Raw genomic sequence first — 72,089 nt, forward strand, 5'->3', positions numbered from 1 at the left:
ATCCGATACACAGCTGAGAAGATATCATTATTTGAAAAGGAACACCACATTTTTAGGCGAGCAGAAGTATTGGAACAGATAGACTTTAAATAAATTAAAGTGAATAAAACGTAATATTTTGTCGCACATCCTTTGCTTGCAATAACCGCATCAAGCCTGTGACCCATTGACATCACCAAACTTTTGCATTCTTCTTGTGTGATGCTTTTCCAGGCTTTCACCGCAGCCTCATTCAGTTGCTGTTTGTGTTAGGGGGTTACTCTCTTAAAGGTCCCATATTATGCTAAATGCACTTTTTAAATGTGTTCCAACATATCCATGCGTCCACGGTGTGCCTAGAGACTGCCAAAATATCAAAAAAAATAACAATCTCTCCTTTTCTCACTCTCCCCTTTTCTGAAACCCCCACCCCTCCCCCCAAAAACACTCCAGTCAGAATTATCCCCTTTTCTGACCTCACAAACCGTAAAGCCAGAAGCTTCCACTGTGCAGCCCACACCCCTATTTCTTATTGGTCCACGGCCCTGACAGACAGAGGGCGAGGCGTATCTGGCTTCGCTTCCGGACAGGGGGCGGGGGGAGCTCAAAGATTGTATATTTACGAGGGGACCTGCAACTCTTTTTTAAAAAATAGGCCATTGTGAGATTAGCTGAACATCAGCATAGTACAATAAATTATCTGAAAGTTTTTTTCAGCAAACAATTAAAGAAAAACGTATTAGGGACCACTAAGACCATATAATATGGTGTATAATAGAACCGAAAAGTGTATAATATGGGAGCTTTAAGTCTCCTCTTTAGCAGGTAAAATGCATGCTCTATAGCGTTTACGTCCGGAGATTGACTTAGCCAGTCTAAAACCTTCCACTTCTTGCCCCTGATTAACTCCTTTGTTGTGTTTTGGGTCAATATCTTGCTGCATGATGGAGGATCTTCCAATCAGTTTGGTTGCATTTTTCCTTCAATTGTCAGACAAAATGTTTCTGTAAACTTCTGAGTTCATTTTGCTGTTGCCATCATGTGTTACATCATCAATGAAGAATAATGAGCCCATCCCAGAAGAAGCCATGCAAGCCCAAGCCATGACATTGCCTCCACCGTGTCTCACAGATGAGCCTGTATGTTTGGGATCATGAGTAGATCCTTTCTTTCTCCAAACTTTAGCCTTTCCATCACTTTGGTAAAGGTTCATCTTGACAACAACACAGTAACACATGATGGCAACAGCAAAATGAACTTCGAAAGTCTACAGAAACATTCGGTCTGCCAATTTAAAGAAAGATGCAACCAAACTGATTGGAAGATGCTCCATCATGCAGCAAGATAATAATCCAAAAAAAAACTGCAAAAACAACAAAGGAGTTCATCAGGGGCAAGAAATGGAAGGTTTTAGACTGGCCAAGTCAATCTCCAGACTTAAACGCTAGAGCAAGCATTTTACCTGCTAAAGAGGAGACCGAAGGGAGTAACCCCCCAAAACAAACAGCAACTGAATGAGGCTGCGGTGAAAGCCTGGAAAAGCATCACAAAAGAAGAATGCAAACGTTTTGTGATGTCAATGGGTCACAGGCTTGATGCGGTTATTGCAAGCAAAGTATTTGCAACAAAATATTACGGTTTATTCACTTTAATTTATTTAAAGTCTATCTGTTCCAATACTTTTGCTTACCTAAAAATGTGGTGTTCCTTTTCAAATAATGATATCTTCTCAGCTGTGTATCAGATCCAGATGTGAATACCTGGAAATTAAAGCTGAAATGTTGATCTATTGTCTCATATTAATCTTTTGGTGTCAAACCCAAATGTTTCCAGTCTACAGCAAAAATAAAGGAATTGGCCTCACTGTTCCGATATGGAGGGGACTGTATCCTTCTATTGTTGTGGAGCAAGAATCTCTATAGTGGATTGTCACAGCAACAGGAAGCTGATCATGCATTATACCATGCAGGTGTGTCGGTCCTGGGGACGGCATCGTGGAGTGGACAGGCCTTCACTGGAAGGAGAAGCAGCTGTGTTTTGTGGAGCCTGAGCTGCATGTGGTGTGCGCACTGACACTGGCCCTATGTTCCAAAATTCACACTCTTTCTTTTTTCTATTCTACCTATTACATGTGACCATGAAAATATTCTAGTAAGCATGCAGTAGGCACATTTTTTTTATTTCATCATAATAACATTGCGCCTTGATCTTGCCTCTTGCTTTTATATCTGTCGCATCCCCGGTTGTTTTTATACAGAGGGCGCCGTTTATGTGATGTAACTTCCTGTGCACACTGGATTGTGGGTCAGAATCATCCAAATAGAATAGCTAATAGCTAATTTCAACACCAAGATCTCAGCCGAATGTAGTGGACATATAGGTAGCCTAGTTTTAAGCATACTAAATCTGACAACAAGAATTGGGATATCCTAATCTTTTTTCTACTATACTAAATTGCAGAAAGTATGTGGATTGGAACTCAGCCTACGATTCAGAGCATGGCAGCCTCATGACATAAAGTCCCTCAAATATCACACATGACAAGGCCACGCAGACAGCAGACCAGCACTGTCATGTGTGTGTATCCATGTTCTAAGTGTGGAAAGCACCTCAGTAAATGCTTCTCTTTATAACAGGGAAAGACGTAGCAAAAGGGACTGTATGAGCCACCATTGTTCCCTAATGATCAGACAGACACACACACACACACACACACACACACACACACACACACACACACACACACACACACACACACACACACACACACACACACACACACACACACACACACACAGATCAAAGATGTGTTTCTCTGATGAAGTCAGCCACTGTGTGCATGAAGTCACTGTGCTCTCAGGCGCCACACTCCTCGTGTTAGTCAATGGGTAACTTATAGCTACCTCGATGGCTAACTAATAGCTAGCGCAGGGTAGATTGTTGTCTACCATCCCTAGTTGTCTGCGTGTGTACTGGCTCAAGCCTCCTTGTTAGCACTGCTGTCTGTGGAGTAAGTGGATAGTTCAGCATGTCTCATTTTAAGTGCATGTTATAACTTTCTGAAACAGGCACAAGCATCCCCACTTCATATAACGTTTGTTTCTCTTATGTCGAAGAAGCCTTTTCATTTTTTATTTGCAACATTGTGTCTAGATTAGAAATAATAGAACTGCTCCAACCACTGATCAAAGAAATGTCCAAAAGGTATTTGCTGTGTGATAAAACAGTAAGAACGGTCCAGATGTAGATACAATGGATAACATTGTTAGATAAGACAGCATGGAACAGCTGGCCCTCTGGGTCGATCACCAGAGCAACTAGTGAGCTAAACATTCTTTTGAGATGGCAGTGGACTTCAGGTGACGTCCACTAACATTTCCCTTAAACACCATACACAACAGGACTGTGCAATTGGGTTTAAGTTGTATACATGTTAATGTTACTGTCGTGGGGAAGTGTTATCATGCAGTGTGTGAAAATATATAAATAATATATAATACAGTTTTTGCCGATTGCTAAAGCACAGTTGGCACAACTGAAACCACATGTGCAAAACTCTTAACACAGTGTTCATCACTAAAACCCATCTGTGCAATTCAGTTAATTTCGCCTCCAAAAGTCACTCACAGCAACAAAACTCTTCATACATGTCTCAAAACAAGCTCACTGGTGCAAACACTGGCAACATGTTACAATGAAAAACACACATTGACACACACAACACACAGACCTAAAAAACACTAACAACAAGCAGCAAAATATAAAAGATGAACTTTTGATATTTAAAGTCAAATCTTTGAAGTTTAAATGATCCGAGTGATTTCACATACACATGTAAAACAATATTTCATGAGAAAACAAGATGAAATTTGATGACTGTAGTGTACCATATGACAAGAATGAATGACAAACACAGCAATTTGGTGCTATACAGTATCTTTTATTTTTTACTAAAAAAAAATAAAAGATACTGTATGCAACAAAAACTCCTGAATTGATATCTACAAAGATCTCATCGTCTGCCAGCACTCTCTCTTTAATTTCCCGCAGTTTTATAGCATTGTTGGCAACAACCATGTCGACAATTGCTATTTCCTGCGCATCAGTAAATATTCTGCCTCTTCCTCCAGTGGGAGGCAATCTTTGGATCCTATTGTATATACAGTAATAGAAAAATATCAATATTATAAAACACATTTAGAAAGAACAACTAAAAATGACTCTTTACATAGGCCTAGGCCTAGTTACAGGAATTCAGTTCATCATTTACTGTACTATAGGAATGCAGATCTTACCTGTTGGTTTCCCGGAAAATTCGAACAATTGATGCCACTGTTGATCGTATGATATTTGGTTGGACCCGTAAACCTGCCTCAGTCATTGAGAGACCATGGTGATAATGGTGGCCCTGATCTCATCAGAGACAGCAGCTCTTGCTCTTCCTTGTCCTCTTCCTCTACCTCTCCCTCTTCCTCTACCTCTCCCTCTTCCTCTACCTCTTCCTCTTCCTGGTCCTCCTCGCATCATGACTCTCCCGGGCACCCTTCTCTGAACACCGACCTGTCTTTCTGGATCCATTTTTTCCCAAGAGATCTAAATTGTGAACCTGTCCCTTTTTATAGGTCCAACAGTAACTAGAAATTGTTATCAGCTGTGTATTTTATTTTATATATTGGTACTATTCTACTAAGATTTGCAATACATTTCAATATGGCTAATGCCAGAAGCCATCACTCTGTTTTGAATGTGCTCCTATGAGTTTTGAATACAGTGAGACAAATTCTGCAACATGTGTGTAAGCATTTGGCAAAAACTGTAAAAAAAAAGAATTGTAATAGGCCTACTTTATTTTCAAGTTTTGTGCTTTTAGCTGAAATTCAATAAGCTTTTTTATTTTACATATCGGTAATATTCTTGGTAATATTCTCCTACGATTTCAACACATTTCGATAAGGTAAATGCATAATCCCATATTTTGTTTTGTATGAGTTCCTAAGAGTTTTGAGCACAGTGTCTTAGCAATTGAACATTTTGCCAGAAATACACAGTGTTTTGCAGGTTGTTGTTTATGAATGGGAGAAGAGTTCTTGAGTTTTGGTAAATGTGGTTTCTGAATGCATTTTGCGTGAAATTAATGAAAAATGAAACACAGTTTGGAACCCATGGACTTCTGTAGTGCACACTGTGTTAAGTGTTTTGCACATGAGGTTTTAGTTGTGCCCACTGTGCTTTAGCAATCGGCAAAAACTGTAAGAAGGTATGTGAAAATAGTGAAGCCGTCACAAGATAAGCTGTGTTTTGTCCTATATTTAACGGCCATTTGATCAAAGACTTAAATCGATTAACATTTTAGTGTGTCTTCTGTGTATTACACATGTATCTCAGAAACAAAGGTGGAAGTAGAATGATTGATGGCAACATTTATCCATCCGCTACAGTCTCATTCATTTTTATTCCTCGATTAAACAAGATAACTTGTTGCTCACTTCCTGTCACTCAAAACCCAATCATGTCAAAGCCAATCCAAAGCATGATTGCCAGTACTACTTGAATGAATCTTCAAACTGGGATGAAACTGTGTAAATGTCAATAGCCAATTCTTCTGTAATATAGAAGACTTGGGGAGTTTCGATTAATCAATGAAAAGTCCCCTTTGATTACATTTCTTTAGGCAATCGATGTTAAATGCTTCTAGAGAAAAGGCCTCGTCTATAGAGCTGTAGAGATTTCATGTTAGTAATCATGTTCTTGTGATTCCTACACAGGCCCAGATCAGACTCTACTGCTTCCGTCTGTTTCTGAACCAGATGATGGAGCTCTCGCTGTGTCTGATGCTCCTCTGTTCAATGGCCCTAAAGGAGGCTGTCTGTAAGTTACACACACACACACACACACACACACACACACACACACACACACACACACACACACACACACACACACACACACACACACACACACACACACTCTCACACACACACACTCGCTCTCTGGCTCAAGTAAAGGAGACAGAAACCGTAACTGCATTCTTAATTTAGAAATGGGCAAAGGTGGCTCATCCAGGTTAGTAACACTGGTAGTCATGGGGAGAAGGTCAAAAGATAAACTTTACAACATCACTAAATGCTCCTCTGTGCTTGTTAGGACTTGTTTATTCACCACGTTATGTTGCTCTCTATATTTTTACAATTAATGTCATTTTAGGATCAAATATATACAGGAAGGAAACCAGATCCTGTTAACCATAGTTACAGGAAAGTGGGGTACCCAGGGAGTACTTTTCTATGCTTGGGTATTAGCTTTTCAAAATCAGAAGTCAATGAGTTAAAACAACTGATTGAAATACTGTATGTTTGAAACAAAGAAATAACATGATGGGAAATATTGATGCTGATAGTTCAGATGGATACATGAGTAAGTTTTTTGTATACAATAGAATTCTCAAGTACGCAGTCCTCACAATTCTATGTCCAAGTGATGTTTCTGGTAGAGGGTTTTGTGTTTGATGATCACTGTTGCTTAAATTGTTGTTTCCAGGTGGAGATGTGTGTGTATCGGGCCATGACAGTGGGCCAGTATTTGAAGAACAGCCCAGCTATGTGTTTTACCCAGAGGGACTGACTGAAGGAAAGGTGACCCTCAGCTGTCAGGCCAGAGCCAGCCCGGCTGCTTCTTACAGGTGGGTCACACACGCTACATGACCATTCAATTCATGAAGACCAAAACTAATGTCACAATAGGTAACTCAGGGAAAATGTCCTGACCTACTGACACACAGTGTGTACGTTGGATCACCAAAAACTACGAAATAATGCAAAAATGTTAACTTCACATAAGAGTCCGGTGTTGGACAAATCTTTTCAAAATAGATGAAAAAACAGTGCAGTGCAAATTATGCAGCATAGTTATAAGACTTGGCCGTGCTGTTAGATCACCTTAGAAGCACACAAAGCCTTCGTTGCAGTAAAGCAGCTTTTTACGTGGTGAAACCCTGGGTGAAACGCACCTGTGTTGCTCAAAGGAAAGCACAGTTTGCATTTTTCTTTTCAGCAACACAGCTGTCGCAGCTGCAAAAAAGCAAAGAACGTTTTGTTAATTCTAGTTCTATTTATGCCTCTGACACGTTGACACACAGAATAATGAGTTGTTTACATCCCTAGTGCATATCAGTATTTTTCTGAATTGAGTGTTTATATCACATAGGACACACTAGTAATAGGAATGTCCACAACTATAAATGAGTACTTATGAAGTCATATATGTGAATAATATTTTTTGGGTGACTTTCTGGAGTTTAGAGACATATTAAAGGTGCATTTTTGAAGTACCTTTGGTTTTCAGGCTAGTTTAGTGTAGCCTTTGATCTCTCTTCATTTTTGAGCGATGAGAATGCTTTCCAACATTATTTCTTTAAGTTTGACCATCTCCTCTCTGCTTTGTTGTCATAGCTATGCCCCGCTCTTTGTCTTACAGGTGGCTGGTGAACGGCACAGATGTCCCGCTGGGTCTGGACTTGCGCTACACTCTTGTGGCTGGCAACCTGGTGATCAGCAGCCCTGAGCCCACCCGAGACACAGGCTCCTACCAGTGTTTGGCAGTCAACCGCTGTGGCACCATCATCAGCAGAGCAGCTAACCTCAAGTTTGGCTGTGAGTGAGAATAGGCCTCTCTCTCCACCTTTCCCCCCTGTTTAAGCTGACCTGAGTGGGTCTTAGTGGTGGAATATAGAAGACATTATATGACCAAAAATAACCATTCAGATGATTTACCTCAAAAACTAACTCGCCACAATTGTACATTGTTACTATCAGCTATATATAATTGCTGCTGCTTCTTTATATGACATCAAGCTTTATTCTGTTCCTTTCTCTTTTTCTACTTTCCACCTTCAGACCTCCATGACTTCCCTCCAGACAGCAGGAGTCCTCAGACTGCGTATGAAGGTGTAGGGGCTTTCCTGGCCTGCCAGCCCCCTCCACATTATCCAGGTAATATTCCACACCATCTATTAATAATATTTAACAACTCCTTGAAGGTGAGAGAAACTTGTCATAACAATGATGTGCTGTCAGATGGAAATTATTTTCAGTTAAGTCTTTCACTTAAAACTAACTGCAGCAGCCTGCAGCCAAGAGGGCGTGAGTATGTAACAGCATGGAATATTTCAAATGAGAGCAGACATTTATTATAGGAAAAAGTACCTGTCGAAGTATTATGTTAAATTCCCATCTATGTTTAAATGAGTTTTGCTTTTGAGGTCACATAGGCCAAAATGTATTGGTAAAATAGGTGCCTTTTTGAAAAGAAATTCCTTCCACTGTTAAAGAAATATTTTTATTTTTTCCATCCCGTACGGCATTGTATTGTTTTGTTATTATTTGTACGTTTGTGCTCCATACCATGGTATTATGGTCACAAGCCGTAAAATAAATTAAATTAATAAAAATAATTATAAACCTGATTTGGAATAAGTGTGACTGCTGACTGCTTTGTTGATATGTGATCACTGTCAGGATTGTATTAAGCACAACCCAGTAGTGTGTTCCGACTATAATACTGATGCTGGTCATTATTGGCTCCAATCTTGGCTTCTCTGCAGCTCTCTCCTACCGCTGGCTTATCAACGAGTTTCCCAACTTCATCAAGAAGGACAGCAGCCGCTGGTTTGTGTCCCAGGTCACAGGGAACTTGTACGTGGCCAAAGCCGAGGCCAACGACACGGGGAACTACTTCTGCTTCACCACCATCAACCTGGACATCAGCACCAAGAGCACCTTCAGCAAGGCCAACCAGCTCACTGTCATGCCTGATGGTACGAACACAGGACTCTGATGACTGCTTATCAATTAGGCAATTGTGATTAAAAAATATATATATTTAAAAGTATATATTCTAACTTGACACAATTGAGTCATTTACAAAGACTATTGAGGGTTGATACCCAGAGCACTCTAGAGTAATCTCTTAGTCTTCTAGTTAATTTACATCGGCCAGTTTACACACTTGCAATTTCTTCAACACTATAAAGTGATAATAAACAAACCAGATGATGGACAGAGTTTCCATGCTTTACATTGTGATTGTAATTTTTTTAATTTTTACATTTAATTTAATATTTGTACTTATACTTAGCAAGTCAACATTGTGTGAATATGAATACATTGAGTTTTTAGTGTGACTTTTAGTTTTCATAGATATAAAAGCCATTTCGTTAAAAAAAATTGTGTGTCAGAGGAAGGGCCCATGAAATACTAGTTACATGGCTTCTAGTTATCAATACTTTGTTATCATTACTTAGAATATCTGAATAATAACACTTGTATTTTATTTCAGCCAATCCCAAAAAGTCAGCTCCGAACATCAAAGTGCGCTTCCCAGCAGAGACCTATGCCCTAGCAGGACTCACTGCTCAGCTAGAGTGTTTCGCCTATGGAAAGTAAGTCTCCAACTCTGATCATCATTGTATACTTTGTCTGCAAATTATTTTGGGTTGAGAGTTTGGTTTTTATCTTTCTCTCAAATTCTTTTTATTTTATCTCGATTAATTGCAGAATTTCCATAGTTAATTGCAATTAATTTTTTATCCCATGTTTAAAATAAAATGTTGCATTTCACAACAGTTTTGAAGTCCATATTAACAATGTTTAAAGCAATTCTCACCAGCGTATCTTGTTTGGGAATTAAATGAATGCAAAGAAAGTTACTTTTCGATTTATTTCTAATCTAAAGGAGTGCAATGAGCTTGAGCTAAAACAATGTCTAGTTCACAAATATAGCTTGCCTGAAACAGAAAATAAATGCTACAACAACAGTGTGGCCTAGAGGAGAAACTTCAAATGATTATTCTGTGACATGTGTTCTGTCTGTGTGTGTGTGTGTGTGTGTGTGTGTGTGTGTGTGCGCATGTGTGTGTGTGTGTGTGTGTGCGCACTGTGGTCAGTGTGTGTATGTGCGCTGTGGTCTGTGTGTGTGTAAAAAATGCTCTGACCTGTAAAAAGCACCCACTGTGGACACTGAGCCGTTTGGGAGTTTGTTTTAAAAGCAAAACAAGCTGTTCAGAAGTGTATTGTTGTAATTCGTCTCCATGACACCTGGGGTAGGAAGCAGGAAGCTCCTGTTGTGGATTGATTACAAATTAGGGTGGGTCAAAAGGACAGCACGTGATTTAAAGCTCCAACTCTTTAAGAAATCGCGATCTTTACGCGTTGACCCTGACATATTAATTCTACTGTACTTCCACCTGGTCTATGTGCCTTTTTTAAAACTACCACATCCTCTTCCTTCTCTTCTAATCACCCTCTGACTCTTGTCTCTACTTTGTGTCCATCAGTCCAGTCCCAAAGCTGCGCTGGAGGAAGGTGGACGGGTTGATGCCCTCCAAGGCCGGCTCTAGTGCGGAGGGTCCCACCCTCATCCTGCCTGAACTCTCCTTTGATGACGAGGGCCTGTACGAGTGTGAAGCCTACAACTCAGAGGGCAGTGACACATACCAGGGACGCATCAATGTGCAAGGTAAAGAAAACATATTCTGTAAACATCTCTTTTATATTGCAGCAAAGCACATTGTGTGAAGTTAATCATCAGTACTGTTTTTGTAGCCCCTTTCAGACACGTACCCCTTTATGTTATTTAATGGCAATTGAACATGTGTGGGTCTAACATCTGAACAAACATCCTGGTTACTTTAATGTAAAAGTCACCATGGGAATCTACCTAATTACCGTATATCACTATCACTTTTAACAAGTCTGAGTCGAATGCCACCAGACTAACACATCGGCTGGACAGGGTAAAGCATGCAGGGTCATGTGGTGTATCTCTCTTTAAGATCACTGTGATAACTTTAGTTCAACTTGTGAACAAAATCAGTTTAATCTACTTGGTAACTTTGACCCTGTTTCCACCTGGCATTAATATGTGGTTCTGAGGAATCCGATCGTTATATGTAAATGTAATATGCTTGTTCACACCTGGCCTTAACAATGCGTCTTCTATGCGCGTTTGCGATCCGGATTCGAATTCCCCGCGCTGTATGGAAATCAGCTCGTACATCATTTCCGCTTATACACTCCATCTTCAATGTTTTCTGTTTTCTGTTGTCTGTTTACCTGCAACGGTGCGCTTTTATGACGTGAATTGTCGCGTGAATGAGTATGCGTTTCCGCCCAGTCACTCGCCGCAGTTGAGTGGGCGGGGCCTAATGTGTATGAGATGCGCATACGCGTTTCCACTGTTAATGGGTATGTGGATAAGTGGTCTCAAACCACCTCCGAATGTGGATAATTTCAATGCGCATTCAATGCGCATTGAGCGTGTTTCCACCTGTAGTTAGCGCGATCGGATCCTAAAAACCACATATTAATGCCAGGTGGAAACAGGGTCTTTATGAAAGAGTCAGTTTCATGTTTTCGAGTAGATCAATCTTTAAACTATGTTCCCCTTGTGGACTTCACAGTAATATTCTGACCTCTAGTCTCTCCATGTATAATCAACTACCATTCCTGCCAACTGATAACTGAATATCCAGCATAACACTTAAGTTAAGTTAAGAAACTGTATTAGTCAATGGTTACATTGAAATTTGTCTTTCCGCATATCCCCTCTCAAGTTACAACACTTTGGAGGGGGTCAGAGCGCAGTCAGTACAGCGCCCCTGGAGCAGTTTTGGGGATAAGTGTCTTGCTCAAGGACACAATGGTAGAGATGGTGGGCACCGTAGACGTAATACCATGGTGACTGGTCGGCCACTTTTTCTCTAGGCCATCCTACCACTTACAATGCAGCATGTGAGTGAATGGACATGAAAAGAGAGGCAGTGATAATATAATATGAAAAAGGCAGCAGAAATGGCTGTCAAATGGTCTGAATTGATAAAACTGATCTAACAATGTATCAACTACTTCGCTTCGCGGTGGGGACTGTCCCTCACACTCACAGTGGTCATTTAGGCCTAAAATGAGTTGTACTATCCTCCACAGAGGCCCTTACTGCTTTTTCTCTCTCATTTCCTCTTTCTCTAATGCACCAAGGTGTAACCTCTGTTTGAATGTCATAAAGCCATCACTTTAAAAGATAGATTGAGAAAAGAAATGTAACATATTCCTTGTCTGAAACGTGTGTTGCTATATGTGCACCTTTAGTTTGCCATGTTATTCTCCGTTTACCTCATACTCATATCTTTCTTTTTCCAACCGTCAGCTCAGCCAGATTGGCTGCAGGTGATGAGTGACTCTGAGGTGGAGATCAGTTCAGAGCTGCACTGGAGTTGTGTTGCTGCTGGTAAACCCCGACCCTCCATACGCTGGCTACGCAACGGACAGCCACTCAGCACACAGGTAACACAATAATACTGTCTTTACTGCACTGTGTACCTCTACAAACAAAATTATTTTAAAACACTCTTTCTAGCACAGCTTTATTACTTTGGAGGACCAGAATGGTGGGGTTAAGAGACCAGTTTAGATCATCAAAGATGTGGATGCCAAATAACTTGAAGCTATATACACGTCTCCACTACAGCTGCATTGATGGGTAGATTTGGGTGCATGGCTCCTAGCCCGCCTGAAGTCCACCATCATCTCCTTGGTCTTCATGGTGTTAAGGCCCATGTTGTTGTCAGCACACCAAGTGGCAACACATCCGTTTTATGTTCCCTCACCCACTTCCCTTTCTCAACTCTTCCTACATCCGACATGACCTTTCCCAGGACCGGGTGGAGGTGAATGGGGCTCGTCTGAAGATCAGTAACCTGGCCCTGGAAGATTCTGGGATGTACCAGTGTGTGGCTGAGAACAAACATGGCACCATTTACTCCACTGCAGAGCTCAGAGTCCAAGGTAGGAGTCCCAGCCATACAGCCTTTAGTTTCCCTTCTGTCAAATAACATCAGCATCCATGACTATGGTCATACAGAATGTTATATCATAGCATATCACAGAATATATATATTTTTACTGTCCAAAATGTCACTTTACAATGAAAGGATCATATTTGACCTAATATAAACATTTAATATGCAAACATTTATCAGTAAAGAACACAAAGTTTGTTCGAATTTGAAGTGGCAGAGGATGTAATACTGTCACATTCTCTTGCCACCATCTTTTACTATTGCTTCATCTCCCATTATCAATCTTTCTCCATTGGTCTCCTGTGTCTTCCTGTTGTACCTTCAGTCCAGGCTCCAGACTTCCGTCTGAACCCTGTGCGGAGGCTGATGCCTGCAGCCAGAGGAGGCCAGGTCATGATGGAGTGTCGCCCTCGAGCTGCTCCAAAGCCCAGCCTGTTCTGGAGCCGTGGGACAGAGCTGCTCAGCAACAGCAGCAGGTAGGCAGCTCCCACTCAGCTTGATTTTCATACGTAATTCTGAGAATGATTCAGGAATCAGTGATAAGCACAGGCAAACAGGAACATCTATCAACGATCATCAATGACAATGAACAATCACAGAGAATGAAACATGAATGAAAGAATAACATGAATCAGGATGGACGAGCCTAATGCCCGAGAGCCATCACAGAGTGTGGCTGACTAAAGAGCTCTCATCTTCTTCTTCTGTGTCCGATATGGTCATCCGGTCCTGACCTGTCCACCTCTTCACCTGTTCTGTTGAGGCCCACAGCCCAACTCGTCTTGCACCTCTGCTCTCCAAAATATCTTTGTCTCCTTCCATGGACAGGGAACAGTAAACGATATTCTTGGAAAACACTAAGCACATCGAAAAACACATCATTACACCGAGGAACCATTCAAACCGGCTTCCTCTACCGAGTATTCTTCTTCTTGCAGTCACTGTTTTTTTTGCAGGGTGACTTTTTAAAGGAATTGATGTGCACTTTAAAATAAATGATCTTGAATCTTGAACCTCTTCAAGAATTCATAATATAAGAGTTAAAACATTTTAGAGATCGTTCATTCCTTTTTCCACCTTACTTTAATGTTGATATCACTGTGAATTCCTCCTTCTTTACTCAGCACGGCCTCTACTAAATGTCATTTTTTTTGGCGTCTTTTTAAATACGCTCAAAATAGTGTGGATTACATTACTTTATCAACATTCTTTTTAAAACATAAGAGACAATTAATTAGTTAGCAATTTAGTATAATTAATCAGCGTTATTGACAACATTTATTAGAATAGTGCCATGCCATTTTCCTTTAGTCCAATCACATCAGAAACCATTGTGACTGTAACCTTGACCATCTGCATTTGGGTCATGTCAGCCATGCCAGATGAGTCTGTATTCACTTAACTAATGTAAGGGCAGTACAACAAAGGAAACTGTATAAGTGACTCTTGAAGCACATTTACAACAACAATGTCTCTCATCCAATCACATTACTTGGTTGGAACACATTTTCTGTATAATTTCCATTTTACTTGATTATATTTGAAGACATAGTTTATGAATTTGTTTTAGATCGCCTGGGAGTTTGTCCATCATGCACTGTGTTGGTCACAGTACTTGTAGTCATCAAGCTGATTTCTGTATTCTTGTGCTTGGTCAGAGTCACAGTAACTCCAGACGGAATCTTGTGGATCCACAACATCAGCAGGGCAGATGAAGGGAAATACACCTGCTTTGCTGAAAACTACCTGGGCAAAGCAAACAGCACGGGACACCTGTCAGTCAGAGGTACACACACATACACACACATACACACTACAAACACTAAAGCAAATCCATTTACGACAGGAGCCTCTTGATCTAAAAAACTACAACAAAAAACACTAAAGCTTTGAATGTCACAGTCAAAGTTGGATTTTCTGGCTCCAAAATGGAGGCAATTGGAAAACCTAAATCTACTCTTTGAATGTACTTATAGAATTGTAAGAGTGACAACAAAGATGATTTACTTATTTATTATTTATTTTGCAATGTATGGCTTACACCTCATTCTATATTTGATCCTAGATTTGAAGTCATGATGCTAAAAACACCCTGGTAAAATTAACTAAATAAACTATCGGGCAAAGCGGAGCCACGGTATAAAGGTGCTCCCAGGAACTTTCAGTTTGTATTTTTGCACCCCTTTAAGGTGCCAACACACTAGGCATTTTACACGTGTAAGATTTACGTGCGTAACACAGCTAAAATGTTGCTTGATCATTTTGTGTCAAAAATGGTTATACGCGCGTAACGTGCCTAGTCTCCCTCCCGATATTGTATTTCCCTTATCAACCATGGCTGATCAGACCCGACACAACAGCGTGCATGTCCGCACAAAAACAACAACAACACGGCCAACAACTGTGCCAAAAGACAAACTGAACAGCACAAATAGCCTAGCATTAAAACAGCATTGCATATTCACGGCAGCTACATAACAAACACAGTTACAGCAGCATCGGTGCACGGCGGCACAACATAAAGGCAAGTAGCCAAAATTACCCTACCTGGCTGTGACAGGGGACCGTGGCTGGTGTAGATCAACACCGGTGCTTCGCTCTACTTGTCGTGAAAGTCCCGCGGACAGTCGTCATGTTTGGGTTCATAATATGAGGCGCTAGCCGCCCGCACACAACAAGTTAACTAATGCTATACGGCGCTAACTTGTTTTATCGGCTAAAGCACAGCTGCACATAATCACTGAATTAACCAGGAAGTCCATTCTCCTGGTTTACTCTCCCCACGTCTTCTATTCCCGAGCTGCTGTCATACAGCACCGGGCCGCCTGCAATACATTTTCTTCCTCGGTGTCTCTCATCAGCCTCTGTGTACAGTACACTGTTCTCCGACCCTGCCAATGTATGTGACGTCGGGTCAAGCTCAACGCTGATTGGCCAACGCGGCTAATCGTCTCGCGTAGGAGCAACAAAAGTTAAATTTTTTGAACTCCTCGCGTAGCTGCGTAATATATACGCGCGTAATATATACGCGCGTAATATATACGCGCGTAATATATACGCGCGTAAAAATGTTGCTTTAGCGCGAGTGAAAATGTTGCTTTAGCGCGAGTGACGCATTTGCGCGCCATGTACGCGCGTAAACCAATGGTTCCCTATGGAAAAACGGCCGATTTCATACGCGTCTGTACGCGTGTAAAGTGCCTAGTGTGTTCGCACCTTTAGACAAAAGCGGTATTGTTTTTACTATGCCAGCTGTTGTTCCAGGTTGAGCGTACCCATGACAAAGGCATTAGGAATAATTTTGGACACTAATATGTTGTCAAAATGAAATAAAGATTTTAACTCTGGCTCTATCCAACATCTAGATTTTTTGTTTTAAAGAGATGAATAATTGGTCAAATATTGCCAAATTTGTATATTCAAACCGTTCTAAATAAAAGAAACTCAAATAAATATTAATTTAAGTAATCTACTTGCTAAGTTTCATGATGATATTTTTAAGATAAACAAATTAAATGTTACCCTTGCCTTAAACTGTGGCTCCGATTTGAAATTTCCGCCCCCTGTAGCTTTCAAGTAGGTAGTTGACCAGGTTGTCCACCCATGTTGTGATCCTTGAAGTTCCCAGATATCATTTCTGGTGAACAACCTTTTACAACATTCCATGTCTGTTTTTTTTTAAAGGGGGTTTTCCCCTTGTGTACTGATCACATATTACAGGTTTAAGGGAAATTAAATTTTTTACCAATAGCCTCTGAAATGAGTCTGAAAAAACTCAGTACATCAACAAAGTGTATAACAACAAACATACTTAATATATACATCCACATTTGTAGTCTGAAAACTCTGGGTAAACCCATGAACCCTCATGCTGTGCAGCTAAAGCACAACTTGAGTTGGTTGCTATCTATCTATGAGAAAACAAAACAAAGGGTCTTCTTCAATGGATATGATTCTGCTGCTCACTGGTATTACTCAAGGAGGCTTCCTTGATTAGCACTTTCTGCATTTTTTTTTTTACTTATGGTTTACCAAGTGGACTGGAAAAACAGCTGTTATGCAGTTGTTGTGCAGCACAAATTACTGACAATTTGTCCGAACTACTTAAAGGTGCAGTGTGTAATATGACATCATCAAGAAAGTTCTAGAGAGCAACGCTCCCTGGGTAACCCACCACTTTTGAATAATAACAGAAGCTACAGTGACCTTCAAGGACAAGAACAATTCTAAATTATAAACAATGCACCTGATGACATTCCAACTATAACGCTTCCAACATGGCGGCACCAAGGCCTTGGTCCAAGGTATGGAGAAATATAGACATAAATTAAACGCAGCTATTATGCACTAAATTAAACGCACTTTTGGATATTATAATTATTTTCTACAAAGTCTGGTAGGTGTAACGGTTGGGTCTGGAGGACACAGGCGCGGAGACAGTATAAGTAAAAGATGATTTATTTCAAGAGAAACCAGCAGGGTGTTAGGACCATGATCCGGGGAGGGAAACTGGCTGGCATGGGGGTCCAGGGAGAGAGCAACGGGGCAAGTCCAGGGGGCTGAGTGGAAGCAGGCTAGAGCAGGCAGGCAGGAGGGGTCCGAGGAGTAGTGCTGGAGAGCTAGGGCTGGAGCTGGTGGCTGGAGTCAGGCCGGGAGAACTGTGGCAGAGAAACAGGGGTTAACCAGGAAAAAATGCAAAAAGTGGAGCTGTAAACAGGTGAGCAAGAGAGAGCACTGACTGTATGAAAACAGAAGCTACAATCTGGCAGTGTCTGGAAGGTAGGACCGGGTATATGTAGAGCAGTTGATGATGATTGAAGGCAGCTGTGAATGTTGGTAATTGACTCCAGCACACCTGACTCCAACCCTGCAATTAGACCAGCACACAGACAAGGGTGAAAGGGAAAACACACACAAGGCCAAGGGGCCCAAGCGGGATCATGACAGTAGGAAATAAAACCCAACATTCTACACACTGCAGGTTTAAAGATTTGCTAAAATTGTGGAAATGTGGAAAATAAATCAAATTGGTGCTGAATATATCACATCATTTGTGTAACCAAATAGAAACAAAAGAATAGTCCGCTCACATTTATAGTCAAATCAAATCAGTTTTATTTATATAGTCCAATATCACAAATAGCATTTTGCCTCAGTGGGCTTGACAATCAGTACAGCAAGACGACATCCTCTGTCCTTAGACCCACGACTCGGCTGAGGAACAACTCCTGAAAAAAACTTTGACAGGGAAAGAATGGAAGACACCTCAGGGAGAGTGACAGAGGAGGGATCCCTCTCCCAGGACGGACAGACCTGCAATAGATGTCAAGTGTACAGAACAGAGCAACAGAAAAACTACAAACGAACAGATTGCAATGAAATAATTATTCTATGCAGATAATTCTTATAATGTTTTTATTAATAATAAGTTTAGATTTTTAGATTTTCATTATATTTTAGATAATTTTATTGGTATTAATATTATAATTATTTTAATATTATTAAAATTATTATTAAAATTATTTTTTTTATTTTTTTATTGTATTTTTACTTGTTCTCAGTATTGTATTATTTTTTTCTATCTCTTGTTCTTTCTATCTTTTTCTCCTTTCATTATTTGTTATTATTGTATTGAATTGGGGTTTTTCCTTTTATTTTGCTCTTTCTTTTGGTGGTCTTGTATTATAATTAGTGCTAGGACCATCTACAAAAGGCAAGAAGACCGTAGCGAAAAATATTCACTAACTTCCCTCCTATATTGTGCAGCATATGCAATACCTTCACCATTAAACAGTGTATTACCACCAAATCCAGTTCAAACACCAGAGGTCCACTGCTGATTGTACTATATCACTTAGTTTGGAAAACTCACTTGCTTGAATATAATTTTTGGCAATATTAGAAGTTAGTTTTGTGGTAAAAATATTCAATAACTTCACCCTTACACTTTGATCTACCACCAGATTCAGTTTAACCACTAGGGATCCACTGCTGGTGGAACTACACTGTGTAAAGGTGAATACTTGAACATTTTTCACATAAGAATAATAAAAACAATCTCCAGATTTATGTCAAAGCACATTTAGCTAAACAAAGTGTTGTAGGTAACCTAACAGGAGGGTTAGGGTTAGTGATTTTGGGGAAGCTTCACTGGATAAGAGTGAAGGTATTGAATATTTTTCACTTCTGTGTTGCCCTTTGTAGACCATTCCAGGACTCGTCTCACAGCCCGCTGCACATAGAGAGCAATGTTATAGTCGAGCTCAGATTACATCTTGCTTCTGTAGAAATGAGATTGAAGCCCATTGTCTGCCTCACGATAATAGCAAAGATGCATTGTTCGTGATTTGATAACATTTTGCTCGGAAGTTGTTGAATCCGCAATTTTGAATCTGTCAATATTTTTCCAACTTTACTGGAGAAAGGATGGGCTCACTCTCTATTGGCCCAGTTTATCTGTGCTATGGGTAACCGCGATGTCCCCCCCTGCCTGCTTCTCCGTTGGCCAGGCACGATCGATTCTTGCCAATACGCGACACATCTTAATACAGGAGGGTTTTGTTTTCGGAGCGTATTTGTATCTGATTGTTTTTGAATATTTTCATCCGTTCAAATTTGCAACAAACGTCAGACCAACGAGAACCCTTCAGCAAATTTTTTTTTAAATGTCCGTTGTGCGCATGGACATGGACCTATTGGGTCATGGGTAACAGTCTGATATAAATTGACGTCAGGATCGGCATCTATACACATGCTAGTGCCTCCTTATTAGCATATGTTCCGTGCCAAAGCACACCTCTTTCAACCATGCCAGGGTCAAAGAAGTTCACCGTGCTTGAGCGCTAAAAAAATCTTCTTGCCCTTGGGGGGATTTGTTAGCCTGGAAATCCAGCCATGCCGCTGGCAAACAAAATTGCTCAGGCTGGGCGGATGTAACCGGATGACTGCAGTGCTGTGCATGCACCGTTGAAGCCGTGCTAGTATACAAAAAAGATGGATGCGGATACGTAGTTTGAGTTTGAAACAGCTTTGGCCTCAACACTTAAGGATTTGGTAGACGGCACTCAAATCTTCCTTAAGCAAGAAAGAAGAATTTCCTGTTTTGCCGACCGACCACGGCAAAAGTTTAATTTAACAGTTAGCCTGCTGTTCGCTAAATAAGCGTGGCGTAATGTTAATTGCTCTGATTGGTCGTAGTGCTATCCAATTGTGTGCAGTGGTATTTGAAATGCACGTGTAGGTGCCGCCCCTTGAGATGGGAGGTACATTGATCGTGACCAGACCCTATATCGTTTTAGATATGGGTCTGGATTTCCAGGCTAGGGCTCCGTAGTATTGTATTGTAGCCTATTGTATTTTGTCTTTTTTTTCTGGTATGGTCATTTGTAGTCTTTAAGGTATATAAACGTGTTCTTCCTTTCATTTCTCTGTCTTTTATCTTAGTAAAAAACATTTTTTTCTTCTCTTTTTTTTGTTGTATTATACTTTGCAGTCAGTATTGTATTGAATATTTGTTTCTTCCTTTTTTTGTATTATTTGTTGTCTGTAGTTTTTTGTATTTGTAGTTTGTTAAACATCTAATCCTGATTGAAGGCCTAAGCAGTCATTGTTATCCAGAACACGTTTTGTCAAAATCAGCGAATATGTACTCAACATATGCTACCTGTCCGTAGTTTGTGTGCACGCTGAAAAAAGGTCTGGCTATACACAGCCGCGGCTCGTAATGTCTATCCAAACACAGTAGCTCGGAGCCACACAGGCTCACTCCCAGCTTGTCTGGGATCAACCTCGGTCACAGCCCCCCAGTGTCGATCGCCCACGCAGACAGTCAGGAGGCTGAAGCGCTACCTCTGAGTGTAAAATATTGCTGCGGTTAGTTTACATAGAGACAAGTGTTCCCTGGACACTGTATACTCCAACCATTACGTCCAGCTGAAACAGATGAGGTTAAACTAAGCCTGAGGCTTAAAATCATGGACATAATTGTCCTCTCGAAAACAGAAGCAGCACAAAAACTTCCTCTTCAGAGTGGAGAAGAATTTTCTGATTCCTTTCTTCTTTTTCTTCTTCCTCTCATCGTCAACTTCCTCTGCAAATTAAAGGTATAGTCAGTGGTGCAATAATCAATTTTGAGGGAATTAGTGTGAATGAAGAGATATGAAATTCAGTTGAGTTTAATGTCTTACCTTCAGCGTGCAAGGGGTCCTGAGGGTGCAGTACGATGCCCTTGATGTTACCGACCATACCAGACTCTTCTATGTCGCTATCAGATAGCGGCTCCAATACAGCATCACCACAGCCGTGCCTATCCAGATTAGAGGGGAAAAGTGATATATCATTTTGGGGGAGGAGGGTTGTGGGTCTGTTGAACATTTCAAACTAAAAGATGGGCCTCCAGGCAACGTCATCTTGAGTATGAGTACATTTGGAAAGTCTTTCTTACCTCGTATCAACTCTCTGTTTGGTGACTTCTTCACCACGCATGGTCTTGTCAGCTGACTTAACCACAATGTCTCTTGGCCCAGAGTTTACAGCGCATCTACTGGACAGTTCACATGCAAGAGGGTTACATATATATTTGCACTAAACTAATTGTGGGTTTGTTGAATATGTTGAACTCATACACATTTTAAAGCAAATAAATTGGCTTCAAGGCAACGTCATCTTGAGTATGAGTACATTTGGACAGTCTTTCTTACCTCGTATCAACTCTCTGTTTGGTGACTTCTTCACCACGCATGGTCTTGTCAGCTGACTTAACCACGATGACTCTTGGCCCAGAGTTTACAGCGCATCTACTGGACAATTCACATGAAAGAGGGTTACATATATATTTGCACTAAATTAATTGTGGGTTTGTTGAATATATTGAACTCATACACATTTTAAAGCAATAATAAATTGGCTTTAAGGCAACGTCATCTTGAGTATGAGAACATTTGGAAAGTCTTTCTTACCTCGTATCACTTCTGTTTTTGGTGACAGCTGACTTAACCATGATGAGTCTTGGTCCAGAGTTTACAGAGCATCTACTGGACAGTTCACATGTAAGAGGGGTTCCACAGGTTAATTTATTTATCAAATGTTTCATACTGGCAACAGTGATATTATCTTTTTGGGGGGAGGAGGGTTGTGGGTCTGTTGAACATTTCAAACTAATAGATGGGCTTCCAGGCAATATACTACAATACATTTTTGCACTAAACTAATGGTGGACACGGGTTGTGGGTCTTTTGAATATGTTGAATTCATACACATTTTAAAGCAATTATAGATGGGCAACGTCATCTTGAGTATGAGTACATTTGGAAAGTCTTTCTTACCTCGTATCACTTCTGTTTTTGGTGACAGCTGGCTTAACCTTGATGACTCTTGGCCCAGAGTTCATGGTGCATCTAATGGTTCACATATAAGAGGGGTTCCACAGGTTAATATATATATATATGCACTAAAACAAATTGTCAGAAATGTGTTTATTCTAGAGCAAATGTTTCATATTGGCAGTAAAACAACCGTGTCCTTTCTAACACATAATACAACTGAAAAGTGATCACCTACCTGTTATCAGCCTTGGTCTTCACATCGGTTTTGGTGTTGCCGATTTCTTGATCCATGTTTGGTTTAACAGCTGCAGTTTCATTGCTACCAAAGGACACATTTAGACTGTTATGGCCATGTTTAAATACAGTATACATTTATACATTATTTTCACACTACCGGCTAGTAATATAACAAATTAAACACAAACACTTACTAAGTGCTGCGGTAGCTCCTTGTAATAAAGGGGTGGGCCAGGATTTGAATTGGAGTAATCCTGTTTGTGGGATCCAGCTGAAGCATTTCCTTCAACAGGTCAACACAGGCACTCCTTTCAGCAGTCTTTTCGCTGTTTTCTTTGTACGAGTTTCTAAACTAAATTAAAAAATAAATAAAACAATTACATAAAGCAGCCACAATAACATCCTGGCTCATGAATACAGCCTGTTTTGGGTACACCTCTGCATGCATCATCTTCTTGATAACTTACTGTTTTCAGCTCATCCAAAGAGGAAAAATTATATCTCCTGGTGTCCACTAGCTGTATTTGTGTTTCTGTCTGAAACTCCATTGGCGTCTAGAAGAAGACAAAATCTACTTGAAGTATCGGTTCCATCAGTTATCTTTCTTATACTCAACAAATGATCCTGTTTGGCCAGTGTGGTATATACCTTCAATGTCCACTCCATGTAGAATAAGTACTTGCTCTTTCGATTGTAGAACAGGTAGGTTTTTTTCCCACGTTTAACTTGATTCTTATTTAGTGGTCCAAGGAGGTCAGTTATGAAACGCAGCTGAAGACAAAACACATCATAACATCATTATTAACTTCTTTGTATGATTTGAGCTTTGTTAGCAGCATTGCAATATCGGCCAATTTCTCAAGTCCATACATAACTACTTGATGGATTGCTCTGACATTTTGTTTAGACCTCCGGGCATCCCACTTGTTGATCCTGAGTTTAGTGATCCTTTCCTTTAGTGCCACCATGAGGTTGACATGTGTGGCTTCGATTGAAACATCCCACTAACAACTGGTTAGTTTACCATATTAATGTTGCTATCAGGAATTTTTGGGAATCTGAATAGTTTTCATCTAGCCACCACCAGGTAAGACTTGAGACTTAAGATTTAGCCATACGTTGGACTAATTGCTATATAGCATAATGTTAGCATGCTAATATGGTGAAAATGTTAAACATTATGCCTGCTTATCACCAATGTGTTAGCATGGTCATTGCGATCGTGTCGCAGCAGCTCACTGAGCCGCTAGCTGTAGAGTCTGTGTCTGTTAGCACAATGTTTTGTGTGGATACTCTCGGAGTGAGCCGAAGTATTACAAATGCCTTACCTTTCTAAATTAGTACACGTCAAAAAAACATTACATACATTAACAACTATGTCGGAGTGAACCAGCAATAGTACTTACCAGATCATATTCACTTTTAGCTGGGAAAAGTGAAAAGCCCAGGAGCATCTCAGCCATCACTGATCCAAGAGACCAAATGTCAATGGCCTCAGTAAATGGGACGCCCAGAATGACTTCAGGAGACCTGAGTTTGAAAGAAATGATGAACACTGACTGTCATGATACTTGAGTATTCTGCCCATATTCTTAGCTAAAATAATATATATTACTTTGCTTTACACTACAATTTAACCACTTTATCATTTTACCAAAGTATGACAATTTTTTAAACTGGCTCCAGCTTTGAGGTTTTAGGGACGTACCCAACAACTTCTATCAAGTATCAAGTTTCCACTTTTTTAAGACCTGGAAGCAAACACATCCCAGCAGAGTAGTCTTTGTTGAACCACTGTCAGGAAACTTCAACTGAAGCATTCCTGATAAAAAGGTTTAAAGGTCTCACCTATACCAAAAGGGCTGAACATTTAGCCCTGGTTTAGCTTCACATCTCTCAAGAGCTAAGCCAAAGTCAATTAGCTTCACCCTGAATGGATGTCTCTTCTGATCCACCAACATGATGTTGTCCAGTTTTAAATCGGTGTGGATCAGTCCAAGTCCCTTCAGGCCATGAAATGCAATGGCCAGCTGCAATTAAAGTCAATCACAGAATATGAAGGATGTGCCAGAGTGAAAAAAAAATATTGCTTCAAATTCTATGCTATATCAGGTGCTGTGTCCTTACATCTTGGATGATGGTCCTGATGCCATTTAAAGGGATCAGGGCACATTTTTTCTGGCATATATAATCATAGATGCTCATATCCAGAATTTCGAACACCATGAAGGTCCGGTCGAACCTGTTGAAGCATTCGTGGCATCTCACGATGTTGAACATATCAGGGTCCAAACATCTTAGTTTTTCCAGTATGACCACCTGGGGATAAATCACAAGTTTGAAGCAGCTATGTCATCAACAGTTTTTGTTATAGAGCATTTTTAGTATGATTCATGCACTGTCCGTAGTAAATATTGATGTTTGAGTTGTAGGTAGCTCACCTCCCTAATCTTGTCATACTTTTCAGTGTTTCGTATGAGCACCTTTACTGCCACAGTCTCTCTAGTGTCCTTTTTTACACACTGGATCACTTGTCCAAAGCATCCTTGTCCCAGAACTCTCAGTGTCCTATAGTTCTCTGAGATGTGGTGAGTTATGGGTAGATTTGCCATTTCTGCAAAGAGAACTGAAAGCAAAGCATGATCATTTTATTTGCTGTAGCCGGCAGACAATTAAACATTAAAAAAAATTCTTAGTGTATGAGGGCCCTAGTGCAATCATCAACTTCAAACAAAGTGGAACCTTAACAGCAACTTTCTGAATACCCTAACACTCACATGAATTGTAATTTACAACTGCTTTTCCTCCAACCGTTACGTCTAGCTAATTACATACTTCATCTATTAACGTTCAACTAGACACTGATGTTGTATATTGCAGTCAACTTTCTTCTTGTGGTTATAAGTTACAGTCTAGCTCAACCTCAGAAACGTTGCTATCATATCAGAACATTGGATTTACCTGTATCAGTTGAAGAATTTCTGAAGTTGTGTAGTAGTTCTCTTATAGATTATATTGATTTGTTGGGTTCAGAGGTTGTGTTAACAGGTTGTTTCTTGCCCAGCAACTTGGAGTAGAATGGTACCTCACTGTCTGTGATGTATTACTTACTGTAGAACCTCTTTGATGTCATTAGGATCTGTGGTGGAACATTCTGAATTCCGATCAAGAATCTGTCTCACTCTAAAACAATGGATCATTTTAAAAGATGCAATCAACAAAAATCAACATACATTTCTTTTTTAAATGTTATGTTCAGATTTCAGATGTGCTTCAGAATCTCATTAGAGTGAAGCTAATCCATGAATTACTGTAGGTTCCAATACATTACTTGAGTTTGTAGGTTTTATATTGACACTTTGGTCTTTTTCTCCATTGCATTTCAGAAGGCAATTGTATTTTTTTTTAATGTTACACCATAATCACTTTGTTAATCAACATTTAACATACAAAATACATAGAAAAAACATTTAGATCTTTCACATAAATACATTTTGCCATGCCACAATGTAAAGAAAAAAGTCCTGCATTCATAATCACGTAGCCTACTTACACGTAGTAAAATTATTATCAGGAAAAACGTACTATACATTGGAAGAACATATAATAATTAATGAATATATTATGATTTTAGCTACTTTTTACTACTTTGTATTGTAAGGTAGTTTAGTCCAGTGATTCCCAACCTGAGGGCCAGGTGAAAGCGTAACAAGATAAATCTCAGTGGTTGTGAAATGTTTGAAAATAATTCAGTCCTACCCAAATCTTTGTAGAAAGTTTTCTCTAATCTTCACTGTTGGGGAACTATATGAGACATTGTCATTATAAGTTCAGTAATTAAGTATAACCGCTGGAAATAAACCCAAACATTATTGCTAAAATTATCCTTCTTCCCTAATTATTTCCCCTTCCTTATTTTATTCCTTATTTGCATCTTTCTATAATTTATTTCTAATCTTGTCAAATCATGAAAAGCTTAAAAAAAAGGCAACTCCAAGTATGTTTAAACAAGTTTACTCTAAAAGTGACCACGTTCAAATGAAAGACAAATCATTCTGAATAAAAACTGGTTGCAGCAACTTTACACAGATACTCATAATTTATGCTACATGAGGTCAATGCATTAAGGCTGATGTACAACAAAGTGATATAATCCACTGTTCACTCTTATGCTGTTTTGTTTTGTTTAGTACCAATGTTTTACGTTAACTCAATGAAATAGAATAGCTGTTGTTATTTATGCCAGTGACTGCACAGTATATTATTGTGCAGCATAAACAACTGACAATTTATCTGAATTACTAAACAAAGATGTGCTAAAATTGTGTAAATGGGTGAATTAAATCATTTTGGTTAATATGTAATGAAAGTGCAGAATCACCATGCACATTGGTCCCAATACACAATATACTACTTAAAGGAACTTCAGTTTGTGTTAAGTCTTGCACCCCCGTTGGACAAAAGTAGGCAAGGCAAGGCAAGGCAAGGCAAAAGTAGTGTTTTTACTACGCCAGCTGTTCCTGGGTTAGCATACCCATGACAAAGGCATTATGAAAAACTATATAAAAATAGCATTCTTTGCACTAATGGTCTCATTTATACCAAAGTAATTTATGATCATTAGAGGAAAAACTAGACTCTTTCAGAAATATAAAAACAATTCTTGTATAATTTTTTTTAACTTAGATAGCATAATGAAACTTTTCCAGTTGGTATCCTATATTAAAACAATACTTTTATGTATTGAAGTTTTTCCCAAATGTTTTAATATATATACACATTTGGCAATATCTAATTAAGTATGTGTAGATTTGCATAATTAGACAGATATTTAAAAAACTTAAATCTAGTTGATAAAGCCAGAGTTAAAATCTTTATTTCATTTTGACAAAATATTAGTGTCCAAAGTTTTTACTGAACAGATTTTTCATTTTATAAATAAAAAAAGACTATGTACAGGTCTTAAACATCCATTTTCAGCATTTTTTAATAAGAGAATTTCTCATAAATCGACAATGAACAACATATGAACAAATCCTTCCGTAAAAGCTTCCTTGTTAGGATCAAAATATACAATGAGGGGTATTTAGACCTGTGGGGTGTGGCTGTAAGGATAAATAATAGGATACCAGGGCAGGTGAATGAGCTGTTCTCCTTTCAAGCTGTAAACATCCAATCTTGGGCTGGAATCATGTGTGTACTTAGAAGAAGATAAAAAAAAAGATAGAAGATACTTTATTTGTCCCCGTGGGGAAATTTGAGTATCTGCTCACACAAAAATAAAAAAATAAATCCATATATTAAATAAAAAATGCATACACAAGATGCAAATAAAGTTAAAATAGGGATAAAAGCAGCATAACCCAGAATTTCAGTTAGCAGTTAGCCTCACTGTTTTACACTCACCTATCAGAACCATCAGCTTTCTCTTAATTTGGGAGGATTTCCCTTTTTCAGTTGTTTCTCCAAGATATGTCACAGCCATGTCACTAGCTATTGTCTGACGTCACTTTCATGTTGTGTCTGAACCGTGCAGATGCCACTAAGGTGACCCTGGCTCCTTCCAATGCCGACGTCAACCAGGGGGAGAATGTGACGCTGCAATGCCATGCCTCCCACGACCCCACCATGGACCTGACCTTCACCTGGGCTCTCAACGGGGTCCTGCTGGCCCTGGATGACTCTGCTGGGCCCTACCAGCGTGTAGAGGGGGTGAGTCACTATACACAACACATGGACTGTGATGTTGATAAAATTCAACATGTTTGTTCAAATATTGGGTGGGATGATATTCTGTGACACAGTGTAGGTGAAGGAGGGACCCGATTGATTATGGAGGTTTGATGCACTCTTTAATTGCACCCAGGCTTCAAAACATCTACAACAAATAACACCTGCTTGACCATTAGCGGAACCCTTCTCAGCTTTGACATGTTCCCAGTGTCATGCAGAAAGGACTTTATGACATAAAGATGTTGTTACAATGTGGGGTAGTTGTATGGAATCAGACGGGTATCAATATTAATGAATGCACAGAGAAGGGTTCACACTTGTATTTTGTGATTTATATATAAATGACTCTCTTCTCACAAATACATTTCAATGCACACACAAATGGATACCGTCATATATAAATGTAAAATAAATCCATCTATAATAGAAAGTTTCACAAACACATTTCCGATTCACACACAAATGTGTCTTGTTTTAAATAAATGTAATATAAATCCATAAATATATTAATTTAAAAAAGATTTAGAATTTTCATCAAAAATGTGTTTGGATGTTGTTACATTTATATACAAACTGTTACATTTGAATTTACAAAATGCTTTTAATTTGTGAACTTCCTTGCATTCATGTGTGAATTGGTCTGTATTTGTGTGTGGATTTATGAGACTGCCCTGACGTTGCTGGTTTCACAAATGCGTTTTTTTCAACCAGGAACTAGCTATAGCCAATCGGATGTCTTCCTTGTTTTCAGCCAATCACATGAGCGCAGTCCCACAGACAAGGGTACGTTTATGCCCAGAGACACAGAACGGTACGGTAGATGGCAGGACTGAATGAGCTCAACGTCAGTGCATTATTTTTAAAACTGCCGTGGAGTTGTTTTGCTGCAGTGGACCACGTTTTTGGTGACAACAATTCCAACATTTCCAGCGTCCATTTCTCCAAAGAAGAGTTTAGTCACTTTGGCTAGAAGGCTGCTGGCTTTGCAGAGCGGCTATGTCTAGCTGATGCCTGCTGGAGCTGCCTTTCTTTACTTCAGACTTCACCGACCCCGTGCTGATTGCCGATCATGTAAGTCACTTATCAGCTTAGCTGTACATTACATTTTACTGTCTTATTAGCTTTAGTTATGCTACTACAGTGTAGTTCACTTGTGTGTGTTGCTAACATTTAGCCCCAGCCCCGGTGTTTGAAGCTAACGTAGCTAACGGTGTTATCATAGTAGCCTACTACCGAATGTTTATTTTTAGCAGGTCATGCTAGCTACCTTGATGACAATCACACAAAATATGGCCACTGAATTAAGAATTATATTATACCCTAACACAATATCTCTGTATTACATCATTACAGACAGCCTATGCCAGAGTGAATGCTAGTGTTGAGGGCTAATGCGACATTGAGCCTGAACCTCTCATCTCTAGCCGGGACACTGGAGGACAGACGATGTGACCTACACCTGCAGTACCATGGAGAAGAAAAGGAACAGAGGTATGATGAAGAATCTACTCATGCTAATGTAGTTAAAGATATCCTAAACTGCATAGAACTCTCTGTATATTCTATTTGATTGTTTCACTTAATAAGCTTATTAGGTGAACTAGCACACTGCATTTATTCTTCTCATAAGGAATGTTTTCTTCAGTGTCATCATTGTAAATATATTCACTTTCTTCTTAAAAGCAGAAACAAGGTTTTACTCAAAGACATCTTGAAGCTCAGCCCACTGTACCAGACCTCCAACTTGGAAGTCGTCAAGGTGTTGTCCAGGAGTGTCCACTGGTTGTCTCATTTTCATACTTTGGATGCAGATCAGGTACTTATGAATACATATGCTAATCTTATAGTGTATGTACAATAAATGCCCAATAAACAATTAACAAACAACATATTGTACTTGCAGGTGTTCCTGTGGAGAGTGCCAGACGACGACAGTATTTGAAATTGTATGTTGCAGTTTGTAACATTGGTGTGCAGTAAATAATAAATGTATTATACCTCTCAAATCTCTTTATCTATATTCTGTGATGGCCTACATTGGCTGAAGGAGCATAAACTAAATTACTTTTACTATGAAAAACATTTTTGCTGTACCAGTGCATGTCCCTGTACAATAATACTTTCTCCAGGTCAGGAACGAGGTGCTTCAGGAGCCTCCAAAGTGCAGGACGCTTCTTCAAGGCCTTGAACCAAATGTTTCTCAACCCTTATGCCTTAGAAGCTGCTCTACGTATATATAGGGCACATTATGGAACCCTGCCTTTGAGAGGGAAAGCAGCTTACTAGATAACTCAATATCCATCATTCTTCAATAATACTGTATCTACTATTTGAAAATGCTTCATCATTTATTACACTTCAATTATATTATAATTAAAATAATTATTTTAAAATTCATAAATACACATGCACACAGCGTTGAATGAAAATATGTGAGGCTTTATTTAAAGAGTTTGAAGTCAGTAGGTCTTTGAGCAGGACACTTCCACAAAAACACTTTGTCTTTTCTCGTCCAGTTCTTGATAACTGCAACACAAAAGCACAGTGACAGAAAATAGGTAAAGGTTTGCTTATGGTTAACACACACAGGCCTGGCTAACTGTTGTCAAATGATCTACAGTGGGTTGCAAAAGTATTCATACCACTTGAACTTATTTTATAAGCCACACTTTTCAGTTTTTTTATTTAAAATTTTTATAAAAAGAAAATGTAAAACTATGTATCATTTTGATTCCACATCACAATTATAAGCAATGCTGTGTTGGTTTATTACATGAAATCCCAATAAAATAAATGTATGTGTGATTTATCCATGTGGAAAGGTCTAATGGGTATGAATACTTTTGTGATATTGTGAAGATGCACTTCGAGATGTCTTTGAGTAAAACCTTGTTTCTGCTTTTAAGAAGAAATGTAATATATTTACAATGATGACACTGAAGAAAACAGTCCTAATGAGAAGAATAAATTGCAGTGTGCTTGTTCCCTAATAAGCTTATTAAGTGAAACAATCAAATAGAATATATATTCAGCTATGCAGTTTAGGATATCTTTAACTACATTAGCATGAGTAGATTCTTCATCATACCTCTGTTCCTTTTCTTCTCCATGGTACAGCAGGTGTAGGTCACATCGTCTGTCCTCCAGTGTCCCGGCTAGAGATGAGAGGTTCAGGCTCAATGTCGCATTAGCCCTCAACACTAGCATTCACTCTGGCGTAGGCTGTCTGTAATGCTGTAATACAGAGATATTCTGATAGGGTATAATATAATTCTTAATTCAGTGGCCATATTTTGTGTGATTGTCATCAAGGTAGCTAGCATGACCTGCTAAAAATAAACATTCAGTAGTAGGCTACTATGATAACAACGTTAGCTACGTTAGCTTCAAACACTGGGCCTAGGGCTAAATGTTAGCAACACACACAAGTGAACTACACTGTAGTAGCATAACTAAAGCTAATAAGACAGTAAAATGTAATGTACAGCTAAGCTGGTAAGTGACTTACATGATCGGCAATCAGCACGGGGTCGGTGAAGTCTGAAGAAAAGAAAGGCAGCTCCAGCAGGCATCAGCTAGACATAGCCGCTCTGCAAAGCCAGCAGCCTTCTAGCCAAAGTTACTAAACTCTTCTTTGGAGAAATGGACGCTGGAAATGCTGGAATTGTTGTCACCAAAAACGTGGTCCACTGCAGCAAAACAACTCCACGGCAGTTTTAAAAATAATGCACTGACGTTGAGCTCATTCAGTCCTGCCATCTACCGTACCGTTCTGTGTCTCTGGGCATAAACGTACCCTTGTCTGTGGGACTGCGCTCATGTGATTGGCTGAAAACAAGAAAGACATCCGATTGGCTATAGCTAGTTCCTGGTTGAAAAAAACGCATTTGTGAAACCAGCAACGTCAGGGCAGTCTCATAAATCCACACACAAATACAGACCAATTCACACATGAATGCAAGGAAGTTCACAAATTAAAAGCATTTTGTAAATTCAAATGTAACAGTTTGTATATAAATGTAACAACATCCAAACACATTTTTGATGAAAATTCTAAATCTTTTTTAAATTAATATATTTATGGATTTATATTACATTTATTTAAAACAAGACACATTTGTGTGTGGATCGGAAATGTGTTTGTGAAACTTTTTATTATAGATGGATTTATTTTACATTTATATATGACGGTATCCATTTGTGTGTGCATTGAAATGTATTTGTGAGAAGAGAGTCATTTATATATAAATCACAAAATACAAGTGTGAACCCTTCTCTGTGCATTCATTAATATTGATACCCGTCTGATTCCATAAAAAACATCCAAAATGAGATGAACAATCCATTGTATGTTCCTACTCCTTTATCCATCAGTGTTTAGTGAATGTTAATGCCATTACATGCTGTTACTATCTAGTTGTGTTGGATATAAATGACTATAAACTCCTGTAATCTTCACATCAGTATGGAATCAGACGGGTATCAATATTAATGAATGCACAGAGAAGGGTTCACACTTGTATTTTGTGATTTATATATAAATGACTCTCTTCTCACAAATACATTTCAATGCACACACAAATGGATACCGTCATATATAAATGTAAAATAAATCCATCTATAATAAAAAGTTTCACAAACACATTTCCGATCCACACACAAATGTGTCTTGTTTTAAATAAATGTAATATAAATCCATAAATATATTAATTTAAAAAAGATTTAGAATTTTCATCAAAAATGTGTTTGGATGTTGTTACATTTATATACAAACTGTTACATTTGAATTTACAAAATGCTTTTAATTTGTGAACTTCCTTGCATTCATGTGTGAATTGGTCTGTATTTGTGTGTGGATTTATGAGACTGCCCTGACGTTGCTGGTTTCACAAATGCGTTTTTTTCAACCAGGAACTAGCTATAGCCAATCGGATGTCTTTCTTGTTTTCAGCCAATCACATGAGCGCAGTCCCACAGACAAGGGTACGTTTATGCCCAGAGACACAGAACGGTACGGTAGATGGCAGGACTGAATGAGCTCAACGTCAGTGCATTATTTTTAAAACTGCCGTGGAGTTGTTTTGCTGCAGTGGACCACGTTTTTGGTGACAACAATTCCAGCATTTCCAGCGTCCATTTCTCCAAAGAAGAGTTTAGTAACTTTGGCTAGAAGGCTGCTGGCTTTGCAGAGCGGCTATGTCTAGCTGATGCCTGCTGGAGCTGCCTTTCTTTTCTTCAGACTTCACCGACCCCGTGCTGATTGCCGATCATGTAAGTCACTTACCAGCTTAGCTGTACATTACATTTTACTGTCTTATTAGCTTTAGTTATGCTACTACAGTGTAGTTCACTTGTGTGTGTTGCTAACATTTAGCCCTAGGCCCAGTGTTTGAAGCTAACGTAGCTAACGTTGTTATCATAGTAGCCTACTACTGAATGTTTATTTTTAGCAGGTCATGCTAGCTACCTTGATGACAATCACACAAAATATGGCCACTGAATTAAGAATTATATTATACCCTATCAGAATATCTCTGTATTACAGCATTACAGACAGCCTACGCCAGAGTGAATGCTAGTGTTGAGGGCTAATGCGACATTGAGCCTGAACCTCTCATCTCTAGCCGGGACACTGGAGGACAGACGATGTGACCTACACCTGCTGTACCATGGAGAAGAAAAGGAACAGAGGTATGATGAAGAATCTACTCATGCTAATGTAGTTAAAGATATCCTAAACTGCATAGCTGAATATATATTCTATTTGATTGTTTCACTTAATAAGCTTATTAGGGAACAAGCACACTGCAATTTATTCTTCTCATTAGGACTGTTTTCTTCAGTGTCATCATTGTAAATATATTACATTTCTTCTTAAAAGCAGAAACAAGGTTTTACTCAAAGACATCTCGAAGTGCATCTTCACAATATCACAAAAGTATTCATACCCATTAGACCTTTCCACATGGATAAATCACACATACATTTATTTTATTGGGATTTCATGTAATAAACCAACACAGCATTGCTTATAATTGTGATGTGGAATCAAAATGATACATAGTTTTACATTTTCTTTTTATAAAAATTTTAAATAAAAAAACTGAAAAGTGTGGCTTATAAAATAAGTTCAAGTGGTATGAATACTTTTGCAACCCACTGTAGATCATTTGACAACAGTTAGCCAGGCCTGTGTGTGTTAACCATAAGCAAACCTTTACCTATTTTCTGTCACTGTGCTTTTGTGTTGCAGTTATCAAGAACTGGACGAGAAAAGACAAAGTGTTTTTGTGGAAGTGTCCTGCTCAAAGACCTACTGACTTCAAACTCTTTAAATAAAGCCTCACATATTTTCATTCAACGCTGTGTGCATGTGTATTTATGAATTTTAAAATAATTATTTTAATTATAATATAATTGAAGTGTAATAAATGATGAAGCATTTTCAAATAGTAGATACAGTATTATTGAAGAATGATGGATATTGAGTTATCTAGTAAGCTGCTTTCCCTCTCAAAGGCAGGGTTCCATAATGTGCCCTATATATACGTAGAGCAGCTTCTAAGGCATAAGGGTTGAGAAACATTTGGTTCAAGGCCTTGAAGAAGCGTCCTGCACTTTGGAGGCTCCTGAAGCACCTCGTTCCTGACCTGGAGAAAGTATTATTGTACAGGGACATGCACTGGTACAGCAAAAATGTTTTTCATAGTAAAAGTAATTTAGTTTATGCTCCTTCAGCCAATGTAGGCCATCACAGAATATAGATAAAGAGATTTGAGAGGTATAATACATTTATTATTTACTGCACACCAATGTTACAAACTGCAACATACAATTTCAAATACTGTCGTCGTCTGGCACTCTCCACAGGAACACCTGCAAGTACAATATGTTGTTTGTTAATTGTTTATTGGGCATTTATTGTACATACACTATAAGATTAGCATATGTATTCATAAGTACCTGATCTGCATCCAAAGTATGAAAATGAGACAACCAGTGGACACTCCTGGACAACACCTTGACGACTTCCAAGTTGGAGGTCTGGTACAGTGGGCTGAGCTTCAAGATGTCTTTGAGTAAAACCTTGTTTCTGCTTTTAAGAAGAAAGTGAATATATTTACAATGATGACACTGAAGAAAACATTCCTTATGAGAAGAATAAATGCAGTGTGCTAGTTCACCTAATAAGCTTATTAAGTGAAACAATCAAATAGAATATACAGAGAGTTCTATGCAGTTTAGGATATCTTTAACTACATTAGCATGAGTAGATTCTTCATCATACCTCTGTTCCTTTTCTTCTCCATGGTACTGCAGGTGTAGGTCACATCGTCTGTCCTCCAGTGTCCCGGCTAGAGATGAGAGGTTCAGGCTCAATGTCGCATTAGCCCTCAACACTAGCATTCACTCTGGCATAGGCTGTCTGTAATGATGTAATACAGAGATATTGTGTTAGGGTATAATATAATTCTTAATTCAGTGGCCATATTTTGTGTGATTGTCATCAAGGTAGCTAGCATGACCTGCTAAAAATAAACATTCGGTAGTAGGCTACTATGATAACACCGTTAGCTACGTTAGCTTCAAACACCGGGGCTGGGGCTAAATGTTAGCAACACACACAAGTGAACTACACTGTAGTAGCATAACTAAAGCTAATAAGACAGTAAAATGTAATGTACAGCTAAGCTGATAAGTGACTTACATGATCGGCAATCAGCACGGGGTCGGTGAAGTCTGAAGTAAAGAAAGGCAGCTCCAGCAGGCATCAGCTAGACATAGCCGCTCTGCAAAGCCAGCAGCCTTCTAGCCAAAGTGACTAAACTCTTCTTTGGAGAAATGGACGCTGGAAATGTTGGAATTGTTGTCACCAAAAACGTGGTCCACTGCAGCAAAACAACTCCACGGCAGTTTTAAAAATAATGCACTGACGTTGAGCTCATTCAGTCCTGCCATCTACCGTACCGTTCTGTGTCTCTGGGCATAAACGTACCCTTGTCTGTGGGACTGCGCTCATGTGATTGGCTGAAAACAAGGAAGACATCCGATTGGCTATAGCTAGTTCCTGGTTGAAAAAAACGCATTTGTGAAACCAGCAACGTCAGGGCAGTCTCATAAATCCACACACAAATACAGACCAATTCACACATGAATGCAAGGAAGTTCACAAATTAAAAGCATTTTGTAAATTCAAATGTAACAGTTTGTATATAAATGTAACAACATCCAAACACATTTTTGATGAAAATTCTAAATCTTTTTTAAATTAATATATTTATGGATTTATATTACATTTATTTAAAACAAGACACATTTGTGTGTGAATCGGAAATGTGTTTGTGAAACTTTCTATTATAGATGGATTTATTTTACATTTATATATGACGGTATCCATTTGTGTGTGCATTGAAATGTATTTGTGAGAAGAGAGTCATTTATATATAAATCACAAAATACAAGTGTGAACCCTTCTCTGTGCATTCATTAATATTGATACCCGTCTGATTCCATACGTCAGCTATTAATGCTCAAAACTATAATGTCCTATGTAACATGCTAGCAGCTCTTGTTATTCTGACTAATGCAGCATTGAAGTGAATTGCTCTATTCTTTCTCTTGCAGAAGGAGAACATTGGTGACCTGTTGATATTGAACGCTCAGCTGAGTCAGGCAGGGCTGTACAGCTGCACAGCTCAGACTGTGGTGGACAGCGCCTCAGCTTCAGCTAAACTAGTGGTCCGAGGTAAGAGCCATTCTCATAGAGCTTTCAAAGGGACGCTGAATTCACTTTAAGAGAAACCTGTTAAACAAAGAAATACACATCAAATTTAGACAAGCGATCCCGCAATATACAGGGAGAAATATTAGAATGAATCTGTGTACATCTTCCGTTCAATCAATATCGGTTTTGAGATCAAAACACGAAAAACGGAAAGTGACCTGTTTTTTTAATAATTGTTTTTTTTAAATAAAATTCATGACCAGGATATCAAGTTTGATAATAATGGCCTAAATGTTGATTTGTTAAATTTTTACACTTTAAAATGTAGTTGTGCATATGAGATTCCGGTGTGGTTCCAAAGTGACTGTATAAAGTAGTGTAGTAACATCCAACTGTTTCTATTGCTGTTTGTATAATGAGCAGCTAACAGGTAATACAGGTAATACACTAAGATAAGAATGATTGGATTCACTCATTCAAACGGTAACATTTCTGTGTTGTGTCAAGGCCCCCCGGGACCTCCAGGAGGTTTACTGGTGAAGAATGTGACTGAGACATCCATTGAGCTCAGATGGAGTCGCGGCTATGACAACCACAGTCCCATTGGTCGATATGTCATCAAGGGCCGATCAACGCTCTCATCCGATTGGAAGAAGATGAGAACTGGTATTTGTGTGTGTGTGTGTGTGTGTGTGTGTGTGTGTGTGTGTGTGTGTGTGTGTGTGTGTGTGTGTGTGTGTGTGTGTGTGGGGCGGGGTAGAACTGAAATAATCTAGTGATCAATAGAAATTCATTTAATTTTCAATCCTGTACGTCATATTTACAGTATTTAAAAAATGGTTTCATTATTTGGGGATATTTTATGGAGCACTTTGATATTGATAGATTGAGATTGTGAATATGGATGTCTCCTCTTTGTACATTAGACCCTGTTAACATTGAGGGGAATGCAGAGTCAGCTCATGTGATGGGACTCATGCCCTGGATGGATTATGAGTTCCAGGTGATAGCCAGCAACATCCTGGGCAGTGGAGAGCCCAGCATGCCCTCACACACCATCCGCACACAGCAAGCAGGTGGGCAGGCACTCTCTGGATACATCAACACACTGTTTCTAAGTCACCAGAATCAAGTGGAATATGAAACAAATAAGTAGATCTATGATGTGGAAGTACATTTCTTCTGGTCCTTGCAATATCACTGTCAGACTCACGAAAAACAGTAAAAAAAAAAAAAAAAACTCTCCCCTGATAAACTAATGTTGATTCTGTCCTGTAGATGTAATGTGGATCATATCCTGTACGTCATCTCGTGTTTGGCTTTGTGTCCCTCAGCTCCCACAGTGGCTCCCAGTGGACTTGGAGGAGGAGGAGGAGACCGCAACGAACTCATTGTTACCTGGACGGTGAGTGGAGCACTCAATGGGCCACATCCACTAAGAATGGATTACATGCGCTAGTAGCTCCATGATTTGTGGCAAAACACCAGCCGAAATCTGCCCCCGTTTTAAGCACCGTATCCACTAGCGGTGTACATGTGTAACCGGTTGTGTTGTTTACATTGTGTAAACAATGTGTTCTGTAGATAGACACGCATTAATTCATTTCACATCACAAGTACACAAACTATTTAGAGATGATTAAAGCTAGTCTGCAGTCCGCCTGCCCCGGTCAGTGTGTGTATCAGCCAGCACTGCAGACATGCCACTCACACATACACACACACACACACACACACACACACACACACACACACACACACACACACACACACACACACACACACACATACACATACACATACACATACACATACACACACACACACACACACTCACACACAGGGGTGTTGGGCGTGGCTACGACAGCATTTCCAGACACTGATATAGACTGATATTGTGGATACGTGGAAGCAGAGACGTAATATGCCTCGTATGTCATATTCAATGTAAAAACTGAGGCTTATGCAGCACACAGTTTGCCTCCTGCAGCCTTCTGCCTCCCGCCTGCTCCTCATCCAAACCCCATGGGGCTACTTCCTAACCAACATCCCCACGTTGCACACTGACAATCATCAATTAGATGTAGAATGTTCATGTGTTTATAGCTAGTTTGCATCTTCATTTCTGCTGAACCTTCCAGGCCATGGCCAGAGAGTACCAGAACGGAGATGGCTTTGGATACATCCTTACCTTCAGTAGGAAAGACACTTCATCCTGGACAGTGGTGCGTGTTCCCCATGTGGAGTCAACCCGCTATGTTTACTACAACAGCAGCCTGACGCCGTTCAGCCCCTTTGAGGTGAAGATCAGAGCTTATAACCGCAGAGGAGACGGCCCCTTCAGCCAGATCGCTGTGGTCCACTCTGCAGAGGAAGGTCAGTCACTGGTATGCGGAAATGTATATACATGAATGTAGCTTTCTGGCTGTCAACATGCACCTAATGCTGCATTTCTACACCAACTTTTGCAACTTTTACACCAACATGCCCACGCTGCATTTCTACACAAACCTTTCTGAAAGAAAATACTGATTACAAAAATAAAAACTCTTTTTGGGTCATTTATTCGGGTGAGTAAACCCATGATTTTTCCATTTTTATTTTTATTTTTATACTTTATTTTTCACTGTGTGTTAGACCAAGTTGACATACTACATGTCCAAGTTCGAGTGCAATGCAACTAAGAGCAATCTGAGTTCTTCAAGTTCCTCTAAAATTTGTCAATTCCTATACTAATATAAACTTTATTTTCCAGGTGCTCCACCCTCTAGATAACCTCTTGCCCATGACAAGAAAGCCAAGGCTGCATAGTATTTGGTTTTCATATGACCTTCTAGCTCCAGATACAGCTTACTTGTTAGTTTAATTCTGCCAGTGATGTATTGTTATTGCTGTAGTAAAACAGGTGGAAACACTTCAAATATTTATCGTACAAGAGCAAACAGCAACAATAAAAGTTTTTTTTAAAATACATACAGTGTGTCCAATTGCAGTATTTGCACCACTAGAGGGCACCCAGTACATCAGCTTACGTGTGAATTCACTGGTAGTAACATGAACTTGAGAGTTTAACCCACTGCAACAAAAGTGCATTAACAACATTAGATCACAACACAATGTAAATGTTTCCAGAGGACGCTTAAAACTAATGCACACGTCCGGACATGCTTATTATTTGTGACTTTCTCTTACTGTGTTGTGTGGTAGTTGTTTGCAGCGCTTTTTAAAAAATTAGCTGCGTGATAGTGTTGTCAAATTGACGAAGATCTTTTCTTGATTTGCTTGTGTTCTCTTAAGTGGTACGTTAAGCTCTCTGGGCCATCGTAGAACATGGTTTTCGGTTTGGTAATATCAGGACACAGCGTACATCATGAAATATGTTTGCATATTCTGACCTCCTGCCCGCTCTTTGCTTGTTCACAGAGCCAACAGTGGGGCCGTCACACATCAACGCTACAGCACTGACTGCTTTTGACATCCAGGTTTCATGGGAGCCAGTGGAGCAGCTCAGCATCAACGGCATCCTCAGAGGATACGAGGTGAGGGGCTGCAGAAACACACATCTGTTTACTTGTCGTGATCAATGTTTTGATTGGTTTATAATTCCACACAGGGAGACACTGTTACACTGTTAAGGGAGCATTGTTACAGTCATAAAGGTGACATGAAGTAAAGTGAGAGGTTATCATTTATTTGGCTCCCTCATCCCATACTCCTTAGCTCCAACCCACTCCACGCCCACTGTCACTGTCACACCCTGACAGGGTTTAACAAAGCAGTGCACATTATACAACAAACACAAAGAGAAAAAGATTCCCAATAATGTATACAGCCTAGGTTTATACCAAAAGTGTTCAGACACAAAGAGTGATTGTGTATTTGACGTGAGATAGGCAACTTTTTTTATTTTTTTATTTTTTACACAACTTTAGTCAAAGCGGGAGGTGTGCGTTGTCTGGGCGGCGGCCTGAACTATACAGCGGAAATTAATCTTCATTCATTATTCATTCATTCCAACTGATTAAGGCTATAGGCCTTATCCCGAATAGAAATGCTGACATCAGACGCACGCCCACCTACAAACCAATCAATGTCCAGTATAGGGAGACACAGCCCACATAGATGATAAACACAGGACGTGGGTATGTTATGGAAAGTTCCTCTGTGCGCTGGAAAAACTGCTATGTGAATCAAAACTTAAGCGGATCAAATCCAAGTGGATACATTTTTTTAAATACTTGGTTTGAACCTTGGTTCAATCTGAAAATCTAAACATTTAGGGTGTATTCACACTGGGAAGGTCCGCTAGTTCACTTGCTTTGGTCCAGACCAAATAGAGTTTAGATTTTTTTCTTTTGGTGTGGTCCACTTTCATATTGCCCCTTTTGCAAGTGAACCAGCATTACGAAGCAAAACCACACGTGATCTGAGGTCATTCATTCATTGGACAGACATTCTGGGGTGGAGAGAAGCAGGAAGCACGAAGTGAAAACTGCGAAATATATAACTGATACGATATAGGGTTAAAAATAATAAATAAATAGGCCTACATCTAGCCTATAAATAAAATAAAAAAACATAAAATTATTGTTGTTTCATATGGTTATAATATGTAGGCCTGTGTCAATGATGTGGCTTGTAGCCTACGATGTGAAACATAATATGTACTGTATTTTTGCTGCTGGACGCACGGCTCGCGAGGAAATAGGCTCATGCTGACACACAGCTGATATAGCCGTGTGTCAGCTTTGTGTGAGTTCGGCGCAGCTCTGCTCCAAACTGACACGGGGATAGTATTGACGGTCCCGTAACATGGGAAGCAAAATAAAAACACGCACTTCATACAATGCGCAGCGTGAACCTGTTGGCACTGTGCGGGAGACGCTCCCCTCTCCTTCATCTGATCGCTGAACACATCAGCATGTTTACACGTCCTGTCTATCAAATGTAATATATTTGCTCGGGCTCCCGGTCAAACCACAACTAATCTTCCCAACAACGGCAACACTTTCCCATAATGTGAAGCTGACGGTGATTTATTAAAAAAGAAAAGGCACAGTGCTTCCTGCAATTGGGTCGGATCGAGTCCGGACAAATTCACACCACAAACGAACTGCAGCAGAGTGCGTATGGAACCGCATCGAGACTACCTCTTCAGCTTGGTCTCGGATCGTTTGTTTGGTCCGCCCCCGAGTGCGATTGCTGTATTCACACATGTCTGAAAGATGCGCACCAAAGGTGGAAGTGCACCTGAGTTTGTTTCAACCGAACTAAACACGGCATGTGTGAATACACCCTTAATTAGCTGACTTTAGTTCTGCAAGCTGGCAAAGTTCAAGCTAACTTTATAAACTTTGTTTATTTGAATCCCTAAGATGTTTAGGTTTGTAAATTTATTTTGCTATGACGTGTCCTCAGATCCGGTACTGGCGGCAGCATGAGCGTGAAGCGGCCGCAGACAGAGTGAGGACAGCAGGACTGGAGACCACAGCCAGAGTGTCTGGACTGAGACCCAGTACTCGCTACCATGTGGCTGTTCTGGCTTACAACAGCGCAGGCACAGGACCTCCCTCGCCCCGCACCACTGTCACCACCAGGAAACCACGTATGGCTGAAGCACTACATGCATTTTTTGGTTTACTTTCAGATGGAAATTAGACTTCAACAACAATGAAGGCATAATTCTGAATGCCGTCATAATCTTAATTGTAAATCGGAAATCCATCAAAATTCAACACAATCACAACCTTCAAAATGTAAGGGCGGAATGGATGATTCAACTTTTACTTAGGGTCATGTCCGGCAGGTGTGCCAGGAGGGGAACAAATATCCCACGCATGATGTTGTTGCAGCTATGAGTTGTCTCCAGTTGTCTCCAAATCACCAGTTACGTCAATAGAGCATCCATGGACTCTGTCTTGTCTTTATTTATGATGTATGAGGTCCAGCTGAGTCTCCACTAATATCGGCTTTGCAATGACATTACTGTGTTACACTGTGTTTTTGCCTAACAGTAATCGTGTCATTATTAAACTTCCATATCCAAACACAAGGTTGCACAAACAACACACCCAGACACACACAGGAGTTACAGTATCTCATCAGCCGTGTCTGGGAACATGTCTTCTGTCTTCAAGATCAGAAATACAGTATAACTTAGGGGGCGCCCTTAGCTCAGTTGGTAGGGCGTCCCCCCCCCATGGGCCTCGGCCAGCAGCGGACCCGGGTTTGATTCCAGCCCGCGGTCGTTCTCTGCATGTCACTCCCCTCTCTGCCCCATTTCATCTCTGTCTCTACACTATCAATATGTTTAATACATAATCAACTATGTTTTGTGTGTTCTTTTTATGGACCTTGAGTCTGACAATAAAGATGATGATGATGATGATGATGATGATGATGATGATGATGAATAAAGCATAAAAATGCCAAAAAAATATCTTATAAAAAAATAAATACAGTAACTTAGTAAAATGGCTCTCCCTGTCCCCCCCTCCTCCTGGCAAAAATAGCGTGTCCCTTTCAGCTGCAGCAGCCAGTGCTCAGGAAGAAGTAGAGTGAGTCCTGACCCCTTACCTAGGCCTGGGCTTCCATAATAGGTCCATGGGCCTGGGGCCGGGAACTTACTCCACTGGAGGATTAGACTGTCCTCACTCCTCTGCCTTGAACCACATCAACATGTTCACACAGACCTGTCAAAATATCAACTCATATACACTTCCATCACAATCCCCTAACACAGATGGCTGAAAGGACTACTACTATAAATATGTATTTATCATGAAGGGTTTCTAAAAAAACTAATGTTTTGTACATGAGATGAAAATGAGACCCCAGAGCTGGGGTTGGTCTGGTTAAGTTTCCCAAAACCAGCTGAGATAACTTTAATGTGATAACTCCATGTTTACAGTCTGCGTAGTTCCCGTAAAAGATAATTTTTTAGAAATACATTATTATTCTTTTTACATCTTTGTTTTTGTATTTTTTACTCCCACACCCACAATCAGATTTTCTCCCCTTTGTCTTAACATATTTTGCAACATGTTTGTTTTTCCATTCTAGCCCCTAATCGTCGTCCGGGTAACGTGTCATGGAAAACCGCTGGCTCATGGGTAACGTTGAGGTGGGACCTAGTGAAGGCTATGCACAATGAGTCAGCTGTGCTGGGCTACAAAGTGAGTGTTGTCTGACTTAAAAGTGCTATATACAGTATATGTTTGTCTGCATGTGCTGTAACGGACTAAAGACGTCATTCTCTCAATGGTGTTGACTTAAGTCGATGACAAAAAGAAGACGTGAGACTTCACTCCTTTGAAACATGACTTGTGGCCTTGAAAATCAGAATAACTACTGTATGTAGCACACATGTAGCTGTCAAGTTTATATCAACAAGCTTAATATGAATTGCCCTCAGATAGTTTGGCAGGAGTTAGCATATGGCTGGCTGATGGTTTGCCTATGATATGTCAGATCGAGACACTTGTAATCTCCATTGCATATGAGATATGAGAAGCAATATAACAACACAGATCCTGATTAAAAGCTGTGTTTCTGCTTATGCATGATAAAAAACATTATTGTCAAAAGATAACTATTCTCACAATGGCCCTTTGATTTCAACACAAACAAGGACTTTTCAGTATGTAAATCATGAAAAGCCACATTACATTGTGTTAAATGTAAAAAAATGACCTTTATGTTTTTATGTGGAGTTTTGAACTTAAACTTGTACTTGCTTGTGTCAGGTTCTGTACAAACATGAGGGCCAAACAGTATTGAAGGTGCTGGACAAGACAAAGACATCAGTCAGCCTTCCACTGCCAGAAGACAATGGTTACGTGGTGTTGGAGATTCGGTCCTGGGGAGAGGGCGGGGACGGGCCAGCACACGAGATCATTGTGTCCCGGGACTCAGGTGAGCAGCGCACACAGACTCACACACTAACCTTTTCTTTCACTGTGGCTCTGTGCTTTGTGCAGAGACATGCACACGTTACCATGTAATAAAAAAGGCCTAATTAACATTTTAATGGTTGGTGATTTTTCTATATGTTTAGTGTTTTTTTTTGTGTTTTAAGTCTGTATAAATGTGAAATGAAAGTGAACAGATAGATGGAATTAGTTATAGTTTTTGCTAAACAGCTTACTGCTGTCTTGACCGCACATACTATTTTAGATCATGTCCAATCAGATTTTACTGTTGACTGTTTTTCCTCACATCTCTCAGATAGGAGCTTTTTTACCTTAATGAATTTTTTAATAAGAATTCTTATTATTGTGTCATGCATTAGCATGTCCAGCCCACAAGGGCTTACAAGACACCATTACAAGACTCACAGACAGATCAACAACCAAAAATAGATGCTGAACAATACGAATTCTAGCAATATAAACCATCCTGATGTTTCATTCAGGCTTTGGTAACAAAAGAAGCTAACTTATAAACATTAAAAGTGAACAAACATTCCATCCTCCTGATATCATCATTACTCCAAAATATTTCAAGGTTTTGACCAAACATTTAATTTACAAAAGGTACTCTTAGTTTGTCATAGAAGGGAAAGTATAAAATAAAATGAGATTCATTCTCCACTTCTCCTTAATCATATCTTGTATTTTTTAAATCTGCCGACTTCAAGTGCCAGGGGAAGGATTCCTTTTCTTAATTGAGCAATCAAGGATCTCTGATTTCTTGTTAAATTGGTTTTAACATATGAGTCTGTTTCATAATTATGCTTAATTTGGACATATGTCCGTAATTTCAGTTTTAACCATACAGTATATCATTAACCTTAATTTTTCATTGAACCCAACAAGTAACTTTTTTCTAATTGTGTTTACGCTGCATGATAAATTGTTTCTATGGATATGCTGTACATCGGCTTGTTCAAAGACAGCATGGGTTATTTATCAGCCCAAATATTATTTGCTTTAGATACAGTCACCATAGGTATTCGTATGATAACACCTAGAGATATTGTATATGGCCTCACTGTTATGCTGAGTATTAGCTCTTTCTCTCTAACAAGCCTGATAAAACAGGCAAACTGTCTGTTTTATACAGCTGTCTGACCTCCATCAAAGGACTGGATGTCTAAGAACTTTTACTGCTTAATTATATCAAAACAGAGGGTCTATTCATTACTTCAGAAGGTATTGCTCCCTGGGTTGAATACCTATAGTTCATCCAAGGTTGTGTTCATCATCACAGAGTGAGGACCATTAGAATATTGACTATACTGCTAATAATCATATCAGAAGTATCCAACACAAATATTGAAGTGTGAGTGATACATATGGTTTTATATGGTTAGATATTGTCTGTGCTCTGGTTTTACAGGAAAGGTCAAAAGATTTCAGCAGAGTTTTGCACAGATGATCTATTATTATTATTTATTAATATTTATAATAATAATATTTATTTATTTATTCATTGTTTTATTGTTTTATCAAAAATAAATAAGTAAATCCTCATACACACAGTGCATTGCAGTGGTATAAAGATTAATGAACAACGTAGCAGTACCTACTGAATTGTCAGTATGTGATGCACAAAAACAAATGGAACCTGAATATGTACCGATTTACATTATGAGATGTAAATGTATTGTTTAGTATCTGCACCCCTTATTAAGTTGAGTTGTTCCATACTGTCTCATACACTCTCTCTCTCTCTCTCTCTCTCTCTCTCTCTCTCTCTCTCTCTCTCTCTCTCTCTCTCTCTCTCTCTCTCTGTGACAGGCACTGGTATGATGGTTCAGAACAAGGCCTCCTCCACACACTCCGGTTACCCTCTCCACTTCCTCATTGCCTTGCTTCTAATCCCTCTTGTGTCAGGCCTGTAACCTCAGGCAGTCAGTGGACTTTTTACTTTAAAAGGCTTCAAACTAAAGCTCTACTGTTTCTCAGCCTTTGTTTAGGGCCGGAAAGGTGTGTGTGTGTGTGTGTGTGTGTGTGTGTGTGTGTGTGTGTGTGTGTGTGTGTGTGTGTGTGTGTGTGTGTGTGTGTGTGTGTGTTGGGGGTGTGGGTGGGGTACTTTGTGAACTGGTGTCATTTAAACCATGCCTTAGGGGACCATCATAGCTGTGTGTGACGCGTCTCATTTCCTGCGTCCTTCAAACTGTAGCGGGCGAGACTTCAGGTGTAAATTATTCATAGAATCATTGGAGTGACAAGGTTGTACATACAGTTCAGTCCTATGTGTGATGGTGGGTGTCACCTGTTCAAACTGAGAGCAACTTGACTGAAAGGTCTCACTGTTCTGATCGGTTGTCGGTGGTGTGAGAGATGTGAAGGTCTTCATCTAACAAGAACAGCTCCGTATGCATTTTTCTCTCTACATAAACCAAATGTAATTTTCAAAGTTGAAAACAGTTCAAACCGTGAAATCTGCTGACAATGTCCACGTCTTTTAAATGTAATATTTGCATGAACCAATACTAAAAACGTACGATTTATATCAAACTTTTTTGATTTTATCGGAACATCAAGACGGGGAAAGAGACTGACTTAAGACAGCTGGGATGACCACCTCACACCAAATAATTGAGACTACGGGGCGCTCGCTTCAACTCGTGCAAGACTCTGGTTCCAACATTGAACATTTGTCCATGACAGTCAAATGCTCTTCAAAGTGGTTTGGTGTGAGGTCGGCATAACTGAACTTGTTTACACCTCCTGGCTTTGTTGCTCTTAGTGTGAATACAGAATCAGTGTTCCTCATTGACGCACTGAAGAACTTTTTACTGTTGATTTTAGCTCCCACTAATGTATGTATGTATGCCTTTTTGTGTTGTTGTGTCAACTGTTATTATCAAAAGCAACATAGATATGTCATTGGTCCACATTAATGTTTACAATTTCTATTTTGAATAGGGGTATTCATTTCGTTGGTTACATTTGTTATGCCTGTATTGTTTGAATACTCCTGACAACAGTGTACAATGCTTCTGTTTAGTGTTTACTGGGTTTATTGCAGCTTCTTTTCTGCTGGTTGGTTGATAAGAAATGGCTGGGGCAGCAGGTATGAGCTATCAGAGAATACTTAACAGTTTCAGATATCAGACTGATTGTAAGCATGTCAGCATCTATCAGCTCTTATGTAACGTGTCCCCAATACAGTTTGCAGGCAGGGTGTGACCTCTGGTAGGTCAGCTGTCAACACTTTACTATTCAAAAGGTAAAAGTGGTAACGGATGCTTTGGCTTTGGAATGACTTCACAGGGTTGGTTTTTCTCTGCCAACAAAAAAAACTTCTCTTAATTACTGTATATACGTGCTGTAGTAGTTACGTGCTGTAGTTAAGTTACCATTACCTCCATACAGTATATCCAACATCTAAACAAAGTTCAACATGACGGTTCATACAAAACTACAGTAGTTGAACTGGAGGTCCACATTCTAGTGTTGAGGTATACCTCATAGTTTTTTTATCAGCTCATGTAGTTTGATGGGTTGTCTTGGAGGTAGATCAGTTATCATCTGACATGACTGTGAAACATTACAACTGAGCTAACTCTGTCCACTGAGGAAAACCATGACATGTCGTTGAAAGCCTTGCAGAAAGCAAGTAAGTAGACAGAATTATTGCTTTTTTTTGCTGAATGTAAACCAGAGGGCCAATACTCCCATCATATCGTATGATTCTTGATAGAAGCTTTTGGGGCGACTATGGCTCAGGTGGTAGAGCGGGTCGGCCAATGATCAAAGGGTTGGCGGTTCGATCCCCGCCCTGCCACCTGTGTCATGGTTGTTGTGTCCTTGGGCAAGACTATTCACCCACCTTGCCTCGTGTGAATGTCGATAGTTAGCCTGCTATCGGTGTATGAATGTGTGTGTGAATGGTAACGTGGGAATGGGAACAGGTCTCCCTTCTTTTATTCTTTTATTTGGAAGTTGTCTTGTTTGAGTTCAATTGTATTTAAAAATTTGAGTGGTCTGGACAACCAAACATTTTTTTTTCTTTTCATTTCAGTATTACATTGTATACTTTGCAATTGGTTGAATGATGGGGCATTTGATTGTACATTGATGTGCTTTAATTTATCAGGAAAATGGAACTTTCCTCCCGTACTTCATATTAAATACTAAAATGTAGCTCTTCCTTTAGGATTCCGTTACTCTGGCTATAGCAAAACAAATGTATTCGGAAAAAACTATCATTTTCTATGGACACTGTAAAGCAGAATATCCCAAATGTCAGAACATGTACACCCTGAATGTCACTTCTCAGTGAGATCTACCCCATGTGTCCTTAACGGTGTGGTTTTAATTACTGATAAAGGCTTTAGTGTGCCTTCAAGGAGTCACAGTCTTTCACTCATACATGTTTAGCATCACACACAGAGTTGGAAATGCTTTTATACCTGTTGAATGATGTCCTGTTTTTGTGCTTTACTCTGTTCTAAGTGTTTTCTTAATGCCTTTAGTATTCATTGAAGAGCCATAGAGTCATTTCACCATGTGTGTAGCCAGTTACTGGATGTTCTGGCTGCTGGACCAACCTACTGACTGATGAGGTAGTAAGGAGCGAGGCTGTGTTTCATTGGGCTTCACTGGATGCAGTATATTATTAAGTTGCCCTTGGGCCTTTTCAGGTTTGTTATTGAATGAACATTTGATGCAGGTAACACACTTGTAAATGTGATTTCAAATAAACATTTGGGATTGTATTTCATTGACGTGTTTTTTATTGAAATTATGCGATGCCCTGAGCTGATGACGTATAAAGGAAACTCTTCTGCTACATTTCATTTTTATACATTCACAGTTGTTGGTATCATTCAACCCCGCCCCCCAACCCCCCCTCCCCCCCCGCCCCATATCACAGTAGGTGCTGTTGACATTCTGCTGTGAGGGAGCGCGAGTGGAAACGTATACAATACAGTACTGCTCAAAGCCAGCAGACACACGCCTCCCACTTATTTTGCAATGTGTATGATTTTTCTGCCACATTTATTCTTGATTGAGCTGCTTTGTCTTCATGTTGACACAGTCATCTTGTTAGAATAAACTTTTTTCAAGCTTTAACTTGAGGTTCTCTGCGTACATTCAGTGTAACACAAAAATTACACTAACACACACTAAAGGCAAGATCTAACTCAGCATTGTTTTTAAATTGAATAACTATTTTTGTGTAGTACTGTATCCAATATAACATAAGCTTTTTGGCTTCACTCAATTTCTATAAAATTACACTTTAAAGGCCAAGGCACTGTTTGATTGAATTCAGGTGAGACTTCATTTTATCATTGTCTCATAAATTAATTTATTACAAAAAATGTGCATGCATATCATTTTCTCTCTTTGGGGTTCAGTGCCAGGTGCTAACAAATGTTTTTACAGGTTTGTGAAAGTAGCTGGTTCTGAGTGCAGAAGGCTCAATAAAGTTGGAGTCAACTATTCTGAAGAACTCTTCAAAATCAGTGAATAGTTCCTCACAATCTGTTCCCTGTCAATACCATGTGCACGCTGAGAAATAGACTGTAAACGGGAAGGTAAACAAAAGGTATGTAATCAAAGGGGCCCACTTTAGCTAGAAACATACCCGTTTACAGAGACTAGGCTGTGTATTAACACTATATATTTTTTCAGCGCACAATCAGAACATACTCTTGTAAAGAAAGTCAATATGCATATTTTCTTACAGGCTGCTGTTTCACTTTTGTCTATGAGCCAAATTACAATAAAAAAACAACAACTTTTAAATTGGTCCACAGGGTTTTCTTCTGAAGTGAACATTCCTTAACAGCTTGAGTCAAATTTACCACATGACGTTAATTGACTCGCGTATCTTGTACAGAAATATTCTGTTTTCTTTCATTGAAACTCATGGCCATTCGTCAGTTCAGGTCTTATCTTATCCCTTTCTGTACCTACAATAAACCAAACGTATAGTTATTGCTCCCCTCCCTTTCATGTGTGAGGGAGGAAGTTCATGGGCTGTATATAAGAACCTGAAAAAGTAATTGGTTCCTGCTGAGATCCCAAGGTAAGCTTGCACTGCATGGGAAATCAGTAGTATGTCACTTATTCTTTACCAAGAGCACAGTGTACACAAAGTATACAATGTAAACTGTCACTATTTAACTTTGTAATCTATTTTTATTGAAATGAAATTAGACATATGTATAGATTGTGCTTTCTGGAAGTTGGGGATAAAGTGTTGCAGTTGTGTTACGGTTAAAGCACCAACTTAAAAAATGTGTTATAGGTTGTATGCTTTGAATTCACAATAGTTTCAGTCAACTTCTACATTCAAACCATCGTTATTCATGAATATGTAATTATATAATATTAATTTTGTTTGTTTTGTTTGTTTTCCTTGAAAAATAGGTTTATTCGTTCCAGGAATAAATCAACTGCATATCTCAGCTTTGAAATCAAGATGACCAAGCTCACTATTCTCGCAGGTACTGCCTCAATAACACAATACATGATGGTCTTGGGTATTCTTGCTGCCGCAATGTTAAGTATTCATACCAAATCTTAACCTCTCTTTAGGTCTGTGCCTGCTGATGTGCCAGCTTGGTAAGTAAAATTGATTTAAAAAATTGTCATAAAACCCCACTTTGAACTGACTTTATTTGTTCATGTTTCTTAAAGTTATGGATATGCAATTGTGACCCCATGTTTTCTTTCCCTTCAGCAACTGCCTCCAAGATGGTGTGTTACTTCACCAACTGGTCGCAGTACAGACCAGGGACTGGTAAATACATGCCCCAAAATGTGGATCCCTTCCTGTGCACGCATCTGATTTATGCTTTCTCCATCATCAACAACAGAAATGAGTTGGTTACCTATGAATGGAATGACGAGACCCTGTACAAGACCTTCAATGGCCTGAAGACCAAGTAAGAACTTGTCTTATCAATGTATGAAATGGGTTAGGGTTGTATATAATATTGTCCTCAGCTACTGCAGCATGAGCTTGAATCGGTATGTATAAGGACAGAAATTTAAATAGATTGTCACTTTACACTGTATGATAAACAAGCCTTTATTAACTCAAAGATTCTGCATTGTCCAAATCCTATCTAAACACAATCTATATCTTAAAGGAACACCGGTCTGAAGACCTTGCTGGCTGTTGGTGGATGGAACTTTGGATCCACTCAGTGAGTATTTCATCTTTGTTCATCAAATACAGATAATGAAATTAAAGCTTATTTTATATTTAAAAAAAATTATGATATGGCGTAGTTTCAGACAAAAATAGAAGCATGAGATAGATGAATACATTTCAGGATGATGTTACTGATGTTACAACAGTCCTTTTCAATTATGAACACCTTTCCTGCAGGTTCTCCATCATGGTGTCCACTCCAGCAAACCGTCAGACGTTCATCCAGTCTTCTATTAGATTCCTGAGGACTCATGGGTTTGATGGTCTAGATCTGGACTGGGAGTATCCTGGATCTCGTGGAAGTCCCCCAGTGGACAAACAGAGGTTCAGTCTTCTCTCCAAGGTGGGTCCTGAATTCTTGGGCCACATGTAACTGTTGTAATGTATTGTGTACCATAATATACCATATACTGTATATACAATATAGAAAGTCTTGTCATTTTTCTTAATTTGCAGGAACTGGTTGCTGCCTACGCAGCTGAGGCCAAGGCCAATGGCAAGCCTCAGCTCATGCTGACTGCTGCAGTGTCTGCTGGAAAGGGAACCATCGATGCTGGATATGAGATTGCTGAGATTGCCAAGTACAGCAGATTTTTGTGGAAATGTTTTTGATGATATGTTGGCTTAGGAGCTTTTCTCATGGTATTCTCTATGCATTTAACAGACATCTGGACTTCATCAATGTGATGACCTACGACTTCCACGGAGCTTGGGAGCGATCCACTGGACACAACAGTCCACTGTTCCGCGGCTCACATGATAGTGGTGACCTCATCTACTTCAACACTGTAAGACACGTGCTGGTGCTATGAAGCCTTAAACATTGATGGGTGACATTAATATAGCACAAATGACACAATAATACATCAATCAAATCGATCCAATCTTTACATGTCAGTTTACTAATTAAGGGGCTATAACAGCTATAACCACTCTTCTGCATCTATAATTATTTGCTCTTTGAAGAAATTTAAAAGGTCTGAGAAAATAGCTCTAATGTCATTGTAATGTCATCAGAGTAACTTAAAGTGGAGTTCCTGGGGCTGTAGGATCCATCTTTTTTTGGAGCATTACATAAAAAGAAAACGTAGTTCAGACCTCAGATGCTTAACCTTACTAAGGTCTCCAAAGTTATTTTAGTACAATAACAAATCCCCAGACTACCCATTTGATGCCTGACAAGCACTTTCTTCATCTGTCCATTGCTACCTCAGGACTACGCCATGAAGTACTGGAGAGACAAGGGCACACCAGTGGGGAAGCTGATGTTGGGCTTTGCTACTTATGGTCGTACCTTCCGTCTGACATCTTCAAACACTGGTGTTGGAGCCCCCGCTAGTGGTGCTGCAGCAGCCGGACCATTCACACGTGAAGCTGGATTCTGGTCCTACTATGAGGTAAAGTTTGAACAAAATGGAATAAAAGTAGAAGGGACATACATGGCCTAAACCATAATGTTTCTTCTAATTTGGTTTTCAGGTCTGCACCTTCCTGAAGGGAACCACCGTTCAGTGGATTGATGACCAGAAAGTTCCGTATGCCGCCAAGAACAATGAGTGGGTAGGATTCGACAATAAGGAAAGCTATGAGATCAAGGTATGTGGGACATCAATACACAAAGATTTTCTTTTGAGAGTTGGTCTGCAGAGATAGAATTCATTAATCTTTATTTTGTGGTTGATTGGCTTTCTCTTTAAAAATCCACAGGTCCAGTACATGAGGGACATGAAGTATGGTGGTGCCTTTGTGTGGGCCTTGGATCTGGATGACTTTAAAGGAGAGTTCTGTGGAGAGGGAAACCATCCTCTGCTGGCACATCTGCGCAAACTCATCAACGCCGGTATGTTTTTTTTCTCATCTTTTTCATGATCCAATATATTCTCAGCTTGTTAAATTAAGACAATAATTATGAGGTTATCATGAGCAAAATCTAGTTCTTGGCTGTTTTTTTTATCAGAGTGGAACCCTTAGTAATAGCCACATCTCTCCAAAGCTGATCTTACTTTTTGGGATTTCTGTTTCTTCCCCCTCTCACAGAGACGCCTCCACTTCCAGCGACCACAACCAAGAAGCCTGCTGTTACTACTACGGCTGCACCAGCCACTACCAGCAGACCTGCTGTTACCACTGCTGCCCCAGCCTCCACAACAACCCCTAAACCCAACTACACCACCAAACCCCAGTCCACCAAGACCACCATCCCTATTCCAGGACGCGGCTTCTGCAAAGGCAAGCCCGATGGCACCTACGCCCACCCCGATGACAATCGCAGCTTCTACGTGTGTTCAGGCGGCCGAACCTATCTCAGGACGTGTGGAGTCGGCACTATCTTCCAAGACAGCTGCAAATGCTGTGTGTGGCCCTAAGTGTAAACTAATGAAGAATGTCACTCATCAATTCAACAGGCTGAATGCCTTTGGATTTCAAAATATCTGTTTGGGTCTTTGACTTTTTGACATGTTGACGTTTAGGAAACAGATGAAAAATTTGGATGTTTTGTGAGAATAAAAGTATTATGACAAATCAAAAATGTGTTTGACAATACAAACAGTGGTATAATTGTTGCTAGCAATGCTGATAGAATTTTAAGTTCCATCACCCTCTCCTTTTCTCTTACTTGAATATGTGAGCAAAGTGGACTCCCTCATGTCCTTTTCAAAATGCTGAGGTCACATAATTAGGCAAATAATTTTAGTGGCAAGAAAACTAATGATGCGACTGGCCTACCACACTTGTAATGGTGAATAACCCTCACATTGTGTATATGCGCAGGATCATGTGTAGTAGTTGTGTACTCTCTTGGATTGCATGATGAATGGGGAACAAACTGACACGTGTTTTTCTCCAATCAGCTGTCTATTCTAGTAACAACAGACTAGCAAGCTAACAAACTCCAGAAAACACAAAATTAAGTAAGCAAATTATAAGGCAGTGGTTAGCAAAAAAACATCCAAGTTTTGAGTAACAGCGTAAACAAGTTATCAGCATCAAAACCCAACTTTATATTTTATCAACCATTACCATGAGGAGATTGAGTAGATAAGATCCAAGGCTGGAATCATTCACCATGAAAACGTTGGTGTAGAATTGAATAGTGCCATTACGCTTCAGCTAAAATTAGTTGCTGTTAGATATTATATTGTTCATGGATATTGTGCCGGAAGCTAGAGCTGAAATGTCTTTTGTGTTGGTGTCATACTGTATAATTCCGTATGGGACGGGCCACTTTGTGGCATGAATGTTAATCAAATCAATCATCAGCCAGATCAGTCATATGGCAATGTTTTGTGCCTGCAAAGAAGATCTTTGATGTATCAGACTAATGATAGCGGTGTGAACCATGGATGAACTCTACCATGTTTTTGCCAAAATACTATAGATGAAGTCTATATATCTCTGTTGTATATCTGATGATCAACCTGCCAGAATGTGTTACCTAATATTATACTTCCCCCGTCACCACTTGCCCTTCGGCACTTAATAAAAACACAGTTAGATCGTTGTTATTTTGGCATGCAGATGGCAATGCATCAAAGGAGCCCTTTATCACTTCACTTATCGGTTACAATCCATTATTAAGTTAAAGGTCATTCTCTGAAGGTGATGTGAAGGCACTTTTGGGATCACAGGAAGACAATAGGAGAGTATTAATCCCAACATGAAGAATGCCAAGATCATGAACACAGAACCAAACACAAAGCACTTTTATCAGAAGTGTTAGGGTAAGGTTGCAAATGAATGGACGGATAGAGATTGCACACAATAATCCCTTTCTACAACTACATAGTCAGTCAGATGACAGAAGAGGCCTTCCCTTAAAATGAGCATGCAGTTTCATGCAGCTGGGACATGTGGCCATGTTCCAAGGTATTCCTTGTATAGTTAGTTGCTGCATCATATTAACAAGAATGAGCCATTTTTATTTTGACGGGGATATTTATCTGGTTCAGCAGACCATTTTTATGCAGTGCCTAAATAACTTATAGTGACACTTTTAATGTACAATATATCTAAAACCACAAGAATTAAGATTTTAGCCTTCAGGCTCAAGTGATTACTTTTTACCTTTGAATCCTCTCTTGGCCTTTACTGAAGTACTCCTTTGACGCAAATTAATACATGACCTTTACATAACATCCGATGTGCACTGCATCTCAAAGGGAGCATTCGCTGGTATTACGTTTTTCAACATTTTCTGTTCGAAGCCATCTCTCTTGTTCGCATGTGCAGGTTTATCCCAACTGAACTCAAAGGTATACTCTACATGAATCTTTAATATCATGGACTTTGAGTTTTGGGTTTGTTTGGTGGTAAAATAAAGAGGGGCTAGTGGCAGCTATCACTAATGGATCTGTTAACTTTGTCAGAACCTTTATATTGACCATACATTGGTGAAATGTATGGTCAATATATTGACCATACATTATCACAATGTTGATATGTTAATACATATCAACATTGTGTTAAATATTGTCTTAGTTAACAATCATTTGAAATATCTCTGCTTCCTCACTAGCTGCTGCCTCGTCCCATGGTTTACTGCAGTAGACTTAATATATTTGGGGTTTGCAGATTGTTCAGGTGTTCACATTGTTGTGCCCACCTCCTGTATGTTTGCATTTGATTGTTTCTCACTAACCTTTGTGTAGCAGAATGCCCCAGCTAGCTACACACTTCGTCAATGTTCATGGCCACTGTTCAACAAAGGAAAGAGATAAAGTAATCAAAGCTGACAGTGAATCTTCTGACCTAAATAATATCCGGTTCATGTGTTGTGTGAATACTGTAAACAGAGTTCTGCAGACCTGCACTGAGTCAATTATTGACTGCTTGCTGTCGAGACTTTGCAAGTTCTTATCTATAGTAATCATGGTCTAATAATCATTCCATTTACTGCCTCAATTTATCTTACGCTGTCACACCTCCTCCTTTTTCTGTGCAAATTAATCTGTATAAAAGACCAAAATGGGCTGCTGTTCTCTGTCATTCATCCATTCCCCTGGTGAGTGTACATGACAAAAACAATGAGTCTAAGGAAAAGTTTGTGATTGTGATTATCTTGATGATTGCATTTTTGTTGATTAAATCATACACCCCTTTTGTCTCATAGTAATCTGGTGACGTGGGTGAATTCAAGATGACTAGACTCACACTTCTAGCAGGTACTTATCTTCATTTTGTGCTGTATTTATATATCACTCTTCACTAACAGATTAATATATTGGTTTTATAGTACAATGTGTGTTTTGATTTGTATTACCCTTTCTATATTCCTTAGGCTTATGTCTGGTGATATGTCAGCTGGGTAAGCCTTAATGCTTTTTAATCAACTAGCATCCTTTGATTTGGATTTTCACTTCCAAAATAATTGCTGTGTTATGTATTATTGATGTTCCTTTACTCCTACACAGGCTCTGCCACCCAGATGGTGTGTTACTTCACCAACTGGTCCCAGTACAGACCTGGTATGGGGAAGTACATGCCACAAGATGTGGATCCCTTCCTGTGCACCACCCTGATCTATGCCTTCTCCATCATCAACTCTAACAACCAGCTTGTTACCTACGAGTGGAATGATGAAGTTCTCTACAAGTCTTTTAATGGCCTGAAGACCAAGTAAGTCGAGTGAATTGGCCAATGGAAAGTGCATACAAGTATTGCACAAGAAGCCTTTGACTGCTGAAATGGTACTATGTTGAACTAGTGTAGTGGAACTGCACTTCTTGAGCATAACATTAACATTGTTCTAGTAACTTACTGGAATCAATTACAAACTTGAAAAAAGTGTGGTGGAAATGTTATGTAGTCTCAATCATGTTTGCTATTTCCAGGAATCCTCATCTGAAGACTCTACTGGCTGTTGGTGGTTGGAACTTTGGCTCAGGACAGTGAGTATCATTTTAAATCATAAACACAATGTTTTGCATGTTTATACACACATCATAAAAAAGAATGATCCAAAAATCTATTTTGCATGCCATTGAAGCTGAAGTCAGTTGTTTCCCATAAGCTAAGGGCTGCTAAAGGCCAATGAATGTAAGTGTACTTTCCCTTGAAGGTTTTTTGGATCATAGTCAGTATGAAAACAGAGCTCAATCATCCCCACAGGTTCTCCATCATGGTGTCCAGTCCAGCAAACCGTCAGACGTTCATCCAGTCTTCTATTAGATTCCTGAGGACTCATGGATTTGATGGTCTGGATCTGGACTGGGAGTATCCCGGTGCTCGTGGAAGTCCCCCATCGGACAAACAGAGGTTCACTCTGCTCTGCAGGGTGTGTACAGATTTATCTTGCTTGAGTTCCAAGCTACAATTCATAGCTACTGTTCTACTGTTTTCATTATTGTTGACTTTCTCCCTACTTGCTGTATGTATACGCAGGAACTGGTTGCTGCCTATGCTGCTGAAGCCAAGGCCACTGGCAATCCTCAGCTCATGCTGACTGCTGCAGTGTCTGCTGGAAAGGGAACCATCGATGGTGGATATGAAATTGCTGAAATCGCCAAGTGAGTAAACTGCCACTGCCTTGCATAGCGCTTTGGAAGGAAAACTGGGGGTTCCAAGGTTTTTGAAATGACAGTTTCTGTTTTTCCCATCCCCAGGGAACTGAACTTCATCAATGTGATGACCTATGACTTCCATGGAACTTGGGAGCAGTTCACTGGGCACAACAGCCCACTGTTCCGTGGATCCCAGGACAAAGGTGACCTTATATACTTTAACACTGTAAGTAGACATTGGAATCTAAAGAAAATGTCACTTGATGGATACCTTTAAAAACAGTCCTTTACTTCCACCTCTTCAATTAACATTTGGACTATACTGTAGGACTACGCCATGAAGTACTGGAGAGACAAGGGCACACCAGTGGAGAAACTGATGATGGGCTTTGCTGCTTATGGTCGTACCTTCCGTCTGACATCTTCAAACACTGGTGTTGGAGCCCCCGCTAGTGGTGCTGCAGCAGCCGGACCATTCACACGTGAAGCTGGATTCTGGTCCTACTATGAGGTACTAAGGCTGTAAACCCATTATGATAGTATGAAACATGTACAGTGAATACAAATCACATTGGCATTGAAAGGCTGTGTGAAAAGACAAAAAACAATTTAATTGTTAAGATAAACAAACCTTATGATGTCTATTTTTAAGATCTGCACCTTCATGAAGGGAACCACCCTTCAGTGGATTGATGACCAGAAAGTTCCGTATGGCCACAAGAACAATGAGTGGGTGGGATTCGACACTAGGGAGAGTTATGACATCAAGGTATGTGGCAAATTAACTATTATATTTTAAGGGATTCACAGCAAATCCACAGTAATAACCTACATTTATATTGATGCTCCCGATAGGTGCGCTATCTACAGGAGCAGAAGTTTGGTGGTGCCTTTGTGTGGGCCCTTGATTTGGATGACTTTGCTGGACGATTCTGCGGAGAGGGCGCACACCCTCTGTTGTCCCATCTTCGCAAACTTCTCAGTATTGGTAAGTCTGAGGAATTTTTATAAAGATGTATTTCTCTAAAGATATTGGACTATGATGTACTAATGTCATCTTTAGTGGTCTGTTGATAAATAAGTATTACAGCTATTCATCCATTATCATGTTAGTACTCATTATCTTTGGCTACAATATTAAACAATCCAGCTGAGTTTAATTTTATATTCTTATATTTTCTTTTCATTTTGTTTTTAAAATCAGCATCAGGTATTTTTGTACCACCAGCTTTCTCTGTGGAGGCCCAATAACTTCTAGTCATAAAGATGATTAGATTGGTCATGTTCTGAAGTACTACAGTCATTTAAATATAAATAATAACCAAAATGCATGATCAAAATTGTGTTTAGCTTGTAATACCATCTTGGGAATGCTATAATTATAATAATATGTAAGCCCTGTGTGTAACCAATTCATTACTGTAAAGTCACCGTCAAGATATTTTGACATAATATACATACAATAAAGGACATTTATTTCAAACTTTAATTTAATTCATTCAAACCACTTTTCTGCTTTCACTATTCAGAGTTGCCCCCACTTCCCCCTACCACCACCCCCAAACCTGGTGCTACCACCACAGCACCCACCACCACAACTACCACCCATGCCCCAGGATCTGGCTTCTGCAACGGCAAACCTGATGGCCTGTACGCCAACCCAGATGACAAGACCACTTTCTACCAGTGTGCTGGTGGCAGAACCTACTTGAAGACATGTGGAAATGGATTGGTCTTTGAAGAAAGCTGCATGTGCTGCACCTGGCCCTGAACTTCGAGTGGAGACATCGTTTATTACAACTAATGCAAATGTCATGTTGGTTATTAAACAGTGTGTTAAACTTTATCTTGGATTCAATGTGTATACAATCATTCAAGAATGAGTCTACCATTGGTATTGTTTAGACAATACTTACTTAGATGCTTAGTGAATTTTCTTTTGTTAAATAGGTAGGGGAGAACGGGGTAATCTGAGCCACTTTTTACATTTGCTCCCCTCTTAGCGAGCTAAAATGATTTATCACTCAAATTTACACATTTCCCATTAATTCAGGATGTTTCCTAGAAATGGGCATTAGCAGAATTTTTTCAAGACAAAGGGCAGTGAAAATATGATTGTTTTAAAAAAAGTTGTCATGTGGCTTACTTTACCCCAGCTGTGGGGTAAACTGATCCACTTACTTTTTCCACTCTGAAACTACCATAACAACACATATTGTAACAGTAAGAATCCTGAAAGCTAGCCACACATTCCAGAACTAATGTCGGACTAGTAAAAGAATGATGGGGTTTGGTCAATTAAGCAAAGCAAATTTTCTAAACACTTGAAAGTAACTCTGAACAAAATCAAATACAACATATTATAATTCAAAAGGTTTTAATAAGATTCAAATGAAAGATAAAACCAGTTAGATTAGAACACAGTCTGGGGGTCAGAACACAGGACCCTTAGAGCCAGCTTGTGTCTGGGGGCCAAAGCATAGGAAAATCAGAACCAGCGAGAACAGTCTGGGACTCAGAACACAGGAGAACGAGACGGGTGCCGGTTTGTAGCGCTCTCTCTTCTGATTGGTTATCAGTAGTGGGATCCCCGAAAAGTGTATTTGCCGATTACATGCAGAGCAGGTGACAAAGAGATCGGCTTTATGAAACGTGCACACTATATAAGTGATCACTGTATGAATAAAGAACGATTTAACACTTATATTAACATAAATAAATCGCTTACTTCACCTTTAATGAATGCACAATATGGTACGGAGAAGAATTAATGGTAATATTATCTCCGATCTAATAGTACCTTGGCACCTTTTGACTTAGGGAACAAAACACAAGTGAACAGTAACGATCGTTTGCAGCGTCACATTTCAGCCTGACAGAAATCTGCTCAGCGTCACAGATGTTAAAAAACTCCTGTTAATAAAAATAAATTAGGCCAATGTAACAGAGATTGAATGCGATTCCACTTTCCTTTATTACCATTGTATGATAATGGAGTATTTGTGTTGGTATAATGGCTCAATAGTGCCTTCTCGCAGTGGTAGGTTATGTAGTGCACATTGTGTATTCAAGCCTATATTCCTTATTGTATGAACACATATGCATTGTGGTTAAGGCATATATTATTGTGAAGAGCTACGGGTAAATCGCTGTTCTTCTGGTTGCTGCAATGTTCATTTAGTAGGATTTGATATGTATTTGATGCACTTTCCCTGTTAGCTATTAGCCTCTGTGCTAATGTACCTTATTGTTTTGTTGCCCTTATGCGCTCAACTGTGAGTGACCAGTATTTATTCTGTTCCCATCCAGGTTTCACATTTATTTCTGTATTGTATATTATTCCATTGTTATCATTGGCCATTGAATGAGAGGAAGCACCATGTCAGCTGCACATGAGTTGCCTTTATGAGCCAAACTGTATGAGTGACCAGTATATATTCTATTCCCGTCCAGATTAAATGGTCTCACAATATAGTAGCCTATAACAAGCCTCCTGATTGACCCTTAAAAAACACAACGCAGAGTCATAAAGGGGTTAGAACCCGCCCGCTACAAAGTGTAGTTGAGCATGGTTACACCTAAGTGAAACACAAATAATTAATTCTGATCGAGAGCATGTCCACGAGTGTTATGTGGCCTATATGAATAACACGGGGGCTGAGTATATTGATCAGATACATTATTGAGATACATTAAAATCAGCAGGAAATTATAAAAAGTTGTATTTTTGGAGAAGCTGAGTCACACTTTCTTCAGTCGCAGCAGCGTAAAGTGACAAAGTCAGAGTTGGTTGCAGCAAACCTACCAGCGAGCGACTAGGTTAGTCTGGCTGTCTGTTGCCGCAGTAACAGACTCTGAATTATGCTGCGCTTGCTTCCTGAAACGGAAAACCGAGAGTTTCCACTTACTCTAAACAAAAAAATCCTCTGAGTCACCTCATAACCCTGCAATGCACATTGGGATTTTTAAATGTAATGTTGGTTCAGAAAGTTATTTGTGTGTACCTGAACATAAACCCCAGCCTGAAAAAGTTACTACAGTATGCTCACTTATTCACTGGCTTCCATTACACATGGGTTTATAGATTAAATCCTAAATGCTTTACCTGCTCAGTTAAGGACCATGATCAGTTTAAACAGGAATCTGATATTGGCCACATTAAAAAATATATATTAACAGCTAACAAGCCATAGCTATGTAAATATGTTTTGTAAACCAACTGCAGTCTCTGAAAATGTAAACGTGTGTGTGTGTGTGTGTGTGTGTGTGTGTGTGTGTGTTTGTTTGTGTGTGTGTGTGTGTGTGTGTGTGTGTGTGTGTGTGTGTGTGTGTGTGTGTGTGTGTGTGTCGTCATTTTTCAGGTATGCATTCTTGGCCATGCTTTAAATCATGCTTAAAGCAGCTCCGACTAACATTTAAATATATTTTAAACAGCCTCATGTTTCCTCTCATAATCATAAATTACCTTTAACAGCAAACGAGACCATCAGTGCAAAGAAAGACATTTTAGATAGTTTTTATTACTGCGTTTGGTCTGGTCGCACACCCAGTCCGATTTTTGGTTCACGCGTGCATGCTCTATGGTCACATATGTATTGGTCGCAGATTTCAGTGTGGTGCAGCAACGCGATTTGAGAAGCCTATCCCTCCAGGTGAGGGAAGGGGAGCGGGAGCCTTGTTTGAGACAGTTGTTTGTCGTCATAATGACTGATAACGGGGCTGAACCATCAAAGAAAAAAAAGAGAATGCAATGAAGAAAAGCTAAAAGGGAGAGTGATATAGGCTAAGGCGGGACGAGGACCCTTTTTGTTCAGACTGAAGGGCCCTTTTGAAATCTTTATTCCAACCAGTGTATTTAACCAGCTAATGGGACTTCAATACTTGCCCTGAGGTCATGCCAGGGGCATTTGAGCAGGTCAGTTGCCCCTCTGGTGTGACTTAAGGACAAAAATTAAGCTTATTTCTATACCATGGAGGCCCTCTGTCAGCACATCTGAAGGGGGGCCATGATGGGACATGCTCTGTTACAGTAATGCACTGAGGTGACATGACAGCCACTTCCATTAAATAAGGAGATGGAGATTCTGAAGGTACAGGTGTCCCAACTGTAGAACTGATTTGCTTTTCCACAGACTTAGTTATGAGCTACAGTAAAGCAGTTCTTGGTTCTAGACCAGCAAAGAGTTGGTGCTGATCTGGAACCAGTTTTCCTGCAGAGAGATAGTTATTCTGCTGTGCAAACAAAAATATCTGGTTTGCAATTGGGTACCGGCTCCAAAATGGGCCTCAAACTGCCTGTGTGGAAAAAATGTAATGGAGGAGGCTTTGGTTTTTTAATGTTGGCCCCTCCTCCTTCGAGAGTCTGTGCAAGTCACTGCTTTGAAAACAAGTAATCACCATCAAAACCCAATTTAATATTTTATTAACCATTACCCTGAGTGGATTCAGTCATGGATGAAATGTCTTTTGTGTTGGGTTCATATCATTTCTTATGGGATGGGCAACTTAGTGACATGACATGTAAATCAAATCAATCATCAGCACAATCAGTCACAGGGCAATGTTTTGTGAATGCTTTTGGCATTTTACTTCTACCTTTGATGTCATATTATATAAGAGCATTTATATTCAGACTAATGATAGCGGTTTGAATGTACCAAAATACAATAGATAAAGTTTATACATCGGTAGTTATCTGATGATTGACCTGCCAGAATGTGTTACCTAATATTCAACCTGACTCGTCACCATATCATACATGCCCTTCGGCACTTAATAAAATGCTTGGGACTAGGATTAGTAGCAATAAAAAAAAATGTAGATCGTTGCTGTTTTTCGCTTGCAGATATTAATGCGTCACAGGAGCCCTTTATCACTTCACTAATCGATTACAATCCATTCTAAAGTTAAAGGTCATTCTTTGAAGGTGATGTTAAGGCACTTTTTGGGGTCACGAGAAAACAGTTGGAGAGAATTAATCCTAACTAAGCACAACAATTAATTATTATCATGCCTTTCTTTGTTGTATTTGACTGCTAATATTCTAGGGTGTTTTCAGTATGTATTTTACTTCTTAATTGTCCCTGTAACTGCTATGCACTGCATCTCAAAGGGAGCATTCGCTGCAATTACGTTTTTAAAATGTTCTGTTTTAAGTCATTTCTCTTGTTCACATTTTTCACATGCAGGTTTATTCTAAATTTTATTTAACCATTCATAACTTTGTGAACTCAAAGGTATACTCCACATGGATCTTTAATATCATGGACTTTGAGCTTTTGGTTTGTTTGGTGGAAAAATAAAGCAGCTCTTAGTGGTAGCTCATCACTATGGGATCTGTCAACTTTGTCAGAACCTTATAATGACAATACATTGGTCAAAACGTAATTCATATCAATATTGGGGTGAATATTTTCTTAGTTAACAATCATTTGAAATATCACTGCTTCCTCACTAGCTGCTGCCTCTACCCATGGCTTACTGCAGTAGACTTACCCTGCGTTCCAAATCACATACTCTTTCTTTTTACTACTCTACATACTAAAGTACAGAGTTTAAGGGCCGCAGGAAAAAAAGGGGCCGCAGGAAAAAAATCAGACAAGGAAGATTTTTTTTCATTGTGTTGAGAAATGTCAAGTATAAAGACGAATACTCCAAAATGCTATTGGAGTTAGTGGGGCATTTATGTATTTTCAGCATACTACAATTGACGTGCATGTATTGGGACATCCTAAATCTTTTTTTGGCATACTAAATAGTAGGGAAGTATGGGAATTGGAACGCAGGGTGAATATCTTTGGGGTTACAGATTGTGCAGGTGTTCACATAGTTGTGCCCGCCCACCTCCTGTATGTTTGCTTTTGACTGTTTCACACCGACCTAGCAACAGAATGTCCCAGCTAGCTACACACTTATTGCAGAGTCAAAATCATTTTGGAACATCTTGATGGTCAATGGTCATGGCTGCTGTTCAACAGAGGGGGCACTATATACCAAGTTATTTCGTAATGCATCTAATTTTGCTGATGAATCTTTTGACCTAAATAATATCCGGTTCATGTGTTGTGTGCATGCTGTAAACAGAGTCATGCACTCAGTAAATTATTGTTTACTTGTCCAGACTTTGCAAGTTCTTATCTAATCATGGTCTAATAGTCATTCCTTTTATTGCCTCAATTTATGAAAGGCGGTCACACCTCCTCCTTTCTCTGTGCACAATGATCTGTATAAAAGACCAACATTTGCTGCTGTTGTTTGGGTCATTCGTTCATTCCCCTGGTGAGTGTACATGACAAAAACAATGACTCTAAGGAAAAGTTTTTAATTGTGATTATCTTGAGGATTGCATTTCTCTTGTTGATTAAATCATACACCCCTTTTGTCTCATAGTAATCTGGTGACGTGAGTGAATTCAAGATGACTAGACTCACACTTCTAGCAGGTACTTATCTTTATTTTGTGCTGTACGTATATATCATTCTTCAGTAACATATTAATATATTGGTTATATATTACGATGTGTGTTTTGATTTTTACAACCCTTTCTGTATTCCTTAGGCTTATGTCTGGTGATATGTCAGCTGGGTAAGCCGTAATGCTTTTAAAACAACTAACATCCTTCGATTTGGATGTTCCCTTTCAAGGGAAATTGCTGGAGTCAAAGTGTTATTGATGTTCCTTTACTCCTATACAGGCTCTGCCACCCAGATGGTGTGTTACTTCACCAACTGGTCCCAGTACAGACCTGGTATGGGGAAGTACATGCCACAAGATGTGGATCCCTTCCTGTGCACCACCCTGATCTATGCCTTCTCCATCATCAACTCTAACAACCAGCTTGTTACCTACGAGTGGAATGATGAAGTTCTCTACAAGTCTTTTAATGGCCTAAAGACCAAGTAAGTCGAGTGAATTGGCCAATGGAAAGTGCATACAATTATTGCACAAAATCCTTTCGTACTATGATGAAATAAAGTAGTGTAAATGCACTTCTTGAGCATAAATAGTCACTTGCTAGAAAGCAATTACAAACCTTTGATATAGTCTCAATCATGTTTGCTATTTCCAGGAATCCTCATCTGAAGACTCTACTGGCTGTTGGTGGTTGGAACTTTGGCTCAGGACAGTGAGTATCATTTTAAATCACAGACACAATGTTTCGCATGTTTATACACCCAAAATATTAAAAAAATAATGATCCCAAAATCTATCATGCATGCCATTAAAGCTGAAGTCGGTAAAAAGCTATGGGCTGCTAATGGCCAATGAATGTAAGTGTACTTTCCCTTGAAGGTTTTTGGATCATATTGTGACAGAGCTAAATCTTCCCCACAGGTTCTCCATCATGGTGTCCAGTCCAGCAAACCGTCAGACGTTCATCCAGTCTTCTATTAGATTCCTGAGGACTCATGGATTTGATGGTCTGGATCTGGACTGGGAGTATCCCGGTGCTCGTGGAAGTCCCCCATCGGACAAACAGAGGTTCACTCTGCTCTGCAGGGTGTGTACAGATTTTTCTAGCTTGAGTTCCAAACTACAGTTACTAGCTACTATTCTACAGTGTTTTTCATTATGTTGACTTTCTCCCTACGTGCTGTGTGTATTTGCAGGAACTGGTTGCTGCCTACGCTGCTGAAGCCAAGGCCACTGGCAATCCTCAGCTCATGCTGACTGCTGCTGTGTCTGCTGGAAAGGGAACCATCGATGGAGGATATGAAATTGCTGAGATTGCCAAGTGAGTACACTGCCTTGCATAGCGCTGAGAAAACTGGGGGTTCCTAGGTTTTTGAAATGACAGTTTCTGTTTTTCCCATCCCCAGGGAACTGAACTTCATCAATGTGATGACCTACGACTTCCATGGGACTTGGGAGCAGTTCACTGGGCACAACAGCCCACTGTTCCGTGGGTCCGAGGACAATGGTGACCTCATATACTTTAACACTGTAAGTATACATTGGAATCTCAAGTAACTGTAACTTGATGAATACCTTTAAAAACAGTCCTTTACTTCCACCTCTTCAATTAACATTTGGACTATACTGTAGGACTACGCCATGAAGTACTGGAGAGACAAGGGCACACCAGTGGAGAAGCTGATGATGGGTTTTGCTGCTTATGGTCGTACCTTCCGTCTGACATCTTCAAACACTGGTGTTGGAGCCCCCGCTAGTGGTGCTGCAGCAGCCGGACCATTCACACGTGAAGCTGGATTCTGGTCCTACTATGAGGTACTAAGGCTGGAGTAAACCCATTACTATAATTTTAAACATGTACAGTGAATATCAATTGCATTAACATTGAATGGCCTGTGTGAAAAGACAAAGCACAATTTAATTGTTAGGCTACACAAACCTTATGATATTGTCTATTTTTAAGATCTGCAGCTTCATGAAGGGAACCACCCTTCAGTGGATTGAGGACCAGAAAGTTCCGTATGCCGCAAAGAACAATGAGTGGGTGGGATTCGACACTAGGGAGAGTTATGACATCAAGGTATGTGGCAAATTAACTATTATATTTTAAGGGATTCACAGCAAATCCACAGTAATAACCTAAATTTATATTGATGCTCCCGATAGGTGCGCTATCTACAGGAGCAGAAGTTTGGTGGTGCCTTTGTGTGGGCCCTTGATTTGGATGACTTTAATGGACAATTCTGCGGAGAGGGCAAACACCCTCTGTTGTCCCATCTTCGCAAACTTCTCAGTATTGGTAAGTTTGAGTTTTTTTTATAAAGTTGTTTATCTTTTTTTAAATCTTGTATTTTCTTTTTCTTTTCTTTTTAAAATAATCATCAGGTATTTTTGTACCACCAGTAATCGCTGGTGAGTAAAGGACATTTATTCTTCTGTTTCAAACCACTTTTCTGCTTCCACTATTCAGAGTTGCCCCCACTTCCCCCTACCACCACCCCCAAACCTGGTGCTACCACCACAGCCCCCACCACCACAACTACCACCCATGCCCCAGGATCTGGCTTCTGCAACGGCAAACCTGATGGCCTGTACGCCAACCCAGATGACAGGACCACTTTCTACCAGTGTGCTGGTGGCATCACCTACCTAAAGAAATGTGGAAATGGATCTGTCTACGATCATAGCTGCATGTGCTGTACCTGGCCCTTCTAGTGGAGACATTGTTTATTACAACTAATGCAAATATCATGTTGGTTATTAAACATTGTATTAAAAGTTCTCAATGTGTATACAATCATTCAAGAATGATTCCATCATTGGTGTTGTTTAGAGACAGTGGATTTTATTTAGTTAAATAGTTACCATAAATTGTAGATTGTGTATGCAGTAACTTTATAAACCAAGAATATGTAGTACAAGTAGTGTGATATCATAAAACAATCTGTAAGGACCCACAAAATACAGGGGTTTAATGCTTAAAAACAATGAATGAACTACAGTGTGCTTATCATGATGAGTTTTGAGATGGGGTTTACTTAAAATGCTAATTAGTTACCTATTGAGTACTACATTATTTTTCAATCATTACATAATACGTTTGTCAGGTCAGTGGTGAGAAATCACAGCGCAATTTAACTATATTAAAATACTAGGTAACACTTTACAATAAGGTACACAAAATTGTAGTAGCTACGACATACCTACTACATAGATATGTGTTACCTACTACATAGGTTTTTTTTTGTGTTACCTACTACATAGGGTTTTTTTTGTGTGCTACCTAACACATAGGTTTTTTTTGTGTTACCTATAGGGGTTTTTTGTGCTACCTAACACATAGGGTTTTTTATTGTGCTACCTAACACATAGGGTTATTTTTTGTGTTACCTACTACATAGGGGTTTTTTTTTGTGTTACCTACTACATAGTTTTTTTTTTGTTACCTACTACATAGGGTTTTTTTGTGCTACCTAACACATAGGGTAGCACAATGTGTTAGGTAGCACAAATCTCAAGATTAGCCAACTAGGGGAACGAGATGGCATTTATGGGTGCCTGCTCATCGACGTGTCCCAGGAAATGAAAGGGTTGATAGGGAGGCAGTGGAAGCAGTTAAGGGGCCAAATGTGGATATGCAGGCCGGAGTGTAAAAGTAGGAAGGGAAAAATATAATATGGAGGGAAACAGGGAACAAATGGGCAGCAGTGTTGGGGTGGAGAGACCAAGGGAAAACATTTCCATAAAGTGAAGAACAAATAAGGAAGAGAGAAGCAGCGATAGAGTGCAAGTGATCAGAAGTAGGATGAAAATTGGACATAGCAATCTGAATAATACAATGGTTTTGATGGGAAATGTTCAACTGGTAATGTGTTGAATGTGGGGAGAGGGAGACAGTGGAGTATGTACTAAGTAGTGGTATGCAGGAGATATGAGGCAGAGAGAAGACGGATGAGAAATGGACTTCACAGAGCCAGACAAACAGAGATAAAGGACATAGGCTACACAATGTTTTATCTAATACGCTACGGTCTATTGGATAAAACATTGGATGGACGATGATTATCAGATCCCTGACAGAATCAGGAGTTATTAAAAGACTGTGATTTAAAAATAAGTTTAGAAGATGAACACGCATTGTCAGTAGCCTATAAATGCTGAAGGAGGCAGTAGTGCAACACAATGGATGCCAACTGCCGTTAAAAGTCAAAGAAGAAGAAAAGAGCGTGTACTACATTTCCCAGAATTCCACCAGTTTAACTTCCTGGTTAGATTACACGTAGCGTCAGTGTTGTTTTGCTGCGCTAGAGCTTTAGAGTAGATAAATATCTACAAACGACGACTTGTACACACTTATTGTTCCGGTTATTATAACGTTAATTAGATTACAATGAAGTCACAGTGAGGTATGCCGCTGCGTTGGCCTCATATGTATGCCGAAGCTATGTTATCAAGCTTCTATTGCTAAGACTAGTTAGCAAGCAACGCTACTTGTGTTGTTTACATTTCCCCCCCAAGATGTATACTTTATTATCTGGATTATATAAATACATGTTCCAAAAGGACGAATACTGCGTTTTGATCCTGGGACTCGACAACGCTGGGAAGACGGTAAGGCTAACTGAATGAATATTTAGGATTTAGTTCCATCGTCCACATCGACAGTAATTGTCCACTTGTGTCGTGTGCATGGGCTTGTCTTCTGCTCGACTGCTTTTATGTGAGTTTTATAATAAAAAAATAACACGATGAACTGCAATACATATCCCACACCTATTGACATGATATCATGCTGCATACACCCTATATTGTCTCACCCGGAACGTCCCAACTGTGCCTCCTGAAAGTTCTACAGCAACACATTCGACTACTCTATCATGTTTTTGAAGCAACTGCAATGCATCTTATTTTGTTAACCTGATCTTATTATTCGAATATATCTTTATCTGCAGAGGAACTACTCGATGTGATTGATTGATTTAATAAAACAATGAATTGTCTATCCCTGTCATGTGAATTATTGAATATGCCTATGTGTCTTGTTTGATGTGTCTGTTAATCTCTCTTTGTAGACCTTTCTGGAACAGACAAAAACAAAGTTCAGCAAGAACTATAAGGGAATGAATCTATCAAAGATCACAACCACTGTCGGCCTGAACAGTAAGTAGCCTAGATGTTTTCATGTATGCTTCTCATAAAAGGCGCTTATTTCTGTGAATGGTCTAGTCACGTTCCCTTACAGCAGTTACAGTACATTGAGCATTTGTTCCTCGATATGTGCGATAAAGTACTAGAGTAGGAGAGTTCCAGTGCAGGTGATTGGCCAGGGATCACCTGTTGTGGCTAAAGTCAACTTATTTTCCAAGGCAAACTGCAATGATAAATTGTTAATCATGTTTGTGTGTAGCTGCTACCTGAAAAAAAGACAGAGTCAAGGCTACACTTGTGATCATATGATGCTGCCTGTCTTATCATTTGCAGTATGTGATGATTCTATAATGTTTCTGTCTATCCTCCTCACAGTCGGGACCATCGACGTGGGAAAGGCCCGGCTCATGTTCTGGGATCTGGGAGGTCAAGACGAGCTTCAGTCTCTGTGGGACAAAGTCAGTCACCAACCCAAATCCATAAGGCTATTTTGTTATCGGCACTGTGGACACACATTTATTTCATAGTATAACTTAACATTTGTAAATCCCTGATGAGTTGTAGGTTTTCAAGCTGATGCTATTGGAAGGTCTGTGCAGTGAGGAGAGAGAAAGGGACAGACAGACAGACAGACTGGCTGAGAGCTTTTCAAATATTTATAGTTTGTTTAGCTTTTTAACTTGTAGTGATCATCAGTGACTTTATTAGGCTTACTTAATATATAATGATTCCATTAGTTTATAACATGAAGACATGTAAAACATCATTTCCGTGAGGCTGTTCAGTCAGAAGGTGAAGGGTTATATGTAATGCATAAGTCAACTTTGAAAAGAGCTGTTGCTTGAATAGGGGAGACCATAGTTTTCACAGTACCCTGCATCGGCGATAGGATAAGCAGTGACTATAAACTAACGTGTCTTGTATTGTCATAATGATAGGTCTTTATTGTTAAAATATTAATGAATTCTCTCATGATAATGAATGAGATCTTGGTTACCATTCTTAAAAAGCTTGGAGGGAATGCTGTGGTTATTTGAGTGTGTGTGAGCTGCTCTGAT

At 39.6% G+C, this 72,089-nt stretch overlaps 5 protein-coding genes across 6 annotated transcripts in view; all 5 read left to right on the top strand.

The window, feature by feature from the left end:
- Window positions 1-5,786: 5,786 nt before the first annotated feature.
- On the top strand, window positions 5,787-46,727 carry cntn2 (contactin 2; the record flags this gene model as incomplete). Its single annotated transcript, XM_080026113.1, has 22 exons — window positions 5,787-5,847; window positions 6,517-6,658; window positions 7,453-7,628; window positions 7,872-7,967; window positions 8,579-8,791; window positions 9,313-9,415; window positions 10,310-10,491; window positions 12,178-12,314; window positions 12,686-12,815; window positions 13,155-13,305; window positions 14,488-14,615; window positions 27,926-28,101; window positions 36,748-36,868; window positions 37,355-37,513; window positions 37,774-37,923; window positions 38,182-38,252; window positions 38,989-39,223; window positions 40,271-40,386; window positions 42,266-42,452; window positions 43,910-44,022; window positions 44,593-44,761; window positions 46,588-46,727. 22 exons carry the CDS (start codon window positions 5,787-5,789, stop codon window positions 46,689-46,691), a joined length of 3,120 nt encoding a protein of 1,039 aa, XP_079882239.1. The 3' UTR covers window positions 46,692-46,727.
- A 4,505-nt stretch (window positions 46,728-51,232) lies between these two features.
- Window positions 51,233-54,336, top strand: LOC307249734 (chitinase-3-like protein 1; the record flags this gene model as incomplete). Its single annotated transcript, XM_080026587.1, has 11 exons — window positions 51,233-51,257; window positions 51,349-51,375; window positions 51,494-51,698; window positions 51,906-51,962; window positions 52,148-52,313; window positions 52,427-52,551; window positions 52,635-52,758; window positions 53,185-53,367; window positions 53,450-53,566; window positions 53,678-53,810; window positions 54,008-54,336. The coding sequence occupies 11 exons, from the start codon at window positions 51,233-51,235 to the stop codon at window positions 54,334-54,336; spliced, it is 1,491 nt and encodes a 496-aa protein (XP_079882713.1).
- A 2,771-nt stretch (window positions 54,337-57,107) lies between these two features.
- On the top strand, window positions 57,108-60,241 carry LOC307249412 (acidic mammalian chitinase-like; the record flags this gene model as incomplete). The annotated part of the gene is made up of 11 exons (XM_080026115.1): window positions 57,108-57,132; window positions 57,249-57,275; window positions 57,382-57,586; window positions 57,802-57,858; window positions 58,079-58,244; window positions 58,352-58,476; window positions 58,573-58,696; window positions 58,799-58,981; window positions 59,123-59,239; window positions 59,326-59,458; window positions 60,000-60,241. The coding sequence occupies 11 exons, from the start codon at window positions 57,108-57,110 to the stop codon at window positions 60,239-60,241; spliced, it is 1,404 nt and encodes a 467-aa protein (XP_079882241.1).
- A 5,645-nt stretch (window positions 60,242-65,886) lies between these two features.
- Window positions 65,887-68,598, top strand: LOC307249735 (acidic mammalian chitinase-like; the record flags this gene model as incomplete). Its single annotated transcript, XM_080026588.1, has 11 exons — window positions 65,887-65,911; window positions 66,028-66,054; window positions 66,164-66,368; window positions 66,539-66,595; window positions 66,805-66,970; window positions 67,080-67,204; window positions 67,290-67,413; window positions 67,516-67,698; window positions 67,847-67,963; window positions 68,050-68,182; window positions 68,354-68,598. 11 exons carry the CDS (start codon window positions 65,887-65,889, stop codon window positions 68,596-68,598), a joined length of 1,407 nt encoding a protein of 468 aa, XP_079882714.1.
- Window positions 68,599-70,161: 1,563 nt separating this feature from the next.
- Window positions 70,162-72,089, top strand: part of arfrp1 (ADP-ribosylation factor related protein 1) — a 9,630-nt gene continuing 7,702 nt past the window's right edge. For both annotated transcript variants that reach the window (XR_013844835.1, XM_080026117.1), the window contains exons 1-3: window positions 70,162-70,494; window positions 70,956-71,043; window positions 71,407-71,489. Coding sequence is in view for 1 of the 2 variants with exons in the window: in XM_080026117.1 (XP_079882243.1) it covers window positions 70,402-70,494; window positions 70,956-71,043; window positions 71,407-71,489 (264 nt within the window). In the remaining variant the exon portion in view is untranslated. The remainder of the gene's footprint in view (window positions 70,495-70,955; window positions 71,044-71,406; window positions 71,490-72,089) is intronic.

The sequence above is a fragment of the Ammodytes marinus genome, assembly GCF_949987685.1.
Source record: "Ammodytes marinus genome assembly, chromosome: 4".
Taxonomy (NCBI): Eukaryota; Metazoa; Chordata; class Actinopteri; order Uranoscopiformes; family Ammodytidae; genus Ammodytes; species Ammodytes marinus.